General features: G+C 40.0%; 2 protein-coding genes across 6 annotated transcripts; one reads left to right on the forward strand and one right to left on the reverse strand.

The window, feature by feature from the left end:
• Positions 1-2,112: 2,112 nt before the first annotated feature.
• On the reverse strand, positions 2,113-40,126 carry LOC127569532 (melanocortin-2 receptor accessory protein 2-like). Of its 5 annotated transcripts, none has more exons than XM_052014260.1 (6): positions 39,941-40,126; positions 39,634-39,776; positions 35,308-35,428; positions 26,136-26,559; positions 15,951-16,050; positions 2,113-4,162 (listed from the first exon to the last, which is right to left on the reverse strand). In XM_052014260.1, exons 4-6 carry the CDS (start codon positions 26,266-26,268, stop codon positions 3,922-3,924), a joined length of 474 nt encoding a protein of 157 aa, XP_051870220.1. In that variant the 5' UTR covers positions 26,269-26,559; positions 35,308-35,428; positions 39,634-39,776; positions 39,941-40,126; the 3' UTR covers positions 2,113-3,921. The 5 variants fall into 5 exon arrangements, 4 of the variants coding, with proteins under 4 accessions (XP_051870220.1, XP_051870219.1, XP_051870222.1 ...); XM_052014259.1 differs by having other exon boundaries at positions 39,922-40,126; XM_052014262.1 differs by lacking the exon at positions 35,308-35,428 and having other exon boundaries at positions 39,922-40,126.
• Positions 40,127-40,236: 110 nt separating this feature from the next.
• Positions 40,237-48,426, forward strand: mis18a (MIS18 kinetochore protein A). Its single transcript, XM_052014687.1, has 5 exons — positions 40,237-40,429; positions 43,412-43,475; positions 45,736-45,858; positions 47,383-47,482; positions 47,950-48,426. Exons 1-5 carry the CDS (start codon positions 40,243-40,245, stop codon positions 48,028-48,030), a joined length of 555 nt encoding a protein of 184 aa, XP_051870647.1. The 5' UTR covers positions 40,237-40,242; the 3' UTR covers positions 48,031-48,426.
• The last annotated feature ends 4,467 nt before the right edge of the window (positions 48,427-52,893 follow it).

The raw sequence follows: 52,893 nt of genomic DNA on the forward strand, positions 1-52,893 counted from the left end.
TTCATCTTCTTGGTCTTTGATTTCATACAGAACAGTTGGTTTGTTTACACTCTATAGCTGGCAGGGCTCAAATCTCTAACAGGTGAATCCTGAAACAATGGAAGACACATGAAATGCCCCACTCAAAACATCCCCATCTATAATGCTGGTGATTATACAGTAAATTGTTGGTAGATTATACAGTGAGGTACTCCCCTTTAGAATTCTCATGTCACGGCATAGCATAATAGCCTAGATATTCAATCAGTTAGCACCTGCTTTTCATGCACAAAAATTGATTTAGCCTGGAGTGGTTGATCCTGGCATCTGACGCACACCTAATGCTGTTCATGCAATGTCCAATTCATTCTTACTGACACAGTTTCACCTTTGAGGTCTAATTTATTAACATCAAGGAACAGTCACAGTAGAGCTAGGAGCATATTCTGCTCACCTATTGCTTTACTCTTTATGTAAAGGAAGCTCAGATACCTTTCAAAGTCCATAGTATGTGCAACAACTAATAGGGCATTTTTTTTTCAGCATTTTGCTGCTTAAATACTCGTGCAGTGGACCTCAGTGGTGGCACCACTGGCATCACCTCATTACTGCAGCCATCACTATGGCAATGATGGGCCACTTAGTTTGGGTTGGAGACCTCAGGGCAGAAAGCAGAGACATGTCCATCAGCAAAGAGCTACAACATCTTCAGAGCTACCACATCCTACCTGGACCTCTTTGATGAAGAATGTATTCACAGGCTTAGCTCTTCCAAGGCTGTCATCATTGAGATATGTGACATTCTCTGGGAAGATCTTTGGCCACGTTCTCACATCTGGACTGCTGTCGCCATGGAGGGCAAGGTTACGTCAACTCTCGGTTTCCTTGCCTTAAGATTGTTCCAACAGCCACAGAAAATCTCTGCAACACCTCCCAATTTTCTGCTCACCACGGCCATTAGAGAGGTTACTGGGGCACAGCTATTACAAAGGAATAATTTCATCTACTTTTAATCTCAGTGAGGAACAGTTGGCATTCAGACACATGGATTTGCAAGCATTGCTGGCATCCCACCAGTGCAACCAACCAATTACTACCGCTCCCTTACTGGGCAGGTCATTGTGGATCCACCAGGAGAATCTTTAATAGTCAATGCCATGTTTCCAGGAAACACATCTGGCTCCTTCAATGGCTCCTGGCAATGCAATCCACAAGCCAGTGGTTACCCAATCTTCTATTCAAAGAATCAGGCCTGGGGAGCCCAGATGAGACTTTATAACTCTTCATGCACTGTTTATGGCTGTGCTGATTCCAACACACCAATAAATGAACCCCTGGTCCAATGACTGAAATGGTTTGCTAAAACTCTCCTTAGTCTGCAGCTACCCCTGATACTTTCTTGTGAGGACTTGAAATTTATTTGTGCATTATTCAGTCACATCTGAAGCAGACAACTGTATGTAGCTCCTGCCAGGCTCTTCCTATGGTGGCCTTGGCAGGAATCCTAACTACCCAGCACACTGGACCTCCCTCCTGGCATTTACTTTACTGATGAGAATATCCAAGTTTCTTCCAGCAAACCTTTGAGTTCTCTCCCTCTCCCCTGAAGGCTTTCTCCTTCATAGCAGCCATACTGTGTGTTGCTGTTGTGTGGCTACCATAGGGAATATCCCTGCTCAAATTGGTGCACAGCAAATTGATGGAAGCTGTGATAAATTGACCTGGACCCATTGGGACCTGCACAAACCTCATTTTGCTGCATTTCATTGTGTAAACCATTGCCATTCCAAACATCCTTTTGGCCAATTTTGCAATTATTTTGGAGAGACCCAACTGGACTTTAGCATGAAACACAACAGTTTAGTGTGCTAAAAAAAAATCCAATCACTCTGCAGATTTTTTTTTTAATTCACCAGCAAAAATGGTTTACATTTTTCAGAAAAATATATCCAGCCAGTAATGCTGAAGCCAAACATTTAATGCTAAAACTTTAGAGTAAAAATAAACCAGCTATGTTATTCCATTTGCATTGGGCACATGCATGCTTCTGAATCTCCATGGTCACAGACCAGAAAGTTTCAGTTTAACCTGCTTCTTGGCGGATTTATTTTGGTAGCAGAATTTGGATGGATGGATTTTTGTATTAAGCCAACTTCTTATTGGTGTGAGTCACAGATGGAAGATGTCCCTTTTTCAAACTTGTTCTCACTGTGTAGATCAGATTCGGTGAATGCTGAGGGCAGAATTTCTGAAGGGTGTTTATGTGTGTGAGTGAATGTGTGTGACAGTGTGTATGTACCTGCCTGGGCACACTCGCGTAAAGCCAGAACCTCTCTGTTAACCCGGAGCTGCCACCTCAGACACTCTGCAATGTAGCATTACCATGAATGAGTTTAAACTGTACCTTTTTAAGAAAGTAATAAAGGCGCTGGCATACTTGCATGACATTTCACTGTAGATATTTCAAAGCCCTGCATACATTGAGGAAAAAAATTGAAACGTGCATTTGCTGCCAATACAAATGTAAAATTCTGCAGCTACTGGAAAACTTAAACAGAAAATGCTGGAAATACTCAGCAGGCCAGGCAGTATCTGTGGACATAGACACTCTTGATGTTTCAGGTTGATGACATTTTATTAGAACTGCAAAAGTGAGAAAACAAGCATGTCTTGCGTTGCAGAGTGGAGAAGTGGTGAAGATAACACAGGGGGAATGTCCTCAGTGAGGTGGAGATGATTGTCCAGATGCTGGAAAAAAGTACAAGTTTCACTACCTTGCCAAGAAGGAGCCTTTGGAGCCCTGGTTGGTGGGAAGAAGTACAAGGTCAGGTGTTGTAGTTCCTTTAGTTGTTCAGGTAGGTGCCATTGGATGGGAGTGGGTAATGCTGGTGATAAATAAGAGAACCAGAACAGCAGGAAGGGGTATGAGCAGAAGGTGTGCTTGGTGATTGCATTACACTGTAGGTGGTAGAAACTGAACAAGATGATTTGTTGAATGTGCTGGTAGAGCAGAAGGGAAAGCTTACTCTGGTTCTGAAGGATCTTCCTGTGCCCTCAGCTGAGGATTCTCCTCCCTTTTGCCTGGCCGTGCCCTTAGCCATGTCCAATCCAGTTCCCGCAGTTGGTTCTCACCCACTCTCAGAACCATGATATGGTTCCCTTGTGCTCACTTTCTACTCCATCAGCCCCCACATTATACTCTGCCCATTTCTGATGCCTCCAACACAACGTCACCACCAAACACATCTTTCCTTCTCTGCCTTTTCAACATTTTGAAGAGAATATTCCCCCTTGAGCATTATGATTTTCTTGTTCATTGCCACCAAAACCCATCCCCCTTCCCATGCTACCTACCTCTGCAGATACAGAAATTGCAACTCTTGCCCTTTTTACCTCCTCTCCTCTGGACCACACACACTCTCCAGGTCATTGCTCGTGCTACAGTCTCCTCAACATCAGAGGACCAAATACAGATTCAATGATAGCTTTGTGGAACATCTCTGTTCAGCCCACAAGCATGACCCCAAAATTCCTTCTCTCCTATCCCCGCTCCCTGTCTTCTGCCTACTACACTGTTCCAATGAAGTTCAGTCTGGTCATGAGCACTCATCTTTCGACTGGGCACATTGCAGCCTTTGTAACTCAATGATGATTTTGACAGTTTCCACAGTCACCATTTCTTTGTGGGAGACTGAGCCAGCACAATCGGGCCCAGAACTTCTGCTCCTCTTGCTACAAAGGCTGCCTGGCCTGCTGTTCCAACATAATCATTTATTTGCCAGTGGTGTTGTTTAGCACAACTCCAACTACTTCAATGAAGAATTCCAAGAATCCCCTTGAACTATTCAAACATACACAAATGTTTTTTTTTCTGACCATATTGCTAAATATTGTGATGCTACAAGTTTATCCCAGGACTAACAACAGGAACTTTATTGCAGGTTAGGGGTAGTCCGATTGTGGAATAACTCTGCCAGGAATTACAGTATTATCCAGCTGTAACTGCGGTCCTTCAGTGGCTTCAGGGCACTTCTGTTCATTGCTGAAACTGGCATTTGCTGCTTTTCCAGTGTCAGGTGGTAGTAATGATGAAACAACACAGTTGATCACATTCTCTGCCTGTTCTTGATGACGATTATTCCTAGTAAACTTTGTTGCTGGTTTTCTTCGTGAACTGTCGATTCTGCAAAATATTCAAGAATTCGGAAGAAATCTAGTTTGGCATGATTCACTATTTATCATCCAAATTACATTAACATTACATAGCATGCACAGATGCAGGCCACTCAACTGATCTGTGCAAAATTTATGCCCAACATACGCCTCCTCCCAGTCCTCCTCCTCCAACACTTTTTGCATTCCCTTCTATTCATATCCCTTGTTGTTTCTCTAAAGTGCACCTATGCCGTTTACTGCAACCACTCTGGGGTAGCGAGCTCGCCGTTGTACAGTGAGATAGTCCTGAGTCTGCACAAATTTGTGCAGAAACATTATGAGACAGAAACTGCACAAACATTAAATACATACACTGGAGCGCCTAAGCTTAGTGAACTCAGAAAAATCAGACAGCCTGGAACACAAACATACCTGAATTTCCTTCTGATATTCACTTTACTCATGTAACCTATTGATGCCCTGAACTTCGGGAGACCCTGCTAGGATGTCCAAGGGCTCAACCACAACAGACTGCACATTGCGCTTGATCATAGGCTACAACCTGCCCCAGGTCCTCCTTCCTGTGGATGAGCACTGCTGGGCTAGCGAGGTGTGGGGATCAAGACTGGCAGTTATTTGGATAGAGGCCACCTGGGATGGGGAGTGGGCAGAACAGATGTTGTCTGATTATTTGAGAGGATCGGGACCAGAAGCAAAGTGGGGGAAATCAAAGAAATGGAGGTACTGGTGGCAACAGGAGGTACCTGGTATTAGGAAAGAGGTTGGGCAATATTGTTTTATTGCAAGGGGTGCACCCAAAGTTGTAGATAAGTGTTTCATTTACTTTGCTAGATTAGTGCTATGTTTTAAGCTCGCATTGTCCCAGGAGAGCCCAACAAGGGGTGACCTGACAATAACATGGCACAAATTCCTCTCGAAGCTCCAAAACGAAGGCTTCACCGGGAAGGATGTCATCTCTCTCTCACTCACTCACACACACACACACACACACACACACACACACACACACACACACACACACACACACACACACACACACACACACACACACACAAACCGCAGCAGAGTAACTGACACCAGGATGTGACTGGTTTTACTTTCTGAGTGATGTGAAATGACTCAGAAATGGTCGTTATCATGTTTCACTCCAGGAAAAAAAAACTATTTTCAATTACATAACACCGAAAAGACAATGTTGTACAATTGTATTTCCAGGCACTGGGCTCAAATCCAGTAAAATATCCCCTACAGTGAGAATTTTTCAACCATCAATAATAAGAGTAAAGAATATTTTCTATCTACCTAGTTTGTTCTACTACCACTGGACATAGTCTTTAATTAGAACACTTAGTACACTAACCTCAAGGAATATTTAATTGCATTTTGAATAGCTTAGTTAAAGTGTGCTTTAAATCTGGCTGGATGCATGGTTGAAGAAGCTAGACGTTCAAGAAAGACAGGTTCTTTCTTTTAAAAATAAGAAAATAGACCAGGATTAGTCATCTGCCCAACGTCTACACTCTCTCAATTTATCCTGTGATCTTGCTGGATATACATATGTCTCCACAGCATTATTGCACCGATGTGCCCCTCTATGTATGAATTCCTTATCAATGAAGCATGGGCCACTTAGTAAAATCACAGCCAATAATCAGCATCCAAGAGCAAGCCCAAATTAATGTGTTGCTCCTCCTTTGTCTATAACCTCCTCCAGCCCCACGATCCTCTAGGTCCTCCAAACGCAGCCTCTTGGTCATAGTTATGTATCCATGCTCGTTACTGGTATTGGTATTGGTTTATTATTGTCACTTGTACCGAGGTATAGTGAAAAGCTTGTCTTACAAACCGATCGTACAGGTCAATTCATTACACAGTGCAGTTACATTGAGTTAGTACAGAGTGCATTGATGTAGTACAGGTAAAAACAATAACAGTACAGAGTAAAGTGTCACAGCTGCAGACAAAGTGCAGTGCAGGTAGACACTAAGGTGCTACAGAGAAAGTGCAGTGCAATAAGGTGCAAGGTCACAACAAGGTAGATCATGAGGTCATAGTCCATCTCATTGTATAATGGAACCGTTCAATAGTCTTATCACAGTGGGGTAGAAGCTGTCCTTAAGTCTGGTGGTACATGCCCTCAGGCTCCTGTATCTTCTACCCAATGGAAGAGGAGAGAAGAGAGAACGTCCCGGGTGGGTGGGGTCTTTGATTATGCTGGCTGCTACACCAAGACAATGAGAGGTAAAGACAAAGTCCAAGGAGGGGAGGCTGGTGTAGCTGGTGAGCTTTCTTGGCCATGGCATCTACGTGATTTGACCAGGACAGGCTGTTGGTGATGTTCACTCCCAGGAACTTGAAGCTCTCAACCCTCTCGACCTCAGCACGATTGATGTAGACAGGTGCATGTGCACCGCCCCCTTTCCTGAAGTCGATGACCAGCTCTTTTGTTGACATTGAGGGAAAGGTTGTTGTCATGACACCATTCCACTAAGCTCCCTATCTCCTTCCTGTACTCTGACTCATCACTGTTTGAGATACGGCCTACAACGGTGGTATCATCTGCAAACTTGTAGATGGAGTTAGAGCAGAATCTGGCCACACAGTCATGAGTGTATAGGGAGTAGAGTAGAGAGCTGAAGATGCAGCCTTGTGGGGCACCAGTGTTGAGAATAATCATGCCGAAGGTATTGCTGCTTATCCTCACTGATTGTGGTCTGTTTGTTAGAAAGTCATGGATCCAGTTACAGAGGGAGGTGTTGAGTCCTAGGTCTCAGAGTTTGGTGACAACCCACAGCTATGTATATCCTTATCCCTGGAATTCATTTCCTACCCCTTTCAGCTCCTTTAAAGTGCTCCTTAAAGTCAACCTTCTGATCAACCCTTTTAGCCTAACATGAGACAGACAGTCGGCAGAAATACATTTTTTCCAGTTGACAAAATGTTATCAGAGGTGTGTAATCATGATGGAGTCCCAACTTTTTAAACATGATATAAATAATATTGGTGAAGTTATGGTTGCTAAATTTACTGATGACATACAGAGAGGCAGGAAGTAAGTTCACATAAGGGGAGATGGGGGATCATATTGTTTTAGTGCAGGGGGAACACCCAAGGATGTAGATAAATGTTTTTACTTTGCTGGTTCCCCAGGTCAGTACAAAGGAGGCTACAAAGGGATACAGCTGAGTGAAATGAATGGGGAACGATCTGACGAATTGAGTTAAATGTGGGAACATGCAAAATTGTCCATTTTGGCAGGAAAATAAAGAATCATATTTCTCCAAATGGTGAGAGATTGCAGAGCTCTGAGATACAGAGCAATCTGGGTGTCCAAGCACTTGATTCACAAAAGGCTTGTTTGCAGGTACACAACATCATAATTTGTTGCTAGGGGAGTTAAATACATACAAAAGCAGGGAGGTTATACTTCAGTTATATGAGGCATTGGTGAGACCATATCTAGAGTATTGTGTACAGTATTGGTGTCCTTATTTAAGGAAGGATGTAAATGTGTTGGAAACAGTTTATTAGACTAATACCTGCAGGGGGCAGGTTACCTTGTCAGGAAGGCTTGGACAAGCTATGCTTATTTCCACTGGAGTACGGACAAAATTGAAACATATACATCTTGACGGCAGATATGGAGAGGATGTTTCCTCCTATGGGAGAACTTAGAACTGGGGTGATAATTTAAAATTAAGAGTTTGCACATTTAAGATAGAGATGTGGTAATTTTTTTTTCCCTCTAAGGGTCAGGAGTTTTTGGAAGACTGCAGGGTCTTTGAATGATTTAAGGCTGAGGTGGATGGATGCTTGAGGAGCAAGGGATGAAAGGTTACTGCAAGGTGGGAATGAGGAGTTGAAGTTACCATCAGATCAGCCATTATCTTATTAAATGGTGGAGCAGAGGTGCCAAGTGCACCTAAGGCATATGTTTGTATATCACCTGTCCTAACATATACTTTGGTGTTAAATTATGCATGTTTCTGTTCCTGTGAAATTCTCTGAAATGTTTTACTGTGTTAAAGATGCTATATAAATGTAATGTGTTGCTGGTATTGCTCAGGAAAGGAGATGGAGAATTAGCAAAATAGAAAAAGAGACATGTCCCATTCATGGGCCTGTGAGCTTGCTTTAGTTTTATCAAGAGCACTTGCAGTTAAACGACTAATACAAATGGTGAAGCCTCCATTCAGCAGTGGATAAGTGATCACTGTTTGAACTGAATAATATGCTACAATTTTTGCCAAATTTAATTTGCTCCATACAGAAGCACCACCCATTTTGCAGACAGCTTAAACCTAGGGGCAATCAAGCATCTCCCTCTGAAGTATCCAACTCTGTTAACAGGAACAAGGTATGTCATTATGTGTGTATGCCGCAAAGCGCAGACCCTGAGGCGGCACAAAGTCATCTTGCATGCAGAACCTCCCATTTTACAACCATCTCTAATTAGCTGTAAAATGTGAAAAATGTCCTCAGGCTTCCTAACGCAACAAAATTTTATTCTAGCTACTTTTTGAAGATGTTACATATTAAGAGAAAAATTAGCTCAGTCTGTGGTATAAATAAAACTCTTGCTGGACTACATAAAATGCACTTAAGCTGATGTATTACCTTCTGCAAGTGATTTACTATCACCAAAAGCATCTTATCTCATAGCAACTGAAGTCTACTTCAATAGTGCAGCAATCCACCCAATTAAAAAAGTAAACCAACTGACTCCATCTCTTGAGAAACACCAGCCATCAGTGTGACCAGTGCTTATGAGTGTTACAGAACATTTTTGACACCACTCGCAATAAGGGCATGTAAAAAAAAAACGATTGTTAAAATGTTAAGAATATGTTTTTTTTACATATTAAAAATCAATTAAAATCATTAGAACTAAATTGAATAGATAAAAGAAACATGGATACTTGTCTTTCTCCTGTCTCCCATTCATTGTCTTACTTGTACCAGTTTTTTAACCCAGCACAGGCTCAGCAGGCATGTTTTCCAGCCTGAAATGGAACATAATCTTCTGATAGTCTGGTAGACTCCACAAGGAGCTCACCAGAGCAGAACAGGACAGACACAGCAGGCAGGGGTTAAACAGAAGAGGCCAACATGAACCTAGCCAATACCTGTGCTGGAAACCAGGACTTCCACAGGGTTGCCCAGATGTGTGCTGGACTTAGCATTGGCATCAAAGCAGAAGAGCTGCCCTAAGTCTACCTGTTCAATTGGATGCCAAATGATCTACCATACTATTCAAAGGGCAGAGTTCACCCGGTGTCATTCAGCCTACACCACTGCAACAGACCATTATGCTACTCGTATTTTTCAATTTTTTTCAGAAATCTCTCTATATATAATGCACTTGCATTGCACCACTTTTGAAAGGTTGTCATGGACTTTATGAGGGAAATGTAGCAGCCCATTTATCCTCACCAGTGAGCCAAAGCAGCAACAAGAAGTACAAGTAGCTGACTCGTTTCCAATGGTTAATTAAAGAATAAATGATAGTTAGGATGTTCCTGCTTTCTTGGAGGGGTTCATTTATTAGCAACTGAGAAGGAAGATAGGGCCTAACTCAATACCTCATCAGAGGGTGCCAACCCTGGACTCTTTATTGTAGTTTAACCCTTGGCCTTCTGACTCAGGAGAAGAGAATGCTACTCTAAAGCCATGGCCAACACAATATCAGTGCCGTGATTCTTTCAGGAGGTCTGATTGTATGATTCAAGATCATTCCATAACTCCCTGGATGTTTGCAACTACAAACTGTGGGGCCCTCCATCCACTGAGCAGCCTATATGTAGGTTTCACAATAGATCAACTGTAAGTCTGACTGCTTTTGTGGACACCCAGTCCAATAAAGCTGTTGATGTACTTCTGGCATGAGATGACCATGAGCAAGTAACAGGATGCCTGCAACATCTGCAATGGCATCACCCAATTTCTGGGCCAATGCAGCAAAATAATTAATTTCCTTTGGAGCCTCCTTTTAATTCTAAATATCAATTAACAGTAATAGAAGATTAATTATTTTGCTGTCACAGACAGGAACATCTGTTTGAGCATATCAACAGAGAATTTTTAATTTTATGATCTATATAAAACACAATATTGATCTATCCCATCAGTTTGTTCAGTGTGCTAGGTCCTCTAAAGGATCAATTAACCACGTTTGCAGGTACCATAGATGGAGCACAATATCCTATCCCAAGTAAGAAAATTGAAGGATTGAATGGAATACACATAATGTAGTATTTTGGGGTCTATATTACCACTTTATTAGCAATTGCTCCATCTGCACCCTGTTAGTAGTTTTTGATATTAATATTGAAGAGTCATTATTCAGCTTTTAGTAATTACAGAATTTATTTACTCATTTCATATTCAATCTTTTACAAACTTCTTTCCTGCAAGCTCCAACTCCAGGCTGGGTGGCATTCCCAGAGGTGCAGAGGCCAGTGCAGCACCAACAAACAGCATAAAATGCATAACACGCAGAGCACAAGTTATGCTCAAAGAGCGGACAGTGATCTGGTCAAACTGCACCTCCAATATTTATCACGAGGAACTCCCCTTGATGATGTTGGGAACAGCCTTGATCCAGATCATAAGATATAGGAGCAGAATTAGGCCATTCGGCCCATCGAGTCTGCTCCAACATTCAATCATGGCTGATTTTTTTTTCTCAACCCCATTCTCCTGCCTTCTCCCCATAACCCTTAATCCCCTTATCAATCAAGAACCTATCAAAATGTCTGCAGTATAAAGAAATACTGAAGAAGTCTGTATTCAACCTTAAGTGGAATCATCCAAAAGGTGATATTACAGGTATTAATGGCTCATATGAAACAAACCAGCTTAATATCAGGAAATTATTCACCAGTAAATAATTATCAAGTTATGGAATGACTATCCAGACAAACTGGTAGAGGATGGATGGTTCAACTGAAATGGGCCAAATGATCTTCCTTATTCATGTTTTCTTATTAGGATATTGCAGATGTGTATAAATATACAAATGGGATTAGGATTTGGTTTTATTTTATTGTTTCTTCTTACTCAGTGAACATTTAAAAATTGTCATTTCTTGGATGCATTGTAGTTAAATGCCGAAGTATAATTTTGTCATTATTCTGGTTCAACAGATGGTTGAAAAGGACAGGATGTATAAACTTGTTCTAAAATGAAGTAGTCTTAGTATCATACGGCTGTCAGCCATCTACAAATTAGAAGTGTGTTGGAACCACCACTGTCCAGGACAGACCAGCCTGCTTGATTGGTGGCCCATCCACCACAACATCTATTCCTTCCACTACTAGTGCACAGAGGTTGCAGTGCGTGGCATCTACAAATGCACTGCAATGACTTGTCTACATTGCTCTGGCTCTTCAGCTCACCATGTCCATGACAACTATGACATACCTACCTAGACTAATCCTATTTACCAGCACTTAGTCCATAGCCTGCTATATACTTTTGCAATTTATCTGTATAGCATCCTTGGTAGTTAACTGGGTGATTAGAATAGAACAGTGGTAAGACAAGATGAAAAACATTCAGCATTTATTGTTTTGTGGGAGATCATTTACTTTCAGTGATATTGTTCTGAATTACACATCATCATCAATTATCAGATCAAATTTTTGCATCAAATGGAAAGGAAACATCTTCAATTTCTCTTGAAAAAAAATCACAGAAAACTTCAAGTTTTGAAATAAGCAGAAGATCTATCTCCACCTGGGGAGAAACACAGTTGCATTACTTATTTCTGTATGATGTTTACTGTTTGGAAATATTGTGTGTATCAGGACATGGTCTGATACAAATACAGGATGGCTAAAGTGTCTAATATGGTCAAAATGTCTAATATGTTGTCTGCTGTGGGCTTATCATGACAAATGCTGTTGACTACATTACCAGACAGTCATGCTGAACAAGATTTTATTACGTAGTGTTCTTTACAGTCGTGTTAATTCTAAAAATATTAATTTATGTAAAAGATAAATTTGAAGATTATTATGCAGCTGACAAGCTATGGATCTATTTTCTCTGCTTGTTTAATAATCTACAAACAATCTTTGGTTTTGTTTTATCTCTTCAATCAGCACAAATATCCCCAGATGGAGCATGATGTCTCCGATGCTGACTCTAGGCAAGTGACTTCAAAATATATCTGAATTTAAATCACACCGAAAAAAATCTGATTACTCACTGAATGTGAAAGAAAGCCTTTAGGAGTAACACTTTAATATATTTCTTGAAACAAAGCATTAGATAGACTTGTTTCTTGCCGAGGCATTATTTTTTTTAGGATCTGGGTATCATTGAATAGGACAGCATTTATTACCTGTCCTTAATTGCCCTTGAGAAGATGGTGATAAGCCACCTGTTTCAGTCCCTGCAGTCCTTCTGGTGAAGCTACTACAAGCAGTCAGTGCTATTAGGGAGGGAGTTACAAGATGAACAATGTATCTCCAAATCAGGATTGGCAAGGAACCTGCAGGTAGTGGTGTTCCCATGTACCTGCTGTCATTATCCTTCTTGTGGTACAGTTCATGGGTTTGAGGGGTGCTGTCAGAGTAGCCTAGACAAGTAATTTCAGTGCATTTTGCAGATGCTACACACTTCAATTTCTGTGCATCAGTGGTGGAAGGAATGAACGTATAGGGTGGTAGATAAGGTATAAATCAAGCAGGCTGATCTGTCCCGGATAGTGGCGATTCCATCACACTCAACTTGTAGATGGTGAAAAGGCCTTGGGATTTCAGAAAGTGAATCACTTGCTGCAAGAGCTAGCCTCTGATATGCCCTTATAGCCATGGTATTTAAATGGATGGTTCAGTTGAGTTTCTGGTCAATGGTAACCCCCAGGACATTAATGGTGGAGGATTTGATGATGGTAATGCCAATTAATGTCAAGAGAGGTGATTAGAATCTCTTGTTGGAGATGCTCATTTGTGGTACAAATTTTATTTGTATATTATCAGGCTATGCCTGAAGGTTGCCCAAGCCTTGCTGCATGCAGATATGGGCTGCTTTATTTGCTGACATTGTTACAAATGGAATTGAACATTGTGCAATTATTAGCGTATGCCCCATCTCTGACTTTATGATGAAAGGAAGATCATTGATGAAACAGCTGAAGTTGGCCACAACTAGGACACCAAAGTGAGGAACTCCTGTAGGGATGTCCTGAGGAAGTTCCAAAAACCACCAACAATCGTTACAATTTCCTCACGACATCCACTGATTTCAATTTTACCAAGACTCCTTGATGTTAAAGATATTCATCCTCACCACCTCTGGAGTTCAGCTATGGTCCATGTAGGACCAAAGCTATGATGAGATATGAAGTTGAGTATTCCTGGTGAAACCCAAACTGGGCAAAGCTAAGTGGGTTATTAGTGTGTAAATGCCATTGGATTTTCTTCTTTGAGAATGTTACTCACACCAATGTCTAGCTAGATGGGCACTGGTTGACCTCTGACATCTCACTGAGGTGGTTATTCTTCAAACTAGACCCTTAAGAAAACTCAAAAGAACTCAAAAGGAAAGATTAGTCCTTGCTGGCACCAGCCCATTGGCCTTTTTAAATTACCTGGGCTGGACCCCCCAGCCCTCCAGCACTATAAAGAGTGCCATATGTGTTCGGCTCTCTCTTTGTTTTTGTCTCCGAGGGATGACCCTGCTTCGCTCCAGGCCGAGCACTGTGAAACGGCGCTGGAGAAATAGTTGGTGAGGTGTGCACTGTTAAAAGGGGTGGGAGCATTCTAGTTAGTATCCCCGGTAGCATAGAGCCATGCCTGCACTGAGTCAAGGGGTGGCGGGTATCGTATTGTTTTACCTTGATTGTCTGTATCTAGTTCGTTGTTTGTGTATTTTATCCCTGTTGCGATTTTCCCACGCTCGCTATTAACTGTGCGCGTATGTGTGTGTTATTCCCATTACCCTTTCCCCGCGTTTGTCTTTTGTAAGTAAATTATTTATCTCTAAGACTGTGTTCTGAGTCCTTGTCCTCAGATCTCGAACCTGTTTCACAACACAAGGACAGAGTCGTACAGCCTCATTATTAAATCTCACAGACAATAAGCATTCCAGTATTGTAGGCAGATTTAAGCAGAACTGTCATTTGACATATATTGCTGCAACTTACTGGCTCTGTCACGCCCATGCTATCGCCATTTCTCTACACACCTGATACAGTTACTAAGTTCAATCTCACTCCCCCTCACCATCCAGGACTCCATTGCAGAACCTCTGGTGGTGTAGTGAAGAAGCCCCTCTCACAAAACTCCCATGAAGTCTTTGACAGAAGGCAAAGTATGCCCACAGCTTTGCTGGCTATAATACTTTGAAGGATGCTATGAGGGACTGTTAATAGCTTTTAAATGATGCTGACATGTAACACTTACTAACAAAGGTAAATTATTTTAAAATGTAAAATTTATTAAACATTTTATAAAAGATAACTAAAACTATCTAACAGCACTTATGAATAATTAAATCAATAAACTAAAACAAAATACAAGCACATAATTCATATTTGGAAACTCTGGCTCCTAATACAAAGCACCCCAATTCTACTGAAATACATTGGGTTTTGACCTTGCACCATATTTAACTTAGAGTAGGATCCAATCAACTGGAAAACCGCAGCAAGATTTGGTATGCCAAATCTGCAAATAAATCCTAGATTTCAATGACTGAAAACAGAACAGAGACACATCAATCTGTAAAGGTTAAGCACTGCTGGTCCTGTGGGTGATGGTTCAGCTCTGCTGGTCCTTTGAGTGAAGGTGCAGTTCTGCTGGTCCTGTGAGTGAAGTTGGAGCTCTGCTGGTCTTGTTGGGGAAGGTTCAGCTTTGCTTTTCAGTGGGTAATGTTCAGTTCTGCTCGTCTTATGGGTGAAGAGTCATCTCTGCTAGTCCTGTGGGTGAAGGTGGAGCTCTTCTGGCTATTTATTGTAGTTATCACTGTCAGCCTACATCCAAATCCTAGTGCTAAAGGTGACAGCCAACATTTGAAGACAGACGTTCCAGAACCTGCTGTAAGCAATTCCCCAGGAGCTCTCCAGTCATAGATTCCTAAAGGTTGACTGCTACATCGCCCAGCCACCCTCACATGGTTCTATTTACAGTATGTGGCTGAATCAGAGACAATAAAGTCTTAGCTGATGTCTCTGGCTGAGAGTTGAATCCACTGAGTAATTCCCACAAGAGTAACGGAATGTGGCCTGAATTAATGTTCTGTAACATCTGGAGAAATTCTTGCAAGACTCTCTAGATTTATCAGTAATGAACTATAATACAGTAAATTATTTAGGGACATATTTTGCCAATGTTTAGTAGCAACAAATCCAGATATGAATGCAAGGTCTGGCAGAAAGCTAGATCTGAATCTGATTTCTGGTGGTGTTAAGTGCGAAATCTCCAATCCCAAAAGGCTGGAAATTTTTTTCAATAACAGAATTAATTTGCCAATATTCACTCCATTCCTGTCCTTGTGCTGTCATTTGCACTGGATTTCCTGCTGAAATTATTCACTGTTTTAATTAGTTTAATGATCAGGGAATAAACTTGGTGTTTCAGAATGTAATCTTATCCCATTCAACACCCACATAAAATTGACAGCTAATGATATGCTTTAATGATATGTGAATTGACTGACAACATTCTAGAAATGTGTAAATTTATAAATGAAATGCATATTGACAAGTAGTGTGAATCAAGTAATCATTGTTACTAAAAATCATAAACAAGAGGTCACTGTATGAAAAGACCATTAAATTCACTTACTGTGCTGGTGCAGGGCCAGAACGTGACATCAACATAAGTATTATGAAGAGAAATATCATAAACACAGCAAGACCAACCCAGAAGGCTATTACAATGGAATCTGGAAGAAGAGAATACAATTATATATAATACACCAACAATTATTAAAAAGTACCTTAAACAGGATCAAGTTTTTATTGTTAAGGGACCATCACAAAATCAAACACACAAATTTATATGTAACATTAGCAACTACTGAAATCAATTCTACATTCAGACTGAAGTACCTTCCCATTTAGGTGGACAGTATCAGAGATAGCAATAGCTAATGAGCCACCTTGAGAAAATTTCTTCTTGGTTTTTAGTTGCACCTCACCTTCAGATGTTTTTTTTATTATTTTAGATTCCAATACACGGAGAGCAACAATGAAATAACTTTCGTGAAATCAATGATCCATAGATCTGAAAGACCACGGGAGGCAAGTCTCTTTGGCTGGTCTCTCATGCTCCAATCCTGTAACACAGCTGGGGTGATCTTACACCTTATTGTCTATCTGCACTGCACTTTCTCTGTAGCTGTGACACTTTACTCTGAACTGTTATTGTTTTTACCTGTACTACCTCAATGCACTCTGTACTAACACAATGTAACTGCACTGTGTAATGAATTGACCTGTATGATTGGTATGCAAGACAAGTTTTTCACTGTACCTTGGTACAAGTGACAATAATAAACCAATACCAATCATGAACTACAAACTTATGATGTCCAATAGTTTATATGAAGCCTTCTGCACTGATTGCCACCTCCTCACAGATTGGCGATAATGACCAAAGTGTAATTTAACCAACAAGACATTTTTGTTTTGTTAGTGAGGTTGCTCCACTTGCAGTGAGTCTAGAGTGTAAAATTGCCTTAATTTTGCTGCCTGACCTACTGAGTTTTTCTATTTTTGCTTCAGTCCTCCAGTGAAGCAGCAAGTCATTTCTTCCAATTTGGCATACTACATTCATTGATCATGATGTGGTCCCTTTTACATTGGAAAAACAAAATGCAGACTGTGTCACCACTTTGCAGAACATGTCCATTTGGTACATAAGGATGGTCCTGAGCTTCCAGCCACCTGTCATTTTAACCCTCTGCCCTAGTCCCACTCTGACCTCTCTGTCGTTGTTCCAATGACGCCCAACATAAGCTTGAGGAGCAGCATCTCATCCCCCAGCTGGGCATGTTGCAGCCCTTGGGACCTAATATTGAATTCAATGATTTTGGGTAACTAACTGTTTCTTTGCTTCCATAGATGTTGCTGGATATTTCAGTTTCAATTTGCTCCTTTGTTTCCTTTCCCTTCTGTCTTTAACTGCTAGTTTTTAAAGTAATGTTTACCTTAACAACTTTGGACTGCACCCTTTCATAGATAATCCACCTGTTCTCTCCATCCCTCATGCTTGTTTTCTTACTATTCCAGTTCTGATGATACATCATTGACATAAAGTGTTTCTCCTCATGGACTGCCGAGTTCTTCCACAATTTGCTGTATTAATTCAAGGCTAGCTGTCCCTAGGAATCTGCATTTAAAGTCTCTGCAGTAACATTTTTTCAACTGTACACTGCTATTTCTAGTATTCTAGTATAAACTGCATTTCAAAAGTGTTTTCTAAAGCACACTCCTCTGCAAGTCAGCTGGCTTGAACAAAATTTGTATTTATTGACATAAATAGAATTTTAAAAAATCAAAAATCCAATGGGACAACAGTTTGTCAGCATGAAATATTTGGTTTGGAAACAGAATTGTATATTTTGATTTTCTGTTTAGAGTCTGACTAACTGATGCATCAGCAAGCTTTTATTATTTCTTAAATGTAAGCCGTTAACTAATATTTCTCCTTTTACTGATTATTGGCATCTAAGAAAATTAAACTGTAATGTACGCATAAATAAATGGAATAGATTAAACAATGACATTATTTAATAAACTAGAAATATTATTTCCACTTTTATCATTTGTGGAAGATTATAATGCTACTGCCTTATGTTTCCTGAATGATAATTGACTATTAAAAATAGAACATCATAAGAATTATGTATTTTCAGATTTTAATGTAAGATGCTGGTGTTTTTTAATCCATTCAAAATGAAACTAAGGTTGTGACAGAGGTGAGACAGACAGAAATTTTAAAAGAAGTTTTATCAATTTTATTTGATCCCTAATTGTTACTAAAAGTTGGGGCGAGTCACCATCTTGAACGTCTGCTGTCCATGTGGTGTAGGCTCTCCGAGTGCTGCTAGGCAGGGAGTTCCAAGATTTTGACCCAGTGACTATAAAGGATTATTGATGTATTTTCAAGTCAGAGTTGGGTATGACTTGGAGGGAACCTACAGATGGCAATATTCCCCATGTGCCTATTGCCCTTGAATTTCTAGCTTTGGGAAGTGCTACCCGAAAACCCTTGCAATTTGCTGTAGTGCACCTTGTAAATTAGACGTTGTGATGATGGTGTGCCTGAGGTTGATGGAGTGAAAATTCAGGTTGGTGGTTGGGGTGCCAATCAAGTGGTTTGCTTTTTCCTGGATGCTGTTGAGTTTCATGAATATTCCTGGAGCTGGCAAAAGTAGAGGGTTCCATTCACAATCCTGAGTTGTGTCTCTTATTGGTTAAAGAGGCTTTAGGATGCCAAGAGATGAGCCAGACACCATCCAACACTGATCTTCTAACCTTTTCTTGCAACCACAGTATTTATGTGGCTGGTCCAGTTAAGCATTGGTGACCCCTGGATGTTGATGGTGATCTGGAGATGATAATGCTGTTGAAGATCTTGCCACTCTTCTCATGGAACCAACTGTGTGTGTGTGTGCAGACAGTGATCATGCAATTTTTTTTTCAAGACCAGGACTTTTAGCTTGCTTATTACAGCTATTTTACAGTCCCTTGTGAAAAACAGGGAACAATGGTAAGCTACAAATAGAGATGATACAAAAAGTACTCGCATGAATTGGGGAGAGGGGATCATGTGTGGCTCTGTGAATAGATGTCCCTATGGAGTGAGGAAATTAAGCATGCCGGCTGTAATTAGGTGAATGAATGAATGAATGTGTGTGTCTGAGTAAGGGGGCACAGTGGGATAGAGAATATGAATAGGTCTGTGAAGAGAATAAGGGGGGTGGGGATGAAATGGAGACTGTGAATTAGTGGTATTTCAAGCATCAAGGTTACAGTTTAAGGGCTTAAACTATATAACGCAATTAATTGTTTACCACACTGTTACTAATGTTTCACAGTTCGACTTCAATCTAAGTATATTCAAAGAGTCATAGAAACATACAACACAGAAGGGTATTCAGCCCATCATGCCCATACAGGAATGGACTTTAGTTTAATCCTATCTCCAAGCTCTTGGTCCATAGACCTGTAGATTACAGCTCTTCAAGTGTTCATCCAGTACTTTTTAAATTGCTAAACATTCCCATTAAAATCACTTAGGTATTTCAGACTCCAGAGCCACTCACGTTTTTGGCCTGTGGACCTCCAGTGAAATGAATCGAGTGCAACATGCTACACTCAAATATCACAGCCTGTTTTCCAAAACCAATGTTTCTTTTTACCCTATTCCAATACTGACTCATTTTCCCTTTCTTCCTCAATCGTGATTTTAGACTACCTGAACACTCGTTCATGTGTAGATTTGTTGACAACAATACCAAAGGAATAATTCCTTAGAAGATAATTATCTTTTGAAAGTACAGTTAAAACTGCAAGGTAAGCTTTATAAATCTATTTCATAGAAGAAACACATTGACAAAATTGTTCAGTATTCATGCAATGCTATAAGACGGTATTACCCCTTGGGCCTGGTACATTATTTTGTAGAAAAATTGACTGACATGCAAAAGGCTGACAAAATACCTCCCTCTGTAACTGGATCTTTGCCTTTCTGATCAACAGACCACAATCAGTGAGGATAGGCAGCAACACCTCCAGCACAATTATTCTCAACACTGGTGTCCCACCAGGCTGTGTCCTCAGCCCTCCTCTCTACTCCCCATATACTCATGACTGTGTGGCCAGATTCTGCTCTATCTACAAGTTTGCAGATGATACCACCGTAGTGTGCCGTGTCTCAAATAATGATGAGTCAGAGTACAGGAAGGAGATAGAGAGCTTAGTGACATGGTGTCATGACAACAACCTTTCCCTCAATGTCAACAGAACAAAAGAGCTGGTCATTGACTTCAGGAAAGGGGGCGGTGCACATGCACCTGTCTACATCAACAGTGCTGAGATCGAGAGGGTTGAGAGCTTCAAGTTCCTAGGAGTAAATATCACCAATATCCTATCCTGGTCCAACCGCGTAGACACCACAGCCAAGAAAGCTCACCAGCACCTCTACTTCCTCAGGAGGCTAAAGAAATTTGGCATGTCCCCTTTGACACTCACCAACTTTTATCAATGCACCACAGAAAGCATCCTATCTGGATGCATCATGGTTTAGTATGGCAACTGCTCTGCCCAGGACCACAAGAAACTGCAGAGATTTGTGGACACAGCCCAGCACATCACGGAAACCAGCCTCCCCTCCATGGACTCTGTCTTTACCTCTCACTGCCTTTGTGAAGCAGCCAGCATAATCAAAGACCCCACCCACCTGGGTCATTCTCTCTTCTCTCCTCTCCCATCAGCAAGAAGATAGAGGAGCCTGAGGGCACATACCACCAGGCTCAAGAACAGCTTCTATCCCACTGTGATAGACTATTGAACGGTTCCCTTATACGTTGAGATGGACTCTTGACCTCACAATCTACCTTGCTGTAACCTTGCACCTTATTGTCTACCTGCAATGCACTTCCCTGTAGCTGTGACACTTTACTCTGTATTCTGTTATTGTTTTTACCCTGCACTACCTCAATGCACTCTGTACTAACTCAATGTATCTGCACTGTGTAATGAATTGATCTGTACGAACGGTATGCATGACCTCGGTACGAGTGACAATAATAAACCAATACCAATACCAAGACCAACAACAATTCCCATTTATGCACTACCTTTAATGTAACAAAAACATCCCAATGTGTTCCACAGGAGAGTTATTGGAAAAAAAATCCGATAGCATTTTGTAAGTATATTAAGGGCAAGGGGGTAATCAGGAAAAGAGCAGGGCCCAATAGGAAGCCAAAGTGGAGACAGAGGATGTAGACAAGATCCTAAATGAATACTCCTCGCCTATATTCACTAAAGAGAAGGATGTTGTAGTTGGAGAACTTGGGGAGGGGGACAGTGAGATTCTAGAACACATTATAATTAAAAAGGAGGTATTAGATGTCTTGGCAGGCTTAAAGGTTGCTAAATCCCCAAGGGCTCAAGAGGTGTATCCAAAGCTGCAATGGGAGACGAGGGAGGAGATTGCTGAGGCCCTGACAGAGACTGTTCAAATCTTCACTCGCCACAGGTGAAATGTCAGATGACTGGAGGGCAGCAAATGTGATACCTTTATTCAAGAAACGCAGCCGGATAAGCTAGGTAATTACACACCTGTGAGCTTAACGTCAGTGGTAGGAAAGCCATTGAAAAAGTTCTGAGGGACAGGATTAATTTACACTTGGTAAAGCAGGGATAGTCAGCATGGTTTTGTTGGGGGAGATCCTGACTAATTTAATGGAATTTTTCAAAAAGCTAACAAAATGTATTGATGAGGGCAGTTAATGTAATCTACATGTATCAGCAAGGCCTTTGACATCTCATGTGAGAGCTTGGTCCAAAAGGTTAGAGCCCATGGGATTCAGAGTAAACTGGCAAATTGGATCCAAAATTGGCTAGGTAATTGAAGGCTGAGAGTGATGGTGGAAGGCTGTTTCGTGATTGGAAGCCTGTGATCAGTGGTGTACCACAGTGATCAGTGCTGGGACCTTTGGTTTTTGTTATATACATTAATGATCTGAATAGGAATGTAGGAGGTATGATTACTAAAACTGGTATTGTTGTTGATAATGAGGAGGATAGTTGTAGGCTATAGAATGATATTGATTGCTTGATACGATGAGCAGAACAATAGCAGATGGAATTTAATCCTGATAAGTACAAGGTATTGCGCTCTGGGAGGACTAATAAGGATAAGATATCCACAATAGGGAGTACTGACGAATTGAGGAACTCAGTGTACAGCCCAAGGATCCATGAGTTTGCAGCACTGGTAGATAAGGAAATGCAGAAGCATAAGGGGCATAGAATATGAGCATTGAAGGTTATGGTAAGTTTTATAAAACACTGGTTAGGCCTTAGCTGGAGTACAGTGTAGAGTTCTTGTTACCACACCAGAGGAAGGCATAATTGCACTAGACAGGGTGCAAAGGGGATTCACCATGCAGTTGCTAGGATGGAGCATTTCAGTTACTTAGAGAAACCGGATTAAGAGTCATAGAGTAATACAGCATGGATACAGGCCCTTTGGCCCAACATGTACCTATCCAAGTGTTTCTTAAATGACACTGTTGCACCTACCTCAACCACTTCCTCTGGCAGCTCGTTCCATATACTCACCACCCTCTGCATGAAAAAGTTGCCCCTCAGGTCCCTTTTAAATCCTTCCACTCTCACCCTAAATCTATGCCCCCTAGTTTGGCCTCCCCTATCCTGGGGAAAAGATTGTTACCATATCTATGCTTCTCATAATTTTAAACATTTCTATAAGGTCGCCCCTCATTCTCATACATTGCAAGGAATAAAGACCTAGCGTGGCCAACCCCTCCCTATAACTCAGGCCCTTTAGTCCTGGCAGCATCCTCATAAATCTTTTCTGCACTCTTTCCAGTTTAACCACATCCTCCTATAACAAGGTGACTAACAGGGTGTTAAGCAGTGTTTATGTTCTTTGGAATAGGGGAAACTGAGAGGGGACATGATAGAGGTATACAAAATTATAAGCGACTGGCCGATAAGGAAACAAATTCAATAGTAAGTTTCAAAGGGACATCGGATAACAGCTTGAAGGAGTAAAATTGCTGGGAATTACTGAATTGTTCTGGAGCAGACTTATTGAACTAAATTACCTGCCACCTGAGACTAAGATATTTCTTCATTCAGATGTTATTGAATCTTTGTAATTCTCTACCTCAGAGGGCTGTGGACCACCCAGTTGCTGAGGCTCAGATCATTAGATCTGCAGACACTAAGGGAATCAAGAGGTATGGGAACTGGATGGGAATGTGGACCAGGAGTTTAATGCACAGCACCGTAGTGTAGCAGTTATCATAATGCTTTACAGCGCCAGCCACCCGGGTTCAATTCCGGCCACTGTCTGTAAGGAGTTTATACGTTCTCCACATGTCTGCATGGCTTTCCTCCAGGTGCTCCAGTTTCCTCCCACATTCCAAAAGACCTACAGGTTAGGAAGTTCTGGGCATGCTATGTTGGTGCTGGAAGCATGGCGATACTTGCAGGCTGCCCTCAAAACACTATACAAAAGATGCATTTCACTGTGTGTTTCGATGTACATATGACTAATAAAGATATCTTATCTGAAGAGCAGAGCAAGCTCAAGGAACCCTTTATGCTCATTTTTCTTAAATCTAAGATCCCTAAAACACTAATGAAAATAATTAATAAGGCTTTGAGATGTGAATAAGGAAATTAAGGAAACACTATGAAAGGATGCTACTCTGATCCACAAAGAATCCTAAGATCTCAAACAGCTACCTTATCGATAAAAGAACAGAAGCAGTCAAGGCTTGGGAGCACACAGAAGCACCAGATAAACAGCAGCAAGAGTGCACCTCCTCACAATCCCATCCCAGCAGGCGTCTCCTGCTCCATCTGTGGAAGAATCTGTGATTCCCACTTTGGCTTCGTCAGTCACCCCAAAACACTCAAAACTGGAGTGGAAGCAAATTATCCTTGATCCTGTGTGCCTGCCTAAGAAGTTTAACCTCTCAATCCATAATGTCCTGGAGCACCTGTCTCAATCCTATGCTCAAGGATTGTGAGTTAAACCAGACTTTGATTAGGAAGTGAGAGCAAACAATGAAGCTGACACTATATAATTCATTCAAAGTAATATTGCAAATATACTATTAATTTGAATTTATACCAGACATTTTTTTAAAATGTTTATCATGCAGAACATGCTGTGCTTGTTGAGTGTTCTTGATTCTGAAGGCCAGTATGTCATTTCAGAGATATCTCAACAATGAATTAAGACTGATTGTAGACTTCCCACTGATCTGCTAATGCTTACGCTTATAGTAAAGAAAAGGACAAAGAAAGATTCTATGTAGATTTAAACTATACTTTCTCAGTTGCCATATAAAACCCTCACATACCATAAACTGTCAAGTTCTACTCTCATTCATCCTTTTTATTTCAAAGATAAAGTCATCTAGAGATTATACCAGTGCAATCTGGCCTTTGTAGTTGGAGAAATGGAATACAAGAGGGCAGAAATAATGCTGCAGCTAATCTCTGGTTAGATGGCACTCAGACACTTTGACATCAACATCGCCAATATGAATAAGATGTCATAGGCAGGAAGTGGCCAGTTTAAAGAACAAGGCAGTACACCTTATTCTGAAGCGGTAAACCAGAAAAGGAATGCCACCTTCAACGGGTGAGCTTCATCATCAAGAATGAGCTAGTCTAACATCTCAGCAGCTACCCCTTCACAATTAATGAATGCCTTATGACTTCATTTCACTCTAACATTGCTCAAAGTGGAGAATATATTGAATATATCTCAAATATTGACAATCTCCAGTTTGTGCATTGGGAGCACACAGAAGCCCTAGATAAACAGAAGAAGGAGCACACCACCTTGCAATCCCATCCCAACAGGCTTCTCCTGCCTCATCTGTGGAAGAATCTGTGATTCCCACTTTGGCTTCGTCAGTCACCTCAAAACACATAAAACTGGAGTGGAAACAAATTATCCTTGATCTTGAGTGCCTGCTTAAGAAGAAGGCAGCCACATCTAGAGAACAGTGAGCATTTCTGGGCATCATGCATTAGGAAAGATATATCTTCCTTGGAGGGAGTCAAGCATAAATTTACCATAATGATACCATAATGAAATTACAAGCAGAGGTAACAAAAAGTAGGCCTGTGTTTGCTTGACTTTAGGGGAGTGTTCATTTCAAAATATTAAGGAGAATTCATGTTAGACCAAGATAAATCAATATCTCCAGATTGTGGAGTCCAGGACAAGTAGTTGTAATCTAAAATCCAGGCCTTACAAGAATGGCTATGAAGCATTTCAACACATAAAAGGGTGGCAGAAATTTTGATCTTTTGGAAATGGCAGTTGATACCAGATCAATTGTTAATTTTAAAACTGAGATTTTTAGAAGTTACCGGAATGAAAAAATACAGGGAAAAGGTGGCTGTTTGAGGATATATCACTAATCAACAGTGATTTTACTGAATAACAGGGACCGGCTTTAGGGGTTAACTAGCCTCCTCCTGTTGCTATGTTCTACAAACACACTAAGAAAAAAAGTAGCAATGCATGACACACCTTGCATTTATATAGGGCTTTAATGAAACTTCTTGAGACACTTCAACAGAGCATCAACAGTAGGCATTGAGCTCTGTAAACTGAGTGGACAAGATGATGAAAAGAGGTCTAAAGAATGACTATCAAGGAACATTTGGGAGGAGGAGGGACAAGTGGAGGGTTTATGGATAGATACGTTCAGAGGTGAAGATTTAGAGGGCTGAAGGCACGGCCATCATTGCAGCTGTGATTAAACTGAGGATATATACGCTGGAACAGAGAAGCCCCGAGATCCTGGTCCATCAGAACATACCAGCTGGGCAACTCACCTAATCTGTCAATTCCATTAGAAACTCAGCATCCATCCTGAACTGATCCAATTCCACCCTTTAACTTCGTTGTAGTTTGCAAACCCAACACTTTAAAAAGACATCGAGTGGTTGAGATGGAAATTAAAGGTGTACCACGTGGTTTTGAGCGACGGGCTCCTTCCCCGCCATCCTAAAAACCTGATTTACGCACAGCCGAGTCTTGCTTCAGTGTAAAAATTAAATTACTTTACAGCAAAGGTTACTTAGAAATCAGTCCTTCGTAGCTCGTTAATATAAAAGCGATCAACCAGTTACAAACCTTGACATGGTTAACTGATTCGAAGGCACTAAATATGTTATGTTGCCCGATAAGTCTCCTTAATAAAAATCCATGCTAGTTTACGGGGATACTCACACTTATTTGCTTTGAGTCCGTCAAATGAAACATCGAATTCGTAATATTCGTAATCGAACTCGTAAATCGGGTCGTTAATGAACAATTCCTCGGAGGAGTTTCCGAGAGCGACAATATTTCCGACCTCAGCCATCCTGTAAATGCACGCAGACCCAGACAGCTACAGCACACGGAGAGAAAAGCCGCTCAGCTGCTGCCCCTCCGCTTCAGTCACCTAACTTGACGGACCGAAGTAGACAAAATCTCAGCCCTGCCACAAAGTCCCTGATGCCGTCGCTGCCACTGTATGAGGTGGGAAACGATCTCCCTCTGCTGGCCAACATATCTCTTGCAGTCGTTGAAAAATCAAAATAAAAACTGCAGATGCCGGAAATCTAAAACGAGCAGAAAATGCCAGAAACACACATAGCAGGTCAGGCAGCAACTGTGGAGAGAGAAACAGAGTTAACGTTTCAGGTCGAAGACCTGTTTCACTGACAGTAATAATCTCAGCATCTGACCGAACCATCAGGAAAACCTGAAATGAATCCCCAAGTACTCAACACAATGCAAACGACACACCTCCAGGTACCACTACTTAAACCCCACTCCGATCCCCTATCGGCTCAGCGTGCTTGGCTGTGCAGCAAAATGATTTTATTACGATGATGCCTTTTTCCAAGTAATCTTAACTGTTGGCCCATTTTTCATAAATGTGCTGATTTTAGGCTGAATCAAGGTTTTGCCCTAATTTGTATTTCACTGAAAAAAATCAGTGTAACCTCAGATGTATTAAAAGACATTTAAGTGCAGAAATGCAAATTAGATTTTAGACATTTAAACAAAAAACTGTTTCACTCCAGAAAACATAGATATTGGGGAACAAAGAGAGAACAGTGAACTCAAGACATCGGACAGCTTTGAATGGAATTTGAGTGGATCTGTATCTGCAAATAGTGAGAGTGGGGTGAATATGTGGGTTCTGGATACTATCAGCTTTATTTCACTTGAACTGTAGGGGAGATAGTGAAAGAAATTTAAGATGTTATTGTGCATCCTGTGCTCTCAGAGTGAAGGCATGGAAGGATAGTAAGATTTGCATGACCCAAAAGCTGTACAGCAGAAATATTTTTCAGGCATGACTGCTGAAATTAGGTACAGCAGCCACTTTGCAAATGACAAAATTCCACAAACAATAATGTGATAATGACCAGAAAAAAGTCTTTCAGTGTCTACCCTTCTTCAAAATAGTCTATGTGGGTCACCTGCAACCATACAGAATTAACTGTATAGCACATGGGATTATCAGTCATGATTCACTGAAACTGGGCTGAGAAGTAGCAGATGGAGTTCAACCCAGATAAGTGTGAAGTGGTTCATTTTGGTAGGTCATATATGATGGCAGAATATATTATTAATGGTAAGACTCTTGGCAGTGTGGAGGATCCAAGGGATCTTAGGGTCCGAGTCCATAGGACGCTCAAAGCAGCTGCACAGGTTGACTCTGTGGTTAAGAAGGCATACGGTGTATTGTCCTTCATCAATTGTGGAATTGAATTTAGGAGCCGAGAGGTAATGTTGCAGCTATATAGGACCCTGGTCAGAACTGTGCTCATTTCTGGGCTGAAGGACCTGAATTGTGCTGTAGGTTTTCTATGTTCTATTTTCATACAATTCCACTGACATTTCCAATAATGAACTTAAAATCCTTAACAATTTTGCAGCAACTCCCAAATAGCGTTGGCTGATTATTTGTACAGCCTCTGACACCAACTCTTTTTGTTAAGTCATGACTTAAACTAACACTGCACACTCATCTCATAATAACCTTATATCAGAAGTATAACAAAAAGAAAGGCAGAGCTCTTTTCTATCCTAGCTGAGCTATTAGATGATCTCTCAAAAAAGGTGAGGAATCAGAGGGAGGTGATGGACAGGGTGAGGGAGGGAAAGAGACAGGGAGAGGAGGCCATAGGAATGAGGGAAAACAAATGGGAGGGGGGAAGGGAAAACATAAGGGAATGGTTACCAGAAGTTAGAGAAATCAATGTTGATGCCTGAGGTTCCCACCTCCTTCCCTTTTTTTCCCATGGTCTACTGTCCTACCGGTTCCTTCTTCTTCAGCCCTTTGCCTCTTCCACCTATCACCTCCCAGCTTCTCACATAATTCCCTTTCATCTACCCCCTCCTCACCCACATACCTTCCCCCTCTCACCTGGACTCGCCTATCACCTGCCAGCTTGTGCTTCTCCCCTCCCGCCACATTTTTATTCTGGCTTTCCGCCCTCTTCCTTTCTAGTCTCGACCTGAAACATTGACCTATTTCCTTCTATAGATGCTGCCTGACCTGCTGAATTCCTCCAGCATTTTGTGTGTGTTACTCCATATTCCAGCATCTGCAGAATCTCTTGTGTCTCTGTACAACCTAGAATTTGTTTTCTCTTCTCATTTTGCCTGCTTTTTCTCTCTTATTGTCCAGAAAAAGGAAATGAAGGTCAGTGCTGCAGATCAGGATTTTCTCATGTTTCAAGTGCTGGGCACTCTCTGTTGAGAAGTTTGCATTGCAGTTATTGATCAGTGATTTCCACTCAGATCTAAAGTGCTAAGGTAGCATTTATGCTGGTTTCCTTTCTGTTTTTGCCCACTGTGATTAAGTGAACAAGTAAGTTGTGTGTGTACCTCATGTTCCACAGAACATGTTTCATCACATCTATTACTCAATGCAGTTTTGGAACTCCTGATAAAGGTGGTTATTTGTTTGGGGAGAACCCTGTTACATGAAATTCCACAATGCAGTACCTTCTGCATAATGGTTTCTACAAAGCAGTGACAACTACCAGTATTAACTATATGTACTGTATATGTCTTTTGTTTTCACGTTCAAATGCAATCATTATTTGTTCAGTTTTATTAGCTAATAGATCAATGAGCATGTATGTTACCTGTTTATCCTAAAATATAGAAATACCAATAGCTGAAGTTTTTTATTTTGCCTCTCCCACCTCTAATGAGCACTTCCAAAATAAGTTACTTTTTTTACTTTGATACAAAACCGAAACCCAAACCTGTTTTAAGATCTTGTCATTTGGCAAATAACTCTTGTGCATAGGAAATAATGGGCTCTTGTTAATTTTACAACTCAGATAGTAGGTAAGCATAAAGCTGATTAAAATTAATGTACAAGTTTATTCTTACCAGTTTCTTTTAAAACCTTACTTTAACATGTAGAACAAACTTTGTAAGTAAGTTTAAAACCTACAGCATACGCATATTTTAAAACAGGAAGTAATCACTGGATGAAGTATTGTGATCCTATAGCTCAATATAAATTATGCTCACCTTTTCGGCTTTAGTAAACCTAAGAAGAATTTTTTTAAAAGGCAAGTTGATAACAAAAAGCATGAATATATCATTATGTGACCCCTGTTACCAGACAGTACAAGTGTGACAAGTGAATATATGCATTTGTTTTTAAAATAATTATTGTTTTTTGTTTGGTGCAGGGAAAGAAACTCTTAAAAAGTGTATTTATAATTTTTTAATTAAGTATTTTTAAAAATGGAATGTTGTCTATATTCTGCAATTATCTTTTTTTGAGAAATGCAATTTTGATATTAAGAACCAAGTGAGCATGTGAACTGCACTGAATAAGCAACCATTTAAAACATCAGTTTTATTAACTAAAAGATCATTGAGCATTTATGTACAGTAGTGTAGCGGTTAGCGTAACACTTTACAGTGCCAGCGACCTGGGTTCAAATCCGGCCACTGTCTGTAAGTAGTTTGTATGTTCTCCCCGTGTCTGTGTGGGTTTCCTCTGGGTGCTCTGGTTTCCTCCCACATTCCAAAGACGTACAGGTTAGGAAGTTGTGAGCATGCTATGTTGGCGCTGGAAGCGTGGCGACACTTGCGGGCTGCCTCCAGAACACTACGCAAAAAGATGTGTTTCGACGTACATGTAACTAATAAAGATCTTATCTTATAAAAGATGTCCAATTTTATACTGCATGCTATGAGCCCAGTTTCATACCTTGAACAAAATGGACAACTTTTCAGTTTTCTCTTCTTAAGATTTAAAATTGGATCCATTATTTTTCTGCATGTATATAATTGTTGATATTTTGTTGTGCTGACCATTTGTAGAGATTCTCAGCCTCTTGTTGCCCAAAGATAGCTTATCACCTGTCAATGACTCTTTTTCATTGAAAAGTGCTCTCTATCTCATCTTACTTTGCATTTGGTTACTATTATTACACCATCTTGATCTGTCTTGACCCTAATGAGAGTGATTGAAATCAACAATGAGACAAAACACCTTCAGTTAATTTATCCTGTGGATTGCCTATTCCCTTCTGTCAAGCTGTTATCAGTCAGGACAATTTATTACTGCAAGCTGTAGTAATTATTACAATTATTCAGTTTACAGAAAGTTTGTGCTTTCTCTGGCCTCTCATTTTCTATTAGTGAAGATTAACATAACAATTCTATACAGGAAAACAAATGTTCGTTTATCAATTCAGAGGCTAGGCTCAAGTTGAGTGTCTAAACCGAGTATTAAATCTCGTGGCTCAAATAACAAATCCATTGAAAATGAGGGCTAATTATAAGGGAATTTGATTAATGTTGGTTATGGCTTATACCTCTGGCTGGTCTGCATGTTTTTATATCAGATTTTCTGAGAACATAGTTGTTTTAAATGCCACACCCAGAAATAAATCCTACAGCCTAACATGTCATGCTGACCACCAAGTAACCCATCCAAGCTTGTGGTGTCTGACTCTATGACTCTCTCTGTCTCCAGCTTAGCTTAAATAAGGAATAGTTCCATATAACAGCATGTTACAGAGCTAATGATGAGAGCAGCTATACTTGATCTGGTATTGTGCAATGAGATGGGATTGATTAATAATCTCATTGTGAAGGCACCTTCAGGTAGCAGTAATCATAAAATCATTGAATTTTACATTCAGTTGGAGGAACAGAAGGATGGATCCAAGACCGCTACTTTAATGTTAAGTAACGAATACTCTATGGGCATGTAAACAGAGGTAACTAAAGTGATGAAATGATCTTATGGATGGCATGCTGTTACTGATCAGGTTGCTATTTGGTGAATGTCCCCTTTAAGATATACTAGAGTAGTGTGTGCGTGGTGTCATCACAACAGCAAGAAGATAACAACGTGCTGGCTATTTGTTTTGCTCAGTGAGTTGAAGTGCAGAGAGCGAGAGAGAGCGAGACTGACTGCTGGTCTCCGTAACAATGGATGAAGAACAATAACTGTGCCTGTCACTACAACCCATGTATGGATTTTTGGAGCAACAAGTGGAGTCCACTTGTCGTTAACCTGTAGAGGGAAAACAGGTATTAGTGTGGACAGCCACGTCTCGAATGCCTTTCAGGGTGGCAGATACTTCGGAACAAAGCAATGGAGGTCATCAGTGATTGTGGTGTCGTATGGGTTCCATCGGGAACATTTGGATTTTGTAATGTCTCTCTATATTCTCTCTACATTTTTTCTTCAGTCAACAGTGATTTTGCAAAAGCCTTTGCTTACGTTTCATCTTATGACTTGCTGACCTGAACTTTGAGAACTATTCCTGGACTTGGAGTTTGGGAATTTGCCACACACACACACAAACACAACACACTTCGAGTTTAGTTTTGGGGTTAATGTTTAATATCTAACATTTTTACTTTTCTTATTATCATAAGTAGTTATTAATAAAATAGTTTCTAACACTTATACATGACTCCCTGTGTTCCTATTGTTGCTGGTACGTAACACATACAAAACTGTATCTCAGTACTTGTGACCATAAATAAACCAATTTACCACATTAAACTGAACTAGCTAATTAGGATAAGGGATCAGGTAAGTGGAGATGCGGTGGCTGACACATAAGGGGATCTTTCAGAATACATTGAATACATTGGAAGAAAGAGAAAGTTCAAGGGGAGCAGCCACCATCGATTGTTAACTTAAGATAGCACCATCAATGGTTAACTGAAGATGGTATCTAACTTAAAGAGAAAGCATATAATTTGGGTGTCAAATCAGAAGATTGGACAGAATGTAAAAAACAGCAAAAAAACCCATTAGATTAATAAGGAAGGAAATATCAGAATACAAGATAAGGCTAGTTGATAATATAAAAGCAAATGGTAAACATTTCTGTTTATATTTAAAAGCAAAAACTAAAAAAATGTGAGACTTGGGCCTTTAGAAGGTGAGTCTGGAATTAAGAATGGAAAACAAGGAGATGGCAGATGAATTAAACAGGTATTTTGCATCAGTCTTCATGATAGTGGATACAAGGAAAATCTCAGAAAAACTATACATTAGGAAAGGAAGGAACTTGTAGAAACTACAATCACCTGGACAGTGGTACTGAGCAAACTGTTGGAGCTGTGGTCTGACAAGTCTCAAATTCCTGATGGACTCCATCCTAGATCTTAAAAGAAATAGCCAGCGAGATAGTAGATTCATTGGTTTTCAGTGCTTGCCCAGAGAGTGATTGGAATGTGGAACAATATAGATGTATTTAAGAGGAAGCTTGGTATGAACAGCATAGAATTAGATTTAGTGGTAAGCACTGGGAGATGGAGTATTGAGACCATCAAAACCTGCTGAGAAATGGCTTATTTCCCTGCTGCAAATTATATACAAGTATGTGAGCTAGGCACTATATTGGTGAAACTGATTTTTGGAAAAGAAGAATTGATAGGGACTGGGTGGGTGGGGTATATTGGAATTGTCAATGGGTAAATGAAAAAATACAGGAAAGTAGCCTGAGGACAATCAGCTGTTCTTCATAACCTTTTTTCCATCACGGTCATACAATGACATAGCATCTTATCATTGTAAAGGTAAATTATCGAAATGGCACAGTTAAAATAAAATCTATTTCACTGTGTGATGGACAAGATTGACTGAAAATAATTCTTGTGATCATGATTCATGGATATCTTGTGGGTTTCTTCTTTCCTATGGTGAAGGCAAGCAAAGGCAAAACAGGAGATCAAGGGTTAATAATATCCAAGCTAGTTAAATGCATTGTTTCAGTCCCATGAAAATATGCAAGTTTTGGGTATAAGTTTCCAATGGACTGCACCTTAGCACATTTGTCATTCGGGAAGTCATTGAAGTCGCATTTAGTCTGTGATACACAAATTGTTACTAATTTTATAAAATTGGAATCAGATCTTATTTTAGGATGTATTTTTTTAAATGGAATTATGAAAGGTATTCAAGCTGCGAAGGGTTAAAAAGGTTACGGTTACTATAATGGACCTGCAGTAAATTAAATGCTGCAGTTGTAAACAACCCAAAGGCCCTCTCTGGATGGATTACGTTCTCATGTGAAATGTCAGTGATACAGCCCTGTCCTTATGGAGCTTTGGAATAAATCTATTTTCCAGAATCATTCAAAACATGCCAGAAATCCATTACAACTTTGGCTCATAGCTAGTGTTGACTTACTTGAAAACAGCTTTCAAATATATAGTGTAAGTATCACAGCAGTGCAGGTTTTAAGTGCATCAGAAGATTAAGAAGAATAAATGATCTGCTGTTTCCTGTTGGCCCTCACCTTATTCTGCTCCACTCTTGGATCATTCTGTGCTGCTTCACTATCAGTTCTCCACCTCTCCTTCGCTCTGTCCATCTTCCTTAGAAATAATACCAGTCACTTGTCCCCAGATACACTGCCACTCAAGTCGGCTTTCTGACTCGCCCACCCTTTCTCCCAGGCATGGATCAGAACCTGAACAATAGTTTTTCGGTGTTCCAACCTGACTCTGTCCATTCATACCACCACAGACTACCCTTAAACTCCCTGTAATTGCCTTTATATTCTAGGTTCACAAACCAAATGTATCCATCTTTCCCTATATTCACTGAAAGCACATTTTAACTGCCATCTCTGATTTGGGCCCATTGCTTCTTTTCCCTTTTATTTCTCTCAACAATTTTCCCCCCATCTCCCCTCATTCATGTCATTTTCTCTTTCTTTTCTCCCTCCTGTAGTCTCAATAGTTTTCTTGGAGTTGCTACAAGTACCACCACTCAGCTGAGTTAAGAGAACAACTTTTATTGATGACAGCCATCTTTACATCATTAAAGTGTTCAGTACAATAAATTTGTGCCAATGACATCTCCAGCAAGAGAGAGTCTGTCACCATCAATATCCTGGAGTCACCAATGACCTAAAGTTCAACTGGACCAGCCACGTAAGTACAAGAACAGGTCAGAGGCTGGGATCCTGTTGCGAGTGTCTCAGTTCTGATGCAGTGAGGCCTTTCCATCATTTACAAGCCAGGAGTCAGGAGTGTGATAGAATACTCTCCACTTACCTAGATGAGTGCAGTGTTAATAAGTCTCAAGAAGCTCAAGACTATCCAGGACAAAGCTGCCTGCTTGATTTTTTATCTCATCAACCATCCTAAACCTTCTTTCCCTACACTACCAATGCACAGTGGCTGCACCATCTACAAAATGCACAACAGTTAATCACCTGGGTTACTTTAATAGCACCTCCTAAACTCATGACCTCATTGAAAAGAATCATAGAATCACTGAAACATATAGCACAGAATGGGCCCTTTCGGCCCACCTCAGAGTCAGAATAAGATTTATTATCATTGACATATATGACGTGAAATTCAGTGATAATAAATCTGATTCTGATTCTGAGGTAGGCCGAAAGGACCTCATCTATGTTGACCACAATGCCTGTCTATGCTAATCCCATTTGTCTGCATTCGGCCCGTATCCATCTACCATCAAAAAGGACAAAGACAACAAGCACATGGGAACTCCAGTACCTGCAGGTACCCTTCCAAGTTACAAACTTTCCTGACTTGGAGCTATATCGTTATCAATAGGTCTAAATCCTGAAACTCCTTACCCATCAGCACAGTGGGATTTCCTTTACCAGAAAGATTGCAGCAGTTTAAAAAGACAGTTCACCATCACTTCTCAAGGGCTATTGGGGATAGACAATAAATGTTTGCCTTGCCAGTGACATCCAGATCCCAAAAATGAATAAATCTCATATATGCAACAATGCTTCCCCTTTTAAAAAAGCAATAAACCCCATGCAAACTATCAACTACCTCTAGGCATTATATTATATCATGTTAATTATATACGAAATCACATAGCTATAAATGTAACCAAACATAAACTTACTCAGTTGCTTAGACTTTTCATCTGCAGGACTCTCCATTACAAGCCATGAAGGAATGATTCATTTGTACTTCTTCCAGTTTAGCATTATGCATTTGGTGCTCACAAGGTAATACTCTCAGTGCTGGAGAAACCAAACACAGATCTGGTGATTGCTTCACAGAACACCTCCATTCAGTCCATAAGAGTGACCTGAGGCTTCCAATTGCCTGTCATTTTAAATATTCATCCCTTTCCCACCTCTGTCTGAAACTCTTATAGTTTTCCATGGAAGCCCTACACAAGCTTGAAGAACAACATCTCAACTTCTGTCTAGCCAAATTACAGCTGTCAGGCAATTTCAGACAACTAACCTTTCCAGTCTGCATCAGAACTAGTGAATTCAGATGAAAGATCATCAACTTGTGACACTAACTCAGTTTTTCCCCCTCCACAGATACTGACTAACCCATTAGCTATTTCCAGCATTTTTTTTAATTTCAATTTCCATGAACTGCAGTGTTTTGTAGCACACAGTGGCTGCTTGTTTTTTCTCTCTCCTCTGTCCTCATTCATGTCCTTCAATTTACATGTCTTGCAGACAGTTCTGCTGTGATTAACCAGCCTTCACCACTTTCTCTCATCCTGTACCAAAACCATCTGTGTCATTCAGTTTCACTTATCACAGACATTCCCTGTATCCTCTCCACTCCTCAATAACTTGTCACTACAGATAAGCCTGCACATCTTGCCATCCATTCCCTTAATCCTGCAATCTCACATGGGCACTTCATTCCCACTCTCTCAATAACACACTAAGTCTCTCTTTCTTGTATCCCTCACCATTCCCACATTCCAATCAGACTTCCTTCTGCTTTCGTCCCTAGACAAAACTTCCCTCCAAGTGATATTGCCATCAGCTTTTTAAAATTCACAGCTGTTCAGCAATTGACCCTCATTGACCACACAATTGACTTCAGCAATCAATATTCTGGAATACTTTCACATTCATCAAAGATGTTCTTGTTCACAGTAAAGCAACATACTTTATTACTGAATTTTGTGTTAACTATTTAAGTTTATATTTTGGGTTACTTTTGCAGTAGTAAAACTACTCAACATTCTGAGTGTTACTTTTTTTTTCAACAACTTGACATGTAACAAAAGCAGCTGGCTCAGGAATTATGAAATTTTTCATTCCTTCCAGAAGCCCATCAAGTAAGTTGCATTGAAGTGGCATTAGTGAGCAATGGGAAATAAAAAGTAATGAGAGTGAATAATACAGAAGAAGTGATGGCTAAGATATACTGAGGAGAATGGGCAAGGTTCTGACTACTTCTGAGTAGCAGAAAATTAACAAATAATTGACTTCTTAAACAAAGGAAATAGTTAAGAAAACTACACCATGGGTGGAAGTTCAATAACCCTAATTAACGTGCATCTTGGGCCACTGAAAGTGGAAAAAAAATCTCAGATTCATAAATATTTCCACAGTTGGTGATTACTGAATTTATTTGTTTTTGGTTTACCCTAAAATGAACAACAACTTGAACTGGAAGCTTCTTTGCTGTCCAATTATGTTTGTTACTTTTGATGTGATAATAAATTTCTGTCCAAAAATATAATTGTTAATGGGGAGATTATAAAGGCAGTGAAGTTGTGTCCATGGCATTATACCCTGCACAAATCACAATTTTTCAGAGAAATGAGGAGAAAATTACTGGTAAATAATGGTGGTAAACTTTCAAAAATGGAGAAGGTTAAAGAAAGCAAAACTATATTGTATCTTTCACAATCTCGACCTCAAAAATACTCAGCAAAATACTGCAAATTCAAGAAATCCAAAAAAAAACAGAAATTGCTATAAATATTCATCATGACCTGAGCTTCAGAGTATTTGAAGCATAAGTTGTTTTCATCATTGTTGCTCAAATAGCTAAAAATAAGCATTTAAAAGTTTGTGAATGTATATGAGATGGGACTGTATTCAACCTTACCTTGGGAAACGAGGCTGACCAAGTGATGTTAAGTGTCAGTGGGGGAGCATTCTGGGAATAGTGATCATAATTCTGTAAATTACAAGGTAGTTATGGAGAGGGATACAGTGGGTCCTAAATTTAAGGGCCTAAATTGGGCGAAGGCTAATTTCAATAGTGTAAGACAAGACCTAGCAAAAGAGGATTAGGTGCAGCTGCTTCTAGAAAACAACATCTCTTTTAAAAGTGAGATATTAAGAGTTCAATACTAACGTGTTCCAGTATGGGCAAAAGGCAAGATTAAGTATGCCTAGTCGACAAGGGATAGTGACGATTTAATTGTGCTGCAGAGGGTGCAGAGGAGATTCAACAGGATGTTGCCTCCATTGGAGGGCTTTAGTTATAAGGAGAGATTTGATAGGCTGGGTTCATTTTCCCTGGAGCGAAGGAGACTGAGGGATGACATGATAGAGGTACATAAAATTATGAGGGGCATTCAACACCACCATCCCCTCAGTACTACTCAACAAGCATCAAAACCTGGGCCTCTGTACCTCCCTCTGCAACTGGAGCCTTGACTTCCTTATCGGGAGACCACAGTGAGTATGGATCTCCTCCTCCTCGCTGACATTCAACATAGGCGCAAGTCAAGGATATATGCTCAGTCCACTGATCTACTCTCTACACTCATGACTGTGTGGCTAGGCACAGCTCAAGTGCCATCTATAAATTTGCCAGTGACACCGCTGTTGTTGGCAGGATCTCAGATGGCGACAAGGAGGCGTACAGGAGTGAGATAGATCAGCTGGTTGAGTGGTGTCACGACAACCTCACACTCAACATCTGCAAGACCAAGGAATTGATTGTGGACTTCAGGAAGGTGAAGTCAGGAGAACACACACCAGTCCTCATTGAGGGGTCAACAGTGGAAAGGGTAAGCAGCTTCAAGTTCCTGGGTGTCAACATCTCAGAGGATCTATCCTGGGCCCAACACATTGATGCAATCATGAAGAAGGCACGCCAGTGGCTCTACTTCATTAGGAAGTTGAGGAGATTTGGTATGTCACCAAAGACTCTTGCAAATTTCTACAGATGTATGGTGGAGAGCATTCTGACAGGTTGCATCACCGCCTGGTATGGAAGCTCCAATGTGCAGAATCGAAAGAGGCTGCAGAGGGTTGTAGACTCACCCAGCTTTATTACAGGCACAACCCTCCCCTCCACTGAGGACACCTTCAAGAGGTGGTGCCTCAGGAAGGCAGTCCATGAACCCATAAACACTACCTAGTTATTCCTCTTTTGCATTATTTATTTATTTGTAACTTTTAGTAATTTTTATGTCTTGCACTGTACTGCTGCTGCAAAACAACAAATTTCATGACATATGTCAGTGATAATAAACCTGATACTGATTCTGAAAGGGTAGATAATAAGAATCTTTTTTTTCCCCCACAGTGAGAGTGTCTAAAACAAGAGGGCACAGATTTAAGGTGAGATGGAGGAGGTTTAGAGGGGATGAGTGGGGTAAGATTTTCACACAGAGAGTGCTGTCAGAGGAGGTGGTGAAAGTAGATACAATAACAATATTTAAGAGGCATCTAGACAAGCACTTGAATAGCCAAGGCATCAAAGACTATGGACCTAATGTTGGCAAATGAGATTAATATAGATAGGCATGATGCTCAGCATAGACAGGGTGGACCGAATGGCCGGTTCTGTGCTGTATGACTCCATGACTCTATATAAACTTGATAATAATAGTAAATAGTAAGCATAATTAAGGAGGATTTAGACAAATTATTGATCAGGCAGTGCAATTTCTGCAGATTTCTTATATCCACATTATTTTGTTTTTTTTTGCATGGAGCTTAATATGGTTAAGTGACACAACTAGAGAAAAACAAACGTAGAGCAACCAGGTAATCTAAATCATCAATTATGAGGTGGGTGAGTGCAAGCACAGAGGTACATGTGATACATTCGTAAATTCTTAAAGGTGGCTGTTTGATTGCATCCAGTTATATGAAGTGATTAAAGTCATTGGCGTATTCTTCTTAGCTAAAAAAAAAGGCTTCGAACCTATACTAAATCTAACTTGATGCAGGTTCTATGCCCAAATTTTCCAGAGTAGCTGCGGAGAAACTACAGGAAGTTGGTGCTCCGCTGCTGCACTCAAAGACCGCAGTTGGAATGACAGCAACCAGAACTTCTCAGAACTTCCCACATGAATATCAGCAGCCCGAGTTAACAACCTCAATCATGCCCTCATCACATAAACCCATGCACCACTGTGGAAGTGTCCAATCAATCCTGGGGCCCAAGACCAAGCAAAAACCTGCGAAGCTGAAACAAAAAGCTGGAAATATGCACAGACCTGAAAAATCACTGGTAGTGTAGCGGTTAGCACAACGCTTTACAGCGCCAGTGACCTGGGTTCAATTCCGGCCGCTGTCCGTAAGGAGTTTGCACGTTCTCCCCGTGTCTGTGTGGGTTTCCTCCAGGTGCTCCAGTTTCCTCCTACATTCCAAAGACATACGGGTTAGGAAGTTGTGGGCATGCTATGTTGGCACCAGAAGTGTGGCGACACTTGCGGGCTGCCCCCAGAACACTACGCAAAAGATGCATTTCATTATTTCAATGTACATGTGACTAATAAAGATACCTTATCTTATGTTAATCACCTCTGTCTCTCCCACTGATGCTGCCTGACCTGCTGAGTATTCTCAGCGGTTTTGTTTTAACTGCCTCATTGCTTTTGGCTTTGCAACGTTCAGCTAAGACGTCAGCTTAACCAGGCCACCGGATCCTGTTGCCCCTTTCATCCCCCTCAGTGGCTGCTTCTCCTCCGTTGCCCGACCCCAACGGCCGCCGCGCGCCTCCTACCCGCGGACGCGCGCGCGCACGCCCTGCCCCCTTATGAACGGCGCTTGCGCTGTGCGTGCGCGCCTGCCTTCGTTTGTGCGCATGTTCGGCGGTTTGAAAGATGGCGGGAGTGACAGTGGACCTGATAACAGACGACGAGGAGGAGACGACCAAGGACTCGGGCACTTTCGTCAGCGGCGACTCGGATCTGCCGGTGGTTTTTCTGTGCTCCCAGTGCCGGCTGCCGGTGGGTGATTCGTTGGCCTGGGCTGGAGCGAACCCGAAGGAGAACATGATCTACCTGAGAAGTAGGTGCTAAATGATGACCGGTGATTTTGTGGTTGTACAGCACAGAAACAGGCCCTTTGCACACTGTCCGTTCCGGCCGGCAAGTTGGCACTGACTACAAGGGTTGGGACGTCATGTTACAGCTGTGCATGACGGTGCTGGGACCTCACTCGGAGTAGTGTGTGCAGTGGCTGCAACACTATATTCTGCATTCTGTAGACACAAGAGAGACTGCAGATGCTGAACATCTGGAACAACGAACACAAAATACTTGAGGAACTCAGCAGGCCAGGCAGCATCTACGGAGGGAAATGAACAGTCGACGTTTCGGGCCAAGACCCTTCATTGGGACTGGGCATCCCAGGACATCCCAGCCCTAATGAAGGGTCTTGGCCCTAAACATCGACCATTCATTTCCCTCCATAGATGCTGCCTGACCTGCTGAGTTCCTCAAGCATTTTGTGTTCATTAATCCTGCATTCTGTTTTGTTTTTACTGATTTTATGTACTTATCTATGGCATGATCTGCCTGGAAGGCACAGAAACAAAAGCTTTCCACTGTATCTTGGTACACGTGACAATAATAATAAACTGAACCAACCAGTTCTGGTTGCCCAGCTAGAGGAAGGATTTAGCTGGAAAGTTTTCAGAAAAGATTGAAATACACTATGATGCTGGAGGAACTCAGTGTGGAGAAAAGCAGGCAGTCAATGTTTCAGGTCAGGACCCTTCTTCAGGACTGAAGATAGGAAAAGAGGAAGCCCAATGAATAGGAGGGAAAGCAGAGCAGTGATAGGTGGACACAAGAGGGGAGGTGGGGTGGACATAAGGTAGTGATAGGTAGAACCACCTTGTGCCCACACCGCCTCCCCTCTTTTGTCCATCTATCACTGCTCTGCTTTTCCCTCCTATATATTGGGCTTCTCCTTTTCCTATCTTCAGTCCTGAAGAAGGGTCCTGACCTGAAAGGTTGACTGCCTGCTATTGTCCACAGATGCTGCCTGGCCTTTTGAGTTTCTCCAGCATCATAGTGTTTTTCATCTATATTCCAGCATCTGCAGTCCTTTGCTTCTCTTGCAGAAAAGATTCATGAGGATGTTACCATGACTGGAGGGTAAATTGGTTTATTATTGTAACATGTATCTAGGTACAGTGAAAAACTTGTTTTTGCATGCTGTCCATACAAATCATTACAACAATGCATTGAGGTAGTACAAGGGAAAACAATAACAGAATGCAGAATAAAATGTTAGCTACAGAGAAACTGCACTGCAGGTGGACAATAAGGTGCAAGGCCATAATGAGGTAGATTGTGAGGTCAAGAGTCCATCTTATTGTACTAGGGAACCATTCAATAGTCCTATAATTGTGGGATAGTAGCTGTCCTTGAGCCTGGTGGTACGTGCTTTGGAGAGACTGGATAGGCTGGAACTTTTTTTGCCCCCAGGAGCATAGGAGGCTGAGGGATGACCTTAGAGGTATGTAAAATCATGAGGAGCATAGATAAGGTGGATAGTGGAGTCTAAAATTAGAGGGCATAGGTTTATGGTGAGAGTGGAAAGATTTAAAGGAGACTTGGGGGCAAGTTTCTCACATAGAGAGTGGTGGGTATATGGAATGAGCCACGAGAGGAAGTGGTAGAGGCAGGTACAATTACATCTAAAAGACATATGGAAAGGTACATGGATAGGAAAGATTTAGAGGTATATGGGCCAAATGCAGGCAAATAAGGTTGGCTCAAGCAGACAACTTGTTTGGCTGTACTAGATATCTCTATTATGAAGTACCTATCTATACCGTTCCCATTTTCCAGTACTTGGCCTGTAGTTTTCTATGCCATGGTGTTTCAAGCATTCATCAAAATATTTTTTAAGTGTTGTGAGAGTCTCTGCCTCTCCAGGCAATAAGTTTCACATTCCAGTCGTTCTCTGCGGGGGGGGAATAAAATTCTTCAAGTTTCCTCTAAATCTCTTTCCTCCTTCCTCTTTCCCTTAAACCTATGCCTTCTGGTCTTGGACATCTCCACTAAGGGCTGTTCAAGACTTAAGGTGCTGTAGTTTATCCATAATTTCAGTTTAGTAACTCCTCGTGTTGAGGCATTATTTGAATGCAGTTTAAAAACATTCTATTAAAATGTGTGGAGAAAATAAATAAATAAATAAATGTGCTTTTTATGCTTTTGCATGAACTTAATTTATACTTCTGTTATTGATATTTGTTGCTATTGATCTCTGCTCTATCTCCATATTGGAAACCAAATGTAGAAACGTGGCAGATACACAAGTGACTGCGGATGTTGGAATCTAGAACAACAGACACTCTACTGAAAGAACTCGGAGAGTCAAGCAGCATCTGTGGGAGGAAAAGAACTGTTGACGTTTTGGGTTGAAATCCCGCATCAGTACCAAATCCTGATGCAGGGTTTTGAACTGAAATATTGACAATTCCTTTCCTCCCACAAATGCCACTTGACTCACTGAGTTCTTCCAGTAGAGTGTTTGTTGCTGTCAAAATGAGGCGCCCATGTTATTAAGGTGATGAACTACAGAGTTATCAAAGTGAGATCTTGCAGACATTTTGTAATACATCTATATTTGGTTCTTGAATCAACCAGCAAAACACTAATCACTACAGTTCAGCATCACTATGACCACTTTGACTAGTTTGCACTAAAATGGACGCTTTTTTTTGTTCTAATTGTGTTTTTTCTCTTGTAAAAAATTTATGTTTAATTTGTTTTTTTTCTTGTGAATGCTGCTTATGTGATGCTATGTGCCTGTGATGCTGCTGCAAATAAGTTTTTCATTGCACCTGTGCGTACATGTACTGGTGCATATGATAATAAACTCAACTTTGACTTTTGACCTTGACTTTATTTTGAACTCTACCATTTAAAGAACACGATTTTTCCGGAAGATGGTCTTTTATGCCCTTTGCTGTACTTTATGAATATTATGCTTGAAATTTAAATTCTAAACTCATGACTCGTCCTTTTTATATAGGTGTCACAAAGAATATCCATGTAGATAAAGAACAGAAGATAGACACAACCGATGAACCTGGTTGGTAAGTTTGTAAAATGTTTGAAATTTCTTATCAAAGGCTTCATGTAGAAATATTTCATATTGTGTGCATTGTACAGTAATGGGCTGAAATTTTGAGAGACTGCTAAATTTTATAATTCAGCAGCTGACATTACTGCAAGTTGGACAACAGCTTCCAGCACCTACATAAACACAGTTAGATGCAGAAATTCATTAGTTCCTATCTGACTGGTGGTGTTCTTCCATAAATTTCATTACATTGATACCAGACCGAGAGATTCAGCATTAAAAGTATGAAGAAAAAGGAGACATAGATGTTTACATTTTAAACAAAAATCATTATTTTTCTTTTTTGTTAGGATAGCAAATTTGGTATCCACTAATTGACAACAGGCATGCTGTCACTTTTTTAGTGGCTACATATTGGAATGTCCAAATCTGAAAATGGATTGAAATACTGAAGAAGAAGCTAATTTTCAGTTGTGGTACAATATAGCCATTTGTTAAAACATGATACAAACATCAATACATGCTACCCTGAATTTCCAAATGCACTTATAGGGTCTGTAATTTATAAACAATGATAAAACAGAAAAGAACAAAAAAAATATAAAAAAGATGGGTGCCCCAAAGAACCTAGGAGCATGAGTAGGTCACTTGACCTCTCAAGCCTGCCCCAGCATTCATCATGACAATGGCTGATCTGCCCCTGATGTCATCTCTTCCATGCCAGTTCCCCATAGCCCTCAATTCCCTGATCTATCAAAAAAAACTATTCACTTTAAATACCCCCAGTATCTAGCCTGCACAATCCTCTGGGGTGGAGAATTCCAGAGATTCACTACCCTCTGTGAGAAGAAGTTTTAAACATCTGTTTTGTAATCCTGTAACTCTTGTTCAAAATTCTCCAACTACTGGAAACATCAAAACATCTGCCCCCTAATGATCATGTATGTTTCAGTATGATCACCCCTCATTCTTCTAAACTTCAAAGAATATAGATCTAACTACTTTAGCCACTACTGATGAGACAACAATCTCATCCCAGGGATTAACTCACTGAATCTCTTTTTGGATAAAAAGAATTGTGTTGTAGGATCATAGAGAGATACAGCACAGAAATAGGCTCTTCAACCCAGAGTCTGTGGCGGTCATCAGCCACCCGTTTACACTAATCCTACATTAATCCCATTTTTATTTCTTCCCATATACTTGACTCAAGTCAAAGTCAAGTTTATTGTCATATGCACAAGTACATGTATACACGGGTGCAATGAAAAACTTACTTCCAGCAGCATCACAGGTACATGGCATCCGATAAGTGGCATTCACAAGAGAAACATGAATTAACATAAATTATACAGTTTTTTTTTTACAAGACACAATTAGTACAAAAAAAGTCAATTTTAGTGTAAATTGGTCATAGTGCTACTGTACTGTAGTGATTAGAGTTTTGCCAGTTGGTTCAAGAACCAAGTAGCCGTTCTTGAACCTGATGGTGTGTGACTTAAGGCTTCTGTAACTACACCAGATTCTTCCACTTACCTGCACGTTGGGGGCCAATTTACAATGGCCAGTTAACCTAACAACCTGCAAGTTTTTGGAATGTGGGAGGAAACCAGAGTACCCAGAGGAAACCCCCACAGTCACAAGGAGAATGTGCTAACTCAGATAGCACCTGAGATGAGAATTGAGGCTGGGCCTCTGGTACTATGAGGCAGTGACTCTTCAGGGGCAGTGCTGCCCCTGAACCATCTCGGTTAACATGTACACTCTTTCGTTATTGCTAATATCCAGTGATAATAGTTCTGAAATAGGCATTGCATTTTACCTGGCTTAATCAATAATTTAGAGGTTAGTATTGCTTCTGTATTGTATTTAGACTTTAAACTTTTTGAGCTTAGAAAACTAGGGCCTTGACTCTGGAATATTTGTTTGAAGTCCATAACAATGAAATAATTAGGTTACTTATGTGGATAGACCATTCCAGCTAGTTAGAATAGAGAGACCTGGGGACACAATGAAAAGTTCTCAGGATGAATGTTCAGTACTATTTTTGCAAAGGGTCTTTGACTTCTGAATGAGGTGTATATAGCATATTCAGAATGCAGGCTGACTTCTTGCATTTTCAATGAGCTTGTGGTAGTTGGATGTAGGGGATAGAGATGGTGCATTGGCATCACCCCACTAGGCATAGGAATTATTCCATCACCAGCTGTCAGTTTTCTGTACATTGTTTTTTCATATTTCTGCAGTAACATTGTTTTACTCTTTTTTTCCAGCATTTATGTTTTGCTTTCCTGCAGTGGCTGCTCTCTTTCACTGGGTAGAATGTACCTTTGCACTCCGGTCCACCTTGACTTCAAGCGGAATATGTATTGCTTAGCTGTGGCCTACATTGAAAGGTGAGTGTGTAAATATAAAATAAAAATTAATCTCCAATCTATTAAGTCAAAGTAGAGTTTATTGTCATATGCACAAGTACATATATTTATAGGTACAATGAAAAACTTACTTGTAGCAGCATCATGGGCACATAACATTAGAGACACAAAATTCACAAGAGAAATGTAAATTATGTTAAAAAAAAAGTACAAAGAACACAATTAGAACAAGAGAAAGAAACAAAGTCCACTGTAGTGCAAAATGGTCATAGTGTTGATGTACTAAGGTAGTGATTAGGGTTGTGTAGGTTTGTTCAAGAACCGAATGGTTGAAAAGAAGTAGCTGTTCTTGAACCTGGTGGAGTGGAACTTCAGGCATATGCAAAGTATGTGATTTTTTTTTTTGTTTCCTCTGAGAATTCAATTTTTAAGCAGTAAAATTAACTTCACCAAACTTCATAGAATTTAGTACATTTACCTGTTTCTCAATTTATCAATAATTGCAAATGATTGTATTACTTAATAATTTATGAATGAAGTTTCACAAGCTTTTTTTAACTGTGAACTGTTGATATTAGAGCTTTAATTTTTTTTGAAAATAAATTGTCATTGGGTCAACTTTATTATTGTTGGATGAATTCTGAATTTGTAAAATGATAGCCAATCAAAAATTAGATGCAAGCAATGTTTTATTGGTTAGTTGAGCGTCTGGCATATAGCCTTATAACCCTGCTTGTTCATCCCAAAAGAGCTGCTGAATAACCAGTTTGTCTAGAGTTTCTGTTTGCCAAATATGGAATATAATACTTGTATAAACACACAGCTCATCTAAGTCCATAAAGCTTAAGTGCAGATATTTTATTAATATTCCCAATGCTTTTAAATCACTCTTCTAGACCAATAATATTTGTTGCACCATTTCTATCAAGGGATTTCCTAAACAAAGGAACATTGTGATACATGATCAAGCATAGATTTTGCAAGCCAACAGTTATCTTGTTTTGTAGGCTAATGATTGAGACCATCAAACTAGCTGCAGTAGTGTGTCACGAAGTATATAATAACAAAGAAAGAGCTTTCGCTGACTTCAAGATCCTAGGTTAAATTTTTGCCATGTACTGTTAGTTAATTTCAGCTAGAACTCCAGTAGCAGGTGACACAAAGGGTCTCTATTCTGCTGGATTTAAAAATATTTATGTTCCTACTTCTGTTTCAATATGCATTGTCTTGCATTGGACAATGTACCTGTGTGAATAAATTAAAAAATGAATATTGAGATGTGGGTGTCACTAGCTATGTCAGCATTTATTGGTCATTCCTACATTCCCCAAACTGAGCAGCTCACTGGGCTATGTCAGAGGGAAGTTGAGAATTAGCCACAAAAGTTTGGCTCTGAGGTTGTATGTAGGCCAAAACAGGCAAGACTCCAAGAATGTGGCTTACAAAAAGAATACAAATATTATTTTTTTTCTCCGTGATTACATAATTCAGCAAATATTTGTTTTTGAAAATTATAAATGACGTTCTTTGCTTTTATTTTCATAGTTATGTCCTTGGCTCCACAATAAATGCAGAATTTGTAGATGACAATAAAAAGCCAGTAGTTCTAGAAACACAATCTGAAGTCCTTGGAGAACTAGCAAAGGTAACTTTTTGTGTGGTATATCTTCAGATTAATAATTGTTTTAGGTAGTTTTCCTGTGTTGTCTAGAACATTTAAATAGGCTAAGTTTAAATAATAAGAATGGGCTATTTTAAGAAAGCAAATATCTACAGTTGAATATTTTATACTTAAGCAGATAACTTAAACTGTTTTTCAGTTTTCATCCTGAGATGCTCAGACATTGCATTTTATTTTGTTGAAAGTTAAACACGAGTATTTGGAACTCAGAGAAATGTTACAGCTAAGAAAGGGATTTTGTTCTAGTGTTGGAATATTTTAATGTATTACCCATTGAATCACTTGCCTTTTGACAAGGGAGCTGATTATAAGATGTTAAAATATCCTGAGGAAAACATTGCCTATAATTTTGTTTATCATTTTTATCTCTGTCATAACATTTAATGTTATATTGACATTTACAAATATACCATGGCATTTCTTTCCAACAGTCTCAGACTGTGCTGAATCTGATGATTGCAAGGCTGGCTGTTGTTGAAGAAAAATTACAGTCATTACAGGGTGAAGGATGATTCCAATATCTGTTACATTACAACTTGTGTTGATGGAGATACTGCATTTTGAATATATCAGCAGGCAACAGGTGCCCAAACTCTGAGTGTTAATTCATTATCTAGCAACTTTCAGCAGATTTCTTCTTCCTTTTGCTGTGATGGGTTGTTAGCTTTGATGCAGAGTCATGAATCTTAACTCATGTCTGTCAAATATTGGAAATGATATGTAGTATTGTGCCAGCTGCTGAATTTAATTTTGATTTTTTTTTTAGAAAGCATATCATTAATCAACAAGTAAAATTTGTATTATAAGCTGCCTTTAAATGTTTGTTGTATAACTATTCAATTAAAGTTTAAACTAAGCCATTCTGCAAACATTTCATCTTGATATATAATTGTCTTTACTGGATTGCTTTAAGTGCAGTTTCCTTTTTGTTAATTGGGTGACTGTAGAAGAATAAAGCTATTTCTATAATTTTGATGCATACTGGTTATTTTTTCAATTTTTGGTTTGTTGGAAGTGCAATATTAAAGTTTCAGAAGAAGATTACTCCTTAACAATAAATCTGGGGATAAATAAGAATGTCGATTATCTACATCTCACACAAAGTATTGTTATACAAATTGAAACCAGGGTTTAGAAAAGCAAAGTACATATTCAACTTTTAGCTGTTTAATATGAAATTAAGTATATTGTGCAGTAAACATACTGCAAGTTGTATTCATTAACACCGGACACTCCATTGTACCATAGGGAAACACTGTACATTTCCATCTGTAGAGGGCACCCATGGTCTGACTACAAAAATGAAAGTAAATTGAACTGGGGGTCTCTTTTTGAAATTTACAATAATTATTTTCTCCATTTTTGCTAAAATAGGTGTGTGGTTACTTTTCAAAGTTTGTCTTCTCAGATTTCAACTGCAGGAAAATTTTATCACAGTAGCAAACCTATGAGTGAACCCAAGGTATTATCCAAAGAAATCACCTTGTCTAATTGTAACTCCCAATAAGGATGTTACCTTTATTAAGGAGACTTCTCTAGAGCTGGGAGTGGAGTGCCTGAGTTGGAGTTCTGGTGTTAAGCATGCAAACAATGATAAATGCCAATGAAAGCAGGCTAGGTGTACTTGGGATCTGGATGAGGAATATTTTCCTGTCCTGCCAATGGATATTGGAGGATTTTAGGGTGTGAGCTTTGAGGTGCCTACTGTAGGTAAATCATGATTCTAAAATGCTCATGAGAGTGTGGATCATTGCTACCTGGTTAACCATGAGGTGAAACCAACATGACTGATCTCCCACCATAATGACATTTTCCTGCACTATTCCCATGATTGAAGTTCCACAGACCTGCTGGGTAGACAGTTCCAAAGAATCACCACCCTTTGAATAAATTTCTTCTCATTTCAGTCCTAAATGTCCTTCCCCTTTATTTGGAGACCATGATCTCTTGTTTTAGACTCCTTATGCAGGGGAAACATTCTCCCTGGATCCAACCTGTCAAGCCCCATACAATTTTGTAAATTTCAATGAGCTCACTTCTCATTCTTCTCAACTATAGAGAATACAAGCCTAGTCTACTCAATCTCTATGTGGTAAACCCACCATCCCAAGAACCAGTTTAGTGAAGCAATCTCTCCATGGCAAGTATATCCCTTTTTAGACAAGGGGACCAAGACTGTACACAATACTCCAGGTGTGGTTTCACCACAACCCCATATAGTTGCAGAAAGACTTGTTCCTGTATTTAAAACCTCTTTTATAATAAAGGCCAACATGCTGCTACATGTTAGTTGTGTAACTTATGTAATAAAAGATATCTTTATTAGTCACATGTACATCAAAACACACTGTGAAATGCATCTTTGTGTAGAGTGTTCTGGGGGGCAGCCCACAAGTGTCGCCACACTTCTGGCGCCGACATAGTATGCCCACAACTTCCTAACCTGTACGTCTTTGGAATGTGGGAGGAAACCTGAACATCCAGAGGAAACTCATGCAGTCATGGGGAGAATGTACAAACTCCATACAGACAGCAGCAGGAATTGAACCTGGGTCGCTGGTGCTGTAAAGTGTTACGCTAACCATTACACTACTGTGCCTGCCCCATCTAGGTGCTTTCGAACATTGACTTTCCTTAATCTATCATCATTTAAAAATATTCAGTTTTTCTATATTATGTATCAATGTGGATGATCTTACATTTTTCCCTCAATCTTCTATCTGTCATGTTCTCACCTACTCATTTAACTTGTCTAAATGCCTGAAGCCTCTCCAACCTCCCTACTTGCAATCCCATCTAGTTTTATATTCTCGTCAACTTTGGAGACATGGTATTTGGGTTCCTCAGCCTACTCTTTGGTAGACTGAATAGCTGAGTCTTAAGCACTGATCTCTGTGGTACCCTATCAGTTGCTACCTGCCAACCTGAGAAAGACTTGTTTATTTCCATCCGTTAATCAATTTCAATCCAATGCTACTGCAATGGCCAAGAAAGCAAAGCAGTTTCTCCATTTCCTCAGGAGGCTGAGCAAATTCAGAATGCCCACAATGACCCTCACAAATTTTTATAGGTGCACCATAGAGAGCACACTGTCCAGATGCATCACTGATCGGTATGGCAACTGCTTTGCTCAAGACTGCAAGAAATTGTAGAGGCTTGTGAACACATCCCAGTATATCATGAAAACCAGCCTCCTCTACTTTGTCTATACTTTCCACTGCCTCAGGAAAGCAGCCAACATAATCAAAGACCCTTCCCACCCCAGTCATTCTCTCCCCCTTTCCATTGGGCAGAAGATACAAAAGATTGAAAACACACACCTCCAGGCTGAAGGACAGCTTCTATCCCACTGTTATAAGACTACTGAATGGATCTCTTATACAATAAAGATGAACTCTTGATCTATAAATCTACCTCGTCATGGTTTTTGCACTTTGTCTCCCTGCACTGCACTTCCTCTGTAACTGTAGCACTATATTCTGCATTCTGTTATTGCTCATCTCTTTGTACTACCTTGATGTACTTATGTTTAGAATGATCTGTCTAGATGGCATGCAAAACAAAAGTTTTTCCACTGTATCTTGGTACATGTAGCAATAATAAACCAATTACCATTGCCCTCAATTCTATATGCCCTGACATAATTGAGCTAAAGTCTTCTAAAAATCTAAATATTACCAAATCTACTGATTCCATTTTATGTATTCCACCAGACACGTCCTCAAAGAAATCAGGCCACTGTCTGTAAGGAGTTTGTACGTTCTCCCCGTGTCTGTGTGGGTTTCCTCCCACATTCCAAAGACGTACATGTTAGGAAGTTATGGGCATGCTATGTTGGCGCCGGAAGCGTGGCGACACTTGCGGGCTGCCCCCCAAAATCACTATGCAAAAGATGTATTTCACTGTGTGTTTCGATGTACATGTGACTAATAAAGATTTGATTTTGCTCTTTGAAATCCAATAGATTTGCCAAACATGATTTCCCTTTCATAAATTCATAGTAATTATGCTCAATCCTATTTTTTTTCCTAAATGTGCCATTATTCCCTGCTTCATTAAAGAAACCAACATTTTCCTACTACTGACGTTAGGCTAACAGGTTGGTTGTTCCCTATATTTTCTCTCCCTCCATTCTTAAATAGTCAGGTCATAGTTGTTACCCTCCAAGCGGAAGAACAATCCCAGAAACTAGAATTTTGGAAGATATTAACCAGAGAATCCAATATCTCCAGCCACCTTTTTTCATAACACTGGGATGTAGATCATTAGTGCATTGGGATTTATTGATTTTCAGTCTCATCAACTTTTACTTTTTAACTAATACAGTACTAACTTTCTTCAATTCCTCATTCTTGCTAGACCCCTAGTTTCTGGCAGATCTTTTCTGTTTACTTCTGTGGAGAGATAAATTACATGTTTAATTTGTCTGCCATTTCCTTAATCCCCATTATAAATTATCTGATCTCTATCTAAGGGACCCACATTTTCCCTCACCAATCTTTTCCATTTACTAACCTATAGAAGTTCTTAACTTCCATTTTTATGTTTCTCGTCAGTTTCTTGATCCTCCTTAGCTGAATTCAAATATACTATTGATCCTCAAACTTACTACCATTCCAGCAACTTTAAAAGTCTCTTCCTGTTTTAATAGTCTTCAAATTCTCATGCAAGTCACAGACAGACTACTTTTTCTGTTGGGTTTTTGTATCCTAAATTACAAATTATGTTATTTCTTTAAATGCTAACCATTGTCCATTCTTCATCATTCCTTTTAATGTAGTACCCTATCAACCAGAGTCAATTAGCCTCTTAAACTTTCATAGTTTCCTTTATTTAAATTTAAAGTTACAATTTTAAATCTAACTATACAACTTTCAAACTTTACATTCTCTCATAAAAATGGCTATTAGAAACATTCACTAATACCCATCAGAAGAGGAAGTTCACCATCCTTATCTGAAGTTAATGGTTTTCCAGAGCCACAGCAATATCCTCTGAAATAGCCTTGCAAGCAGTTCACTTCAGGGCTGTCCAGCAATGGCCACATCCCAAAAAGTAAATAACAAAATACAGTGTGGGAGTATTTACCCCAGAAGGACAGCAACAATTTAAGAAGGGGCCTCACCAATATGAGAATAATGCTGGCTTTACCAGCAATGTCCTTTTCCTAAAAAACAAATAAACTAATTTGCAGATTGTGAATGTCACATATTCTATGATATATGCCAGTTAATGTAATTCCTCTAAATTCACACCTTTACCAACATTTATGATAGTTTGGCGAGTCAAAATATTGAATGCCAGTTTAGTTGGTTTTGGTGGAAGAGATCAAATGCTAGTTTGTCTGGTTGCAATGATGGTAAATAAAAAAATGC

The sequence above is a fragment of the Pristis pectinata genome, chromosome 4 (genome assembly GCF_009764475.1).
Source record: "Pristis pectinata isolate sPriPec2 chromosome 4, sPriPec2.1.pri, whole genome shotgun sequence".
NCBI classification, from domain to species: Eukaryota; Metazoa; Chordata; class Chondrichthyes; order Rhinopristiformes; family Pristidae; genus Pristis; species Pristis pectinata.

Coding starts and splice junctions, on each gene's coding strand:
- LOC127569532 (XM_052014260.1), bottom strand. CDS start 26,268: ATGGCTGAGGTCGGAAATATTGTCGCTCTCGGAAACTCCTCCGAGGAA. Junction 16,051..26,135: donor CGGACTCAAAGCAAATAAGT/GTGAGTATCCCC, acceptor CTCTTCTTCCAG/ATTCCATTGTAATAGCCTTC. Junction 4,163..15,950: donor TCTGGCCCTGCACCAGCACA/GTAAGTGAATTT, acceptor AATATTTTGCAG/AATCGACAGTTCACGAAGAA.
- mis18a (XM_052014687.1), top strand. CDS start 40,243: ATGGCGGGAGTGACAGTGGACCTGATAACAGACGACGAGGAGGAGACG. Junction 43,476..45,735: donor ACAACCGATGAACCTGGTTG/GTAAGTTTGTAA, acceptor CTTTTTTTCCAG/CATTTATGTTTTGCTTTCCT. Junction 47,483..47,949: donor TCCTTGGAGAACTAGCAAAG/GTAACTTTTTGT, acceptor TCTTTCCAACAG/TCTCAGACTGTGCTGAATCT.